The 72,089-nt window shown below is 37.1% G+C and overlaps 1 protein-coding gene across 2 annotated transcripts; it reads left to right on the forward strand.

The window, feature by feature from the left end:
* Positions 1-8,619: 8,619 nt before the first annotated feature.
* On the forward strand, positions 8,620-37,558 carry LOC131144890 (isocitrate dehydrogenase [NADP]-like). Of its 2 annotated transcripts, none has more exons than XM_058093823.1 (15): positions 8,620-8,991; positions 33,340-33,383; positions 33,483-33,592; positions 34,744-34,781; positions 34,879-34,956; positions 35,055-35,108; positions 35,203-35,304; positions 35,667-35,758; positions 35,868-35,971; positions 36,234-36,302; positions 36,380-36,495; positions 36,721-36,755; positions 36,852-36,994; positions 37,121-37,243; positions 37,324-37,558. In XM_058093823.1, the coding sequence occupies exons 1-15, from the start codon at positions 8,943-8,945 to the stop codon at positions 37,415-37,417; spliced, it is 1,251 nt and encodes a 416-aa protein (XP_057949806.1). In that variant the 5' UTR covers positions 8,620-8,942; the 3' UTR covers positions 37,418-37,558. The 2 variants fall into 2 exon arrangements, with proteins under 2 accessions (XP_057949806.1, XP_057949807.1); XM_058093824.1 differs by having other exon boundaries at positions 8,692-8,991; positions 37,333-37,558.
* Positions 37,559-72,089: the final 34,531 nt, after the last annotated feature.

Raw genomic sequence — 72,089 nt, forward strand, 5'->3', positions numbered from 1 at the left:
ATTATTATTATTATTTTCCTATATTATTAGTACTTTACTATTATTTTGCAAGTATTTTTATTATCATTATTATTATTATTTTCCATTTTTATTATTATTACTAGTACTTTTATTATCTTTATTTTATTTTTACTTTACTATAATTATTTTTATTTTTCATTTATTTTTATTGTTTTTGATATATTATTATTATTATTAGCATTAGTATCTTATTTTGGCTATTATTATCTTTATTATTTTTAGTAATGTTATCATTATTATTATATTAGTATTATTACTTTATTAATATTATTATTATTATTATTTTACCAATAGTATCTTAATTTTTATTTTTACTATAATTATTTATTATTATTTACTATTAGTAGTAGTATTATTATTATTATTACCTCATTGATACTAATATTATTATGATAATTATTATTATTATTATTTCCATTTTCATTATTACCATAAGAATAAAAGCATAAAAAAAGAAAAAAAAGAAAAATAAAATCAAAGAAAGGAAGTTTTTTTTTTTTTAGGGTTTTCAAATTTTTTTATATAAAGGCAAAAGGAGGGGCGCTGGAAACACAGCCGGGGCGCAGGAAAAACAGAGCAAAAAAAAAATTCATCCTGCGCACCCTAACTCTCTCTCCCCGGCTCCATCTTCTTCCTCCTTCATTCTCGTTCCTCTTCCATCTCTCATCCTCCCACTTCTGGCCAGCTTCCAGCAGTGAGCAGAGCACAACCCCTCTCTTAACTCACCTTCTTTCCTGCCCAGCTATCACTGTCGCCCCTGGCCTCTGTTCCAGCTAGTCGAGATTCCTGCAACTACTCCAGGACCCGATCTCTCCAGACTGCTGCAATACAGCCCTCCACCGACCGCTGTTACCGTCTCTCTGCAGCCAACGCACCACGGAGTCCAGCAACCCCGGCCAGCCGCTGCAAACACCCGTAGAACCACCCATCCGCCGTTGTCACCTCAGGGCTGCCGTCGTCGCACTTGCGTCATCGCCATCACCATCGCCGTCAAGCTCTCGGTCTGTCCAACCTCCACGCACCGGCCGCCAGCCCTCTGTTCCTGCATAGCCATCCGACGACCACCATCCTTGCTCCGGCAAGCATCCCCACGGCCAACTCCAAAATCACAACCGAGCCCCCCTTCTGCAACTGCTGCTGCTGCCCCTCTCCACGCTGAACTCCAACCACCACTGTGAGCCCCCTGAAAGCCTCTTAGCCCACCCCTACTCTGTTGCACACATAACTCACACAAGCACCCTGTGCATTCAATTACACCCATGCGTATATACATGTTTATATATATATACATATTTTTTGAGTATGTCATATGTTAATATTTAAAAGCTACAGTTTTTATTGAATACATGTGAATAATAATTGATGTTGGGGCAGGGTTGTTTAATTTTTTATGGGCTGGTATTCAGGCTATTTATTATAAAGTAGTTTTCTTGCTGTATATTCCTAGTTAGAGTTTTCTATTATTGTATTTGGTATGTATAAAAGTTTTCAATATTGTCTATTGAACATAACCAATATTGTGGTATCATTCATTATTATTGTTTATTATCGAGGATTATGATTATTTTATGTCTATATTTAGGTATTAGGGTTTTGCTTATTTCATGTTAACATTGGTCACATATTTTTAGGATTTTGTTTATTTCATACTGTTATAATCTTGAATACTTCATGTTACTTATTAATTTTAGGATTGTTGATTGAGTTCTATGTTATTGTTTTACATTATTTTAGGGTTTTTATTTATTTTCATGTCATTATAGTATATATTGTTTATATAGGGTTCTTGATTGTATATTGCTTACCAGAAAGTTCCTGATCATTGCATGTTTTAATTGGAGGTCTTATTTTTGCATGACATGTTAGAACTTGCGTACTTAGGGTTTTGATTGTCATATGCTGTATTTGAGGTTTGATTTATTGCATGTCAATAGTAGGGTTAATCGGTTCCCATATTTGTGGTTTTATGTATAAAGCTTGATTTATTTCCATAGTATCATTATTGGTTTCCATATTTTAATCCCAAGACTAATTTGTTTCTTTAATTAATTGTTTATATATATGTGTATGTCCTTAACTGCGTGTTAATATTAAGGTAAGTATCATATTATCAAAATACGTACATTATCTTTGTTACTTCTATTATTTATTACCATTATTATTATTGTCATTAATTAGTACTATTAATATTATTATTGTATTAATTATCTCTATTATTATTACTATCATTATTCTCACTTGATGCATACGTATATTCAACTGATTTATTTTTAGTACTTGTATTAACTTGTAACTATTTTGGTATTATTACATTTTTGTTATTAAATATTTTTGGTTTTTTTTATATCCCTATGATTTTATTGCGGGGTATTAGCCTTCGGGCTTCACGTACCTTTAAGCTCTGAGGGAATATATATATATATATATATATATATATGTATATATTTATTTATTTATTTATTTTTCATATGTATTTATAAGTTCATAAAAAGGAGTAATTTAAAGACTTATTAGATTAATTTAGGGATAATTTCCAATTAATTAGGTACCGTTCGTAAGAACGGGCGCGTAGGGGGTGCTTGTACCTTCCCCTCGCGTAACTGAACTCCCGAGCCTAATTCTGGTAACATAGACCCGTTCTACCCCTAACGGGGTAGTAATTATGTGTTCTAACTGCACTAAAAGGTTAGTGGCGACTCCGACATTTCTTATTTTTCCTGAAAATTAAAAATGATTTTTATTTCGCTACCCGAGGCACACGCGCTCCCGGGATGTCGCGACAAAGCAGTTATTTTCCATACAAATTATTAATGATTATGAGTAAATCTATTTTCAGAAAAGCATATGTTATATTTGTTTATTACGAATGAAATGTACGATTGGGAAAATACTGCTATGATGATTAAAATGCATATGTATGTATGAGATGTCAGAAAATCACGATTTTAGAATATGAAGTATTACTTTTAACAGCACATGTGTGGCATGAATATTATTTTACGAGAATTGTATTATGATATGAAAGACTTTACAAGCAAAACATGTGTTCAGGTATTATGAAAAGATGAGTTATGTTGTGATGATTTTGACGAATATATGATAAATGATTTATTTTCAAAATATTTATACCTGAAACGATTTTGGCACGAGGCCATGTTTTTATGTTATCGGCACAAGGTCGTATTTATGTTATCGGCACGAGGCCGTATTTTTTATATCGGTGCGAGGCCGTATTTATGTATGATTTCGGCACGAGGCCGTAATTACTATATTTTCGGCACGAGGCCGTAATGATGTTATATATATGATCATGTATTATATGTTATCACAACCAGGATGTTAGTTTAGTTCAGTTTAAGAGCTCGGTACTATAGCTATATTGTAAATCAAATATCTACGTCAGATTAGTGCTAACCATCCTACGAGGGGATGGGAGATGGATAGTCGATGTGGCTTTTAATAGAGTGTGGACGTCCACCTGGCAGTCCAGACCAGGGTGTGATGGGTTCATCATACTTACAGACATATTTGATTCGGCAGTGGTCGGCTAACCATTGTCGGGTCCTGCCTTCGGGCTGCACAACCCGTCATGGGGGGTAATACATGACACCAGCTAACTATTCATCCTAGGTATATTTTCAGTATTACAGTTATAACGGATGTTTTATGTACGTTATGAGTTATTAGAAAATTATGGAAATGTATGATTATTCAGTATGATATGATGAATGTTTTCCCGATTTATGAAACGTACTGTATATGTATAATCGCATTAAATATTCATGTTACCACACAGCTTTATTTAGTTTATTTTCCCTTACTGAGAAGTGTCTCACCCCCGAACATTAAATGATTTTCAGTAAATCCAGTGAGACCGACGGGCCAGAGCCGCCATTGAGTGATTGGAGCTTCCCTACTAGAAGGGTAAGCATTGAACTAGGATCGGGAGTTTTTGTTATTTGATCCTAGTGTTATTTTGACTTTTGGAGGTTGTACATAGTAATAGTATTTTGATGTTATAGGAAGCTCTAGTATTATGTTTTATGATTGGATGTTTGAGATTTTATGTTTACTGCTGCTAGGTTTTCCGCTGTGCTTGACAGGTGTCCCCGCTACCCACGGGTTCAAGTTGACTATCTTTATATTTTATTGAGGGTCGCTACAAAAACACTCTTACCTCAGTTTTGGGATGGTGCCCCAAAACCTCAAACTGAAACTATGCTCCACTTACACTATAGAGAATCTTGCTAGGAACCTTGTGGTGGTTCCTGATTGTCAAACGGAGGCTTATTGGAGCAGAAATTGTAGAGAGAAGGGAGAGGGATCATAGGTTCTAAGAGGAGAGAGAGAGAGAGAGAGAGAGAGAGAGAGAGAGAGAGAGAGAGAGAGAAAGGCGTTAAATTGTTTAAAAATGCAGCTCTCGGTATCTTATAATCTTCAGCACTAGCTAGAAAACCATCGATGATTTTCCTGACTTCACAGAAAACCATCGCCAGTTTTACATTAATCGGCCCAAGAAATACCGTTTCATCTTTACCTGGCTACTGTAATTTTCCAAAATTGTCACCGATTTTCTTGTTCCTCTAGAAAACTGTCGCCAATTTTCTCCTTCTCTGGCCAAAAATCCATTTTTCTTTTCTTTTATTATTTTATTTTTCGGGTCATTACACTCTCAATCTTATTTTTCTTTCTTCTACATATCGTTATAGTGTGAAAGAAATGAATGAGTGCTTATATATCCCAATTTGAGCCATAAGACTCTCAATGTCTAGATTCACAAGACCTCCTATTATAGAAGGATAAAGTTATACTCCTTTACGAGTCTTCTCTCCAAATCTAATATATATAATGGTGAACACTTATATATCTTTGGATACCCTAAATTCTAGCCAAAAAATGCCTCTTATGCTTGTCTATGTTAGCAAATGTGTTTGAATTGAACTCCTTTGTTGCTACCTCAACAAATTTTATTACTTAGGGGATTGAGATTATTTCTTGGGACCAAGCTTCCTTGATAAGTTTGTTAAAATCAAGGTGGAGAATCGAAGTCGCCTTAAAACAAAATAGTTTATGGGTAGGGACAAAAATGTTGCTTTATAGTGAAAGGAACAGTGGAGAGTGGTTAGAGTGAGTTCTAGGAAGGTGATGAAAAAAGGCATATACAAAAAGAATATGCCAATTAGGATTGGTAAAAGCCCTATCCAAACGAACAACCATTGGAAGAAATCCTAATCTTTGATGAAAAAAAGTGTATTCTTGACCTTTAAAGCCCAAATCAATGAAAACCCTAGGCTTTTCAAAAAACCTAGACCACCAGAGGATCTTTCAGCCTTTGGAGTGTCGAACAACATGGAGGAAGGAGTGTTTGAGAAGAGGCATTTATATCACATACTTTAACCACACTGTATGCATTCCTTCAGAGATACACCAATAATAGACCATCCTTCTCTTACTCCATATAATGAAAAAATGGATTTAATTTAAAATAAGAGAAGGATTGTCTCTAACTTGAAAATAAGATTTTATCTATCAAGTACTCGAATGATAATCCTTTGTATCTTCAAATCTTAGTGGAACAAAAGTATTTTGATAGTTTACAACAACCATGGTGTAAGACGATCATTATTAAGTTATTAGGTAAATCCATTGGTTATCAATTCTTAAAGAGAAGAATAAAGCAACTTTAGAAACCAAAAGGGGAGATGGATCCACTAGATTTAGGTAATGAATATTTTGTAGTGAAGTTCATCTTAGACGAAGATCTTGATAGCATCCTCATTATGCATCCTTGGCATGTTCAAGATCATTATCTTACCATTAGGAGATGTGATCCTAACTTTACTTCGTTCATGGCTTCCATAGATATTGTGATGGTATGGATTCGATTCTCAAAAATCTCAGTTGCATGTTATGATGTTAATCGACTGGAAGCCATTGCATCATGTTTTGAATCTTTTGTCAAAATAGATCCAAATACTTGATTGGCTCTTAAAGGATGCTTTGCCCAAGTTTGTGTATAAGTGGAACTATCTAAGCCTCTCATAGCTCAATTCTAGTTCAATGGTCATTGGCATCAGGTGGAATATGATGGCTTGCACAAATTGTTTTCTTCGTGGTTGCTTTGGACATGAAACGAAAGTGTGTACTACTATGGATAAGACATCGAAATTCCCACCCTAAAATTTATTCAGTGAACGAACACATGCAAAAATTCAACCAACATGTATCAATGCAGTGGAGGATTATTGTAGATATGATCCGTGTCAACCTTCAATAAACAAAAATGCTAATTGTTATAGCCCTCGATGATTACGACAACGCATAATTGTTGCAATTTTAAAGGCATTATTTCATATATCAAGGAGGGCCTATCCAAGAAATCAAATAAGTAGCTGTAAATCTCCAAATAAATAAGGACGAAGTTTGCATTAATGACAAAATTCAAGTGCAGAATTGGGAGGCATTAAATGGTCAAACTGGTAAAATCAAAATTTGATTGGTGGCAATTCCATTGTGCTGCAATCGAAATCTCACGCTCTCCAATTTTGGCAATAAATTGAAATGTAACATTATTGTACTAAAAGAAAAATACACTTACACCCCTTAAATTATATTACAAATGTCTCTTAAATTATTTAAAGCAATACTAAATCTCATCAAATTATTAAAAAGGTGATCAAGTTAAGATCCATTAACTAAAATATTAAATAAATTTATTTTAATTTTACTTTCCATCTAATTTGACAGCAACTGCCTGATGACAAGAATTAAATAACCCAAAATTATATGAATTGTTGTTAAGTTTTAAATATCATTTATACACTATATATAAAAATAAATTTTATTATATGAATAAATAAAAATTATTTCTTTCATTAAGTTAATTATTTCTTTAATTAAAATTTTTGGATAGTATATTGTAAGTCATAAGTAAAGATTGCAATATATAATATATGCTTTTTTTTTTATTAATGTATATTATATTAGCCATGTAATGTGGATATAGTGTATTTTTATTTCATAAAATTAATTATCTTATTCTTCAAAATTTTACCCTTTTTTATTATTATAATTCAATTAAGTTTTCTATTTTTATATGCTATTTCTTTAATTGTTTTGTCATTTGCGCCCTAAAATAATTTCTTCTCTCTCTCCCCTCATGGGCATTTTCGCCTGTTAATTTCTTATTAACCATTCACCTGTTATATGCATTACAATAGCCTATTATATTTAATTATTTTTTGTTAGTAAATTAAGTATTTTACAACCAATGTAATTGTTTAGGATAGACTTGGCCAAAGGAATCAGTTCAAATAATTCGTGGTAAATTAGACAAATTATCATATTAGAAAATTATAATTCATATTTAACTCAATTAATTGACAGTTTTTTTATCATTTGGATCTGATAATTTATGGTGAGTGACGGATAATCATGGTGGATGACGAATAATTCGTCAGTTTTATCTCAAATATAGTTTTTTTAATCATTTAATGAATAATTTATTTCGTAACACAATAATTAAAGTATTTTTAAGATTATAATTTGGTAAATACTAAATATTTAATGACCAATAACATAATTATATATATATATATATATATATATATATATATATATATTGTTAGATTATATCCCAAAGGATATGTCCCACATGAATAACACATGAAAATTTTCATATTATGAAATTTATGAATTTATATATATTCTAGATCATGAATTTATGGTTTTTTGTTTTCATCACGAGAAGGGTATTTGGACATGAGTTTGAGTAGGGGCGTGGGGCAAATCCAAAAGCATATATACTAGTGCAAGAGTTGGGAGTGTGGAATTGAACTTTGGTCAGTTGAACTTATGTTAGTTGGTTTGATGCTTAATAAATATAGACATATAAAGTTATGTATGAATTTGAGTACTAGTTGTTAATGATATTTCTCGAAATGAGTCAATTGATACATGTAGGAGCACATAAAAAACTTTTAAATCATATTTGATATATTTAATATATAAATCGATTATGAGTTGGTTTAAGCGAGTCATATTCAATTTGAATTAACATATTTTATTTATTTATTTATTTATTTTCACATAGAAATTCTAGCCACCAACAAGCCCTTTCGATTCCCTAGTGTGACACCAAAGTTACGGATCAACGTCTCCCCCTAGGTTTTGCTAATTAGATAAAGTCCGAAATGTGGACACGACTTCCGTGTATCAGTTAAACGTTTGGCCAACTCGATCCCCGGGATATATTTTCATTACCATCCACGATCCTCGCTAACTCATTAAAAACTCTCACTATCCACGATCCCCGCTGGCTCACAAAGCTAACTCTCACCATCTATGGTCTTTACTGGCTCACAAAGTAAATTCTCACTATCCACAGGTACTGCTGACTCCGTGAGTATATCTACTTGAAATTGAATCCCCAATGCTCCTTCTTATGTGCTGATATCTTTTCACCACGTCATGCCCGTGAGAGTTATTTTATTTATTTTGATAAGCCTAATTTAGGGGTATAAATATATTATTTTAAAAGTTTAGGAAAACATTTGTAATTGGTAATATAATTTAAGGCAATGTTGTAAACAATTATTCAAGGTTAAGTAGTTAATGAATGGTTCTTTTTAAGAAGGAGATATTTTTTATTGTATGATATTTTTTAAATTCAATTTCGTTCAAGATATCTTTAGAAGGGCGGTTGCCTAATTTACTGATTAAATAGAAATCTGGAATCCCCCGGAGAAACAACCGTTGCAGTGCTTAATCCTTCTGCAATTCTGGAACTCCTTCGCTGGCAGGCGCGCCGCCGACGACATCTTCGAATCTCCGTCGACTGCTCCTTCTCTTCCTTTTTCTCTCTGTGAAGTCAAAATTAATCATTCAGGCTTTCAGTGTGATCAACTGCAGCCGGCAGAGAAATGGGATTTGAGAAAATCACGGTGGTCAACCCCATCGTTGAGATGGACGGTCAGTTCTTCAGCTTTCTCCTAATCATTGCAGCTTTTGTCTCTCTCCCCCCCCCCCCCCCCCCCCCGGCGGCGCGGCGGTAATAGGTGCCAAAGTTTTATTAGTTATCAAGTTCTTTAGGCAAGCAGAAACAGTGCTTGGGCAGGCAGAAGGAGAAGAAAAAAAAGGAGGTTCTCTTTGATCATAAAATTCTGATTAAGAGTAAGAGTAGAAGTCGAGGAATATTGAATGGGGCGGGGATCTACCAGTGTAGCAAAGGCTCAGAGTGTGGGTCAAGTCGCAATTGAAACACATTGATTAGGCTGCTGTTAAGGCATAAAGGATTTGAGTGACACTTACTATCAATTGTAAATTTTTAGTGTGGCAGGCCCTGCATAAATGAACGAAAACAAAGATTGTGGGACTGCGGTCACCCTTATGAAGTGAATACTGCCTAATGGATTTTGGGTGATATAAGGATTTTTTTTTATTTTTTATTTTTTATTTTTTTTATTTTTTGAACAAGAATGGTAATCCTCACCTAAGCAATTACGTTGTTAAGTGTCATTGAAATAGTGGTAGGTAAGGTGTTAGCTTGGAGATTAAGAAAGGCTTTTGGGCAGTATTGTGGCAAAGAGAGAACTGCAAGGAGATGCAAATTCTCAATTCAGTAATACTTGTCAATGAATCATTCTACTCTAGAATCAAGAAAGGCACTCCTAGAGTCACTTGCAAACTGGTAATGGAGAAAGCTTAGAATCATGTGGAATTGAGAACTCCTTATTTATGTGATGCATAGGATGGATTTTGGCACCATCTGGAGGGCTTGGACAAGGAACTGCAATAGGCCTAGGGAAGAAATACTTTTGCAAAAACCATCATTTAAGCACAAGTAATATGTTAGAAAAGAAATAGCATTTGTTTAAACGCTAGATACATACAACTTTTTCTCATGTCAAATCAGTCCTATTTCACACTTTTTGGACCAAATATTTGCACCAACAGAAACACCTGCTTTGTGTCTTTATTCTAACTTGTCATACATGTCAAAAAGTAGCATTGTTAGTGTTGTTTCCTTCAGTCCAATTGAACTTGAAATTGTTACGGAAGTGGGGTAAGCAACCACACACTCACTAGATATTCTTAATTCTCCCTTAATCATCACTTTAAGATGTGATTTTTTTTATATGAATGCATAATCCTATTGTCATGAACATATTCCTTATTCTAAGCAATCTCTTTATCTAGAGCTACCTTGAAAAGGCATCCAAATGTACACAATTCAACATATTAGGGCGATGTAGTACAACATCAAAGATATACAGCCATGAGAGAATGTGGGAGAGAGGGGAAGAAGTAGAAGAAGAAAAGAGGAGAAAAGTGATGTGAGACTCCTCCCCACCCCAAGAATCTCAATTCTAGGTTGTCTTGTGCCCCCCCTCCCCCCCCACAAGGCACAGGTAGTGGGGTACCACCCACCCTATTGGGACATGCTGTCCCTGGCATGTGTCGTCACCACACTTCTGGCCGGGATTTAGTTTTGATACCATTCTGTAACACCCAGACCCACTACAATGATATTGTCCACTTTGGGACAAACCGCTTATGGTTTTTAAAACACGTTGTGATCCAGATATATAGCTGGAGCCCTTCTCCTCCTTGAGCGATATGGGACTCAAGTCCATTTCCCAAGGAGGAGAAGGACCTTGGCTACACATGTGGGTTTGGGACCTCCACCTGCCACAATGGTTTTTAACCTTGACAGGTTTGTCCCGAAGCGGCTAGTAGGTTCAGGTGTTGAAACATGGCATCAAAGATGGATCTTGATCGAAAGTGTGGTGATGACACATGCCTAGGACAACATTTCCTAGTAGGGTGGGTGGTACTCACTATCCTATGTTCCGTGGAGGCAAAAGACAACCCAAAATTGAAGTCCTTGGGGTGGGGAGGAGTTTCACATCGCCTGGGGAGGAGAATGACTTTGGCTGTATATGTGGGTTTGGGACCTCCACTTGTCACAATGCGTAAAAAGCATGAAGGGTTCGTCCCAAAGTGGATATATAGGCGTTACAATATAGGAGTCCCACATCACTCGAGGAGGCGAAGGGCCTTGGCTTTATATGTGTGTTTCGGATCTCCGCCTATCGCAACTTGTTTTAAAAATTGTATGGGGTTCATTCCAAAGCAGACAATATTGTGGTAGTTGGTCTAGGTGTTACAAAACAAGTGCCAATTTCCAGCTTGGCCATCTACCACATAAGTGGAAAAACCCTTTGAAGGATCTAAGCCTTTCACCCAAGTGAAACAGAATCCTTACTTGCTAAAGTTTCACAATATAATAGACACAAACAACACACTATGCCATAACATATCTAGCTATTTCACATAACATAGATTCACGCAAACACGGGCTATTCCATAGCAAACAAGCACCATTGCCCTTACAAGATTAATATCCATCCTTTTGTTGCATTTAAATTTCCTAACTACTTACAAAATATGCAACTATGAAACCTGAGGCTAACGAGATCACATATGATATTGTATCTATTATTTAGAAAACAACAAGAAGCTTACAATCCTTGATTTTCCCCAAAATCCATGGATGAATAAATGAAGATTTAGAACACCTACTTTAGATTTTCTCCAATTTATTTTGATTTTCCTTTTAATTTTCTATATTTTTCTTGATTTCTGCAGAGTTTTCTTTTTCCTCCTTCCTCTATTTAGAACTAGGGTTTGTAGTAAATTATAATAGGTACAATGAGTTGTTACTAGTGTTGCTGTAGCTGGAAACATATTAGGATAGCAACAACTTGCAGCAAGTGGGCTCTGCAATGCTGCCAGGTGTGTGCCATGTATCCAGTCTTGGCTCAGCATATGCACTGTTGTTTTTCTATTTTAACCCAAAATCATGTGTTACTTAAGTTTTAACATGGGTTCTCTTAGTGTCATTTCATCAAAGCCCCTCCTAATAATAAATTAAATAAAATTCCATTATTTATTAACTTAATCAATGCACAACATGCCCACGGACCCCCAAAATGGGATTCAAGTAAGGGCCATGTGGCACTCGTTGAGAGCTCTCCCTTGATAAGTCAGTCAAATCTCATACATTCAAGCCTGCAAGCACGAGCACCAGGTGAGTCTCAATACTCAAGAAAAACAAGGAACAATACGATATCACACGAGCAATATATTCACATACACGAAATAAGGCTATAACAATAAGGAATATCACAATCCAAGGCAACAACACACCATAATGAAAAGGACTACTTGTGTTATTCAAATCCAAGAGAATAATCATACAAATGTTAACACAGATAATCATATATTCATTCTAAATCCTTGGAGAATACAATTATAGCAGCATCTCTCTCCCTCTTTTCCCCATTACGTTGTCACTCCCTAACATCCTCCCCCACTCATTTTATCGACGTTCTCGTTGATGTGTTGTAGGAGGCATTCTCACTCTGCTGATGTTGAAGCTGATGTCGTTATCTTTGAATTTTTGAAATCTTCAATCTTTTGTATGGCATGTTGAAGGTTTTCTGCCTTTTCCCAACTATTCTCTTCTTCCTCCAACCCCATCCATTGAACCAGATATTGTTGCTATTGACGACCTTCTGCATTGACGATTCTGTCTGCAATGATCTCCTGGACATCTTGGTTTACAGGTTGCCTTCTGGAAATTGTTGATCTCCTTATGTTTTGTCGGTGCGGATCTGCTTCATCTGTGTGGAATGACTTTAAATTGCTTACATGAAACACGAGATGGACTAGTCGTCTGTGGCTTTTCATCCACTTTGGTTGTTCAAGTCGATAAGATGCATGTCCCACCTTCTCGATCACTCTGATTGGACCTTTGTAACGGTGTAAAAGTCTTTTATCCTTTCCGCGAAGAAATCAAAATGTCTTTGGCAGCACTTTTATAAGAACCAGATCTCTAGTTTCAAATTGTTGTGGCCATCTCCCTTTGTCAGCCCATTTCTTCATGTGCTTCGATGCTTTTTCTAACTAAGTTCGGGTGACTTTGATGTTTTGCAACCAATTCTTTGTGAATTGGTATGCTTTCGGGTAATTTCCTTTGTATGGACCATCCAGAGTGTGCGGGAGAATTGGTTGTTGACCTGTCACAATCTCAGAAGGGCTTTTATTAGTCGTAGAATATTTCATAGAGTTAAAACAGAATTGTGACATGTCCAGTAAAGTAACCCAATTCTTCTTATTTGAGTTAACAAAATGTCGTAAGTATTCTTCCAGCATCCCATTAAAACATTCGGCTTGACCATCTGTCTGCGGGTGGTAGCTGGTGGATAGATTAAGGTTTGAACCCATCAAGTGAAAGAGTTCACTCCAAAATCCCCCAGTGAATCTGACATCCCTATCACTGATTAGGCTTTTTGGAACACCCCAATATTTCACCACATGCTTGAAGAATAGCTGAGCTGTCTTCTCTGTTGAAGATGGCTTCGAGATTGGTACAAAAGTTGCATACTTTGTAAACCGGTCAATTACCACCAAAATTGTGTCATACTCCTCTACTTTTGGCAATGAGGAAATGAAATCCAAAGAGACTCTCCCATGGCTTGGCAGGAACTAACAATGGCTCCAACAAACCTGAGGTCTTCTTTCTTTCCACCTTATTTTGTTGATAGATCAAGCAAGTTTTGGTATAACTCGTCACATCATCTTGCATATTTGGCCAATAGTACCCCTGTGTAATCAATGCATGAGTTTTTCGCCATCCCGGATGACCAGCCCACAATGTATCATGACATTCTTTTAGTAAAGTTTTCCTCAAGTTTCCAGCTTTAAGCATATAGACTCTCCTGCCTTTAGTCATTATCAGTCCATCTTCTACCCAGAATTGTCGTGTCTTCCTTTCTTCTATCAGTTTGCTCAGTGTCTGCGCTTGCTGGGCTGTACTTAAATGTTGCCTGATAAAATTCTTCAAAGATAATGTCACTCTACTAATTGATAAATGACTTATGAGTTTCAATGTTGCCAATTCGGTTTTTCTGCTTAAAGCATCAACCACTTCATTCGTCTTCCCTGCTTTGTATTCAAAATCAAAATTAAATATAGCTAGCTTCTCTTGCCAACGGGCTTGTTTTGAAGTTAGTCCTAGTTGAGACAAGAAGTGAGTAACGGCCACATTATCAGTTTTTACCACAAATTTAGACCCCAAGAGATAGTGCCTCCACACCCGAAGACAGTGTACCACCGCAAGAAGCTCCTTTTCTTGCGCTGTATAGTTCCGTTTAGCACCATTTAATTTTCTACTTTCAAAAGCAATTGGATGCCCTTCCTACAAAAGAACTCCCCTTAACGCAAAGTCTGAGGCGTCTGTTTGTACTTCAAATGGCTTTGTCACATCAGGAAGGATTAGCACAGGATCTCCTACATTCTTTTCCTTTAATTCAACAAATGCTGATTGGCACTCTTCTAACCACCCCCACGGTACTCCCTTCCTGAGTAAATTTGTTAACGATACAACTCTTCTAGAGTACCCCTCTATAAACTTTCGATAGTAGTTGGTTAGGCCCAAGAAGGATCGCAGTTCTCTAACGGATGTAGGTGCTCGCCGTTCATTGATGGTTTGTACTTTAGCTGAATCCATCTGTATCCGACCCTCTTCAATGATATGCCCCAAGAATTTAATATGCTTTTGAGTGAAAGCACACTTCTCCCCTTTTACATATAACTGATTTTCTTGGAGTTTTTGAAAAACCTTCCGAAGGTGATCTTTATGTTCTTCTAATGATGCGCTGAAAACCATTATGTCATCAAGGTAAATGACGACAAATTGATCAAGGTAGTCCCGAAAAACCTGATTCATTAAAGAACAAAAGGTAGCAGGTGCATTTGTTAGCCCAAAAGGCATGACAAGGAATTCAAATGCTCCATACCGGGTGATACAAGTGGTCTTTGGTTCATCTCCCTCTACAATGCACACTTGATGATATCTCGATCTTAAGTCCAATTTAGTGAAATATTTAGCTGTACTTAACTTGTCAAAAATATCGGCAATCAGTGGAATGAGATACTTGTTGTGAACCGTCACCTTATTAAGAGCTCGATAGTCTACACACAAAAGCAAACTGCCATCTTGTTTCTTCTAGAATAATATTGGGGCCCCAAAAGGTGCTTTTGATGGGCGGATGAATCCTGCTATAATTAGATCATTTAGTTGTCTTCTAAGTTCAGCTAACTCAAGCGGCGTCATTCGATAAGGGGCACATGCTGGCTGTTTTACCTTTGGCAAAAGCTCAATTTCGTGGTCAATTTGTCGTCGAGGTGGTAAAACCCTAGGTAGCTGTTAAGGGATTACCTCCTTGAACTCTTCTTAAACTTAATTTCAACTAGATATTTCTCTATCTCTTCATTTTCTGAAACTACCGGTAGAACCACGAAAGAAGGTTCTCCCCTTTTTACTCCCTTCTTGAATTGGAGGGCTGAAAGTAACTTCCTCTCATCGAAATTGTTGTAGGCTGCGGGCATCACACAAGGTGTATCTCCCATTATCACAAGACAATCCGCAGCTGGGATGGGCATTGAGCGTGTTACTTTAAGAAAATCCATCCCCAATACCACATCAAAGTCATCGAGGGGTGCCACAGTGAAATCGATTGTTCCAGACCACGACCCTATTTGGCAGGCTACTTTAGGTGCCACTCCCACCATGGTTAACGCTTGAGAATTTATTGCTTTTAACTTCTCCACATCCTTATCTACTTGTAATTCTATCCGTTGGGATTCTGAATCAACAATGAAATTATGGGTGGCTCCTATATCAATCATGGCCTTGATTTTCTTTCCATTCAAAAGTACATCGACGTACATTAAGCCCTTCTCCTGAGATTTGTTGGTAACTACTTGGCGCTCTAATGCTCCCAAAAATCTCAATGCTCCCACCATATTCTGTTTTTCTTCTGGGATTACTGTCGGGGTTTCGGTTTCCCCTTGAACGGCCTTTAGAGTATTCAAAGCCTTTCGTTTAGGGCACTCCGCCACTCGATGCGGTCCCATGCAAAGAAAACATGAGACCGGCAACTGACGCTCTCCACCACCTATTCGTCCGCCCCTTTACTCCCTAGTCCCTATTCATGGGCGCTCTTTTATCTTTCCAAGAACTATTTGTTTCCCTGTCCCTTCCCCCATTTATGAGCTTATACACTTTATTGGGTCTGGGATCATTATTGGTGGACGTGGGGAAATTTCGCTTCCCAGAATTGTTTGAAAAATCATCCAACTGTTTAGCAGTAGCGAGAGCGGAAGAGAGATCACTAGCACCTTGCCAGCGTAGTTCATTCTTTCGCCATGTCTTCAAACTGCGGAGAAAATGAAATAGTCTATCCGATTCGGTCATGTCTATGATGTCCAATATCAAGGCCTGATATTCTCATACATAACTCCTTATTGAGCCGGTTTGTTGCAATTCCATTACCTACCGTGTTATGTATTCCACATTTTCTGGGTAGAATTGGGTCTTCAACGCTTGTTTCAACCCCTCCCAAGTATTAATGACACACTTATTGTGCTGAATATCATTCCATTTAGTTTTCCACCACAATTTGGCATCCCTAACTAGGTATACGGTTGTCATATTTACCCTGTCCACTTCTAAATCCACTCGTGAGCACATGAAGTAGTGCTCCATATCAAAGAAGAAAATATCTAGTTCCTTTGCATCTCATGAACCCCCAAAACTTTTAGGTTCCGATACCTTCAATCGAAAACCCTCACTTGGATCTGCAATCGGCCTTCGGGCTATCTGTGCCATTGCATTCACTTTCACCGTCATCTCTTGTAAATCCCTCTGAACTTGGTCCACGACACTTTGGGCATTGCCCATCTCCTTCAAATCTTCCTTCAAAGCAATAATTGACTCCTTAACATCTTCTGTAAGGAAACCAAAATCATTTGTTAGCTCCCGTAAGGAGGCCTCAAGCTCTATTGGCTCTCCCCGTTGGGACAAAAGAGATGGCAATATGACTTCAATATGTTCCAACTTACTCTCAAAGGCTTCCAACTGCTCGATACTCCTTTGGAAGGCCTCAAGCTCTCTTGGCCTTTTCTCTAGGGATTTCACACGTGGAATGAATTTTTCAAGTTCCTCAAGTCTCTCTACAAATTTTGATACCCCATAAAGATTTTCTTTGGGGTTTTCTTCAGCAGCCTCAAGCTTTGTTGGCACGCATTTCTCCTTTATCAATGTTGCCACCAACCCTTAGAGTTCACAGCACGTTGTCTCCAAGGTTATAAGTTTTGTCTCAAGTGCCTCAATACGCTCTACTTTTCCCGACTTGTTTCTCATATTACCACTCGTGGTGCTCGCATACATTGTGCTCTGATATCAATTGTCACAGACCCCCAAAATGGGACACAAGTAAGGGCCGTGTGGCACTCGTTGAGAGCTCTCCCTCGACAAGTCAGCCAAATCTCACACGTTCAAGCCTACAAGCACGAGCACCAGGTGAGTCTCAATACTCAAGAAAAACAAGGAACAATATGATAGCAAACGAGCAATATATTCACATACACGGAATAAGGCTATAACAATCAGGGATATCACAATCCAAGGCAACAAAACACCATAATGAAAAGGACTACTTGTATTATTCAAATCCAAGAGGATAACCATACAAACGTTAACACAGATAATCATATATTCATTCTAAATCCCTGGAGAATACAATTATAACAGTATCTCTCTCCCCCTTTTCCCCATTACATTGTCACTCCCTAACACTTAGAATAATTTCTTTCAACACAAGAAAGAAAATGCAGCAACTGTATTATTTGGGGTAGCATCTAGGATCTGCAGCCAAGGAGAATGCAGGAGAGATAGAGGGGAAGAAGAAGGAGAAAGAGGGAAGAGAAGAGAGAGGAGATACAAGGGGAAAAAATCACACGTTCAATTTCAATTTCAAATTCAATGCCAACTTCTGCGTGGCTTTCACACAGTATTTATAAGAGAGCTTCTAGTACATGAAATTACACATTCACCCCTAAAACTAGATGAAATTACATACCCTCTAAAATACACAAATATTACAAATCAGCCCATAAACTACATAATCCTAATACAAGCAAACTAAACACACATGATTAAACAACTAACTAATTAAGCACATTTGGGTTTAGAATGCCATAATTCTTTGACCCTATTCTTCAACATACGCCTCCAAGTTGAGTCGAAATGGTTCATCCACATACTCCCTTCTTTTCCTACACCAATTCCCTCTTGAAAAAAATCGACTCCATTGAGTTGGTGGAAGTTCCAAGGAGTCCATCACCATTAATAGAATCATCTCGCTTCATAAGAAGGAATTGGTAGTATGCTTAAACTTGGTGAGTGGAAGAGCTAGAGATGGCATCAACTTATACTTCTTGTTATCAATGAGAGGGAATAAGAATTCTCTTATTCATCATGCTTAACTTTCCTATCAAAGAACCATGGATGGCTCATGGCCCAAATGGTATGACAAATTTTGAGCAGAAGGATATCACATTGCATTGTCTCCACAATGGAACCAATTTTGAAGGTAAGCAAGCAGCCGATCATGGACCTTCAAGTTGGTTATTCACCCAAACAATTTTATATGGTTTAGAATGAGGCTCAACTTCCAAATTTAACTTCTTCATAGTTTCTTCAGAAACTACATTTGTGCAAGTGTGCAACTACTAGGATCAATGACCATAGAACGAAGTTGCTTTCGGAATATCACCTGAGTTTGAAAGATGTTGGTTTGCCTCCAATCCTCTTTTTCGTCAACCTTGTGGGAAGAGAGCATATTTCAAAGCACTAAACAGCTTTTAACATTGCCATCATCGTTAAGTTACTTGGGATTTCTGTTTCAGCTTCAACTATCTGAGTGCCATCATCATCATCGTCATCTTTTTTTTTTTGGTGGGAAACAGCCATAACTTGGTTAGGACTTCGTGCAGCTTGATACCCAAAACCTTGACATTTAAGGCATTTGAGTGATGGTTGGGCCTTACAAGTTGTTTCAGAGGGGCTTTCAAAGCAGTATTAGTTTGGATTCCTTTACCTAATTGCTCAACTATCTTCTCTCATACAACTCTCTCTAGTATTCTTCTCAAACCGAATGGTTGATGTTACTCTAGGAGGATTATGTTGCATATACTCCTCAATTTGAGTGGTGGTAATCTCAACTGCATCTCCAATTGCAATGAGACGACATGCAGCAAGCTTTGAGGCAATGGTTGGCTGCAATGCTTTCTTGTGAAAAGCTATTATCACATCCTCTTTCCATTCTATGTTAGCACCATAGAACCTACTAGTGTACTCTATCATTATCTTTTCTTCTTGTTTCAAATCAAAGAGTTAGAGATGAACACACCACTGATAATAGGGAGGCACAAATTGCTGCTGCATGGCTCAATTCATCTCATCACATGTTATAATCTCACCAAATCTCCTTTTAAAGATCTTATATTGTTAAATCCATCAAATTAAAACAAATCCCTTCAATTTTCATTTATCCGAATACAACTTTCTAGCGTCATGCATGTCATACCATCATAAATAGTACTCTGAAGAATTCTCTCAGTGATCAAATTCATTAGGAGAACCATCACCATTAAAATCTGAGACTTGTAGTTTAATTCCCTTGCTCAAATGATCATTTCGGCCTTCACACAATTCAAAAGTATGCAGGATAGCAGCTATTCCACAATCTTGTTTGGTACGAAAATCCATGAGCCTTTTACCTAAGGCTGCAACTGTGGTTGTTACGATTCAAAGCATTGGTCATAGTCTCCAAGGCATTTTCCATGTTTTGTACCTTAGCGAATAATTGTTTCACCTTTGCAGATAATTCAACATTAGTCACCTTGTTGCAAATTTGCAATTATATATTACCAAAGACCCTTAAACTAACTATCCTTAATCTATCTTTGCAAACCATGGATACGATTCCCAATGTGCAAGAAATATACTCAATTCACACGTGGTCTAGAGTCCATGCAGAAATTAAACAAATTTACAAAGAAAATTCACAAAGGCAGCGATGCAAACTGATTTTTATTGCTGGCAGTGGCAAATCAACACTTCAAAGTGTTGATGGTACACTAGTTCTCCAATTTCTAGCAGTTAATATCAAAATATTGTATTTGTTCACAAAATATCATGCTGCATATCAAAATATAATGGGAGAAAAACAAAAATATCGTGACTGGAGGCAATGCTTGCAAAATTGGAAAATGCAGAAAGTTTCAGTGCAGTCACACACACTTTGCTCCATGTGAGGCACATGTGCTGCTGGTGGTGACCTTCCGGCGATGAAACTTTAGGAAAATATAGATCTCAGGGAGGGGATTACGGTGGTGGTGGTTGTGGTGTGATGAGGAAAACACAGGAAGTTGGGAATTTCGAAGTGGGGTCGGATGGAAATGTTTCAGCTGGTGTGTGGGGTGCCCTCTGGTGGTTAGATGGCTATGAAATTTTTAGGGAAAGGGTTTTGGGGTGTTTTGCTTATGATGGTGTGGGAGGTATTGCAAAAATCTTCTGGGAATGGGATATTTGAAAACTGGGGACACAGCTGGAATTTTGAAAATTTTCATTACTGCTCTTTGATTTTTTTTTTTTTTTGGAAGGAAATTTTAGGGCAGAGAACAAGAAGTCAGAAAACCAAAGAGATATAGGAGTGAGGAAGAAGAAGAAGAATCAGGACAAAATAAAGGATTCAGAAACAAAAAAAGTAAAGAGACAAAATAGAATGGAGATTGGGAGGAGGAAGAAGAAGAGAGGAGGATAATAGTGGGGAAATGGGCGATTAAAATGGAAGAATGGAGATCGAATTTTGGCTTAGAATAGAAAAGAGATGAGGAGGAGGAAGAAGAAGTAGAGAGGAGGATAAGAGTGAGGGGAAATGGGCAATTGAATTAGAAGAATGGAGATCAAATTTCAGCTCTAAGCAATCTTTTCATCTAAAATTACAGTCACAAAACATTCCAATAGCATGCAATTCAATATTTAAAAAAAAAAAAAAAAAAAGTAGTGCTGTCTCAGAAAATTGCAATTTTTATGTCAGAGAAGTGCCAATTTTCAGCTTGGCCAACCACTGCTTAATGCGGAAATTCACTTTGGAGGTTTATGGCCTTTAACGCAAGGGAGACACAATACCTACTTACTCAAATCTCACAATATCACAGCCACAAACAACACATAAAGTGCCAGCTATCTTACATAATAGCAATTCAATGCACAAACACAAGCTATGCCATAGCAAGTAAAACTATCATCATTAGGAGATCAATATTCATCACATTTAATTTTCCAACTAAAACAAAACTTGCAGCTATGATAACCTATGTGCAGACATATCCAGTACTTAGGAATAACAAGCTTAAATATTTCCTTGATAAGATTAAATTTCATGCAAGTTTTGTTATACCATTTTCCTTATGAAAACCTTCTATTTTTATCCAAAATCCCTAGGTACAACAACAACAATAACAAGTCTTAAGTCGCACTATGTGGAGTTTGCTATGTGAATCCTTTTCTACTAATTCACGCGATTGAGGGCATTTTCTTCAACTAACTTAAGAGCTGTTAAATCCTTCCTCACAACCTCATTCCAAGTTATTTTAGGTCTACCCCTTCCTCTTCTAGCACCATTTACAATGATTAGCTCGTTCCTCCTCGGTGGCATACCAGTTGGCCTATGCTTCGAATACCCAAACCATCTAAGCTGCCATGATCGCTTCCTTATCTTCTATTAGTTTTAGGCCTAACTTATTACAATTATGTTCATTTATTAATTTATTCTTTAATATAATATCACTCATCCACCTTAGCATGCGCATTTCGACCATTTTTACTTTTTTAATGTGTTGTTTCTTAGTTGCCTAGTATCTAATCCACAAAACATGACTGGTCTTTTAGCTGTCTTATAAATTTTCCTTTCAATTTTAATGATATTTTATGATTGCACAACACACTCAACGCTCTCCTCCATTTTACCCAACCTGCTTTGACTCTATGTACTACAACATCCTCTTCAACTTCTTCCTCCCCTTGCATAATAGATCTAAGATATCAAAATCTATTAGTGCTGTAGATTTCTCAATTATCAAGTTTAATCTTGTCTTCATTATTCTTCCTTATATGTCTGAAATTACATTTCATATATTCTATCTTATTTCTACTTATCCTAAAACCTCTAGACTCTATAATTGTTCTCCAAAGTTCTTACTTAGATTCTACCCCCTTTTACTTTCATCAATTAAACTAATATCATGTGCAAACATCATGTTCCATGTTATCTCATTTTGGATATTCCTAGTAAGCTTTTTAATCACTAAAGCAAACAAATAGGGGCTTAAAATAGAACCTTGATATACACCTATTGTGATTCGAAAATTTCTAGACTCCCCTCCTGCAGTCCTAATTCTTGTCATTACTTTATCATATATGTATCCTTAATAACATCAGTATATTTGTTGCATACTCCCTTCTTTTCTAAAATCCACTATAGAACTTTCTATGTACTTTACCATAAGCTTTCTGTGTAAGTCAATAAACATATGCAAATTCCTCTTGCTGCTCTGCATGGCTGGAATGGATCAAGAGAGCAGATACTTGTTGCCAGTTGCCTGCCAAGTGTCCCCTTCTAGGCTGGAAACATGGCAGGACAGCAGCAGCTGGTGGCTACAAGGGTCTTGTAGTGCTACCACGGTACCACCTGTGTGCTAGGTGTCTGCGATGCTGCTAGGTGGCTGCTGCTGGTCTGCAGTGCTGCCAGGGGTCACATCTGGTTTCAGCATGCCCTTGCTTTGTTGTTTTTCCCTTCTTTGCCCCAACCCTTATGTTATATATGTTTAAGCATGTCCCTCATAATTTTGTTTCATCTAAGCCCCTCCTGCCAATAATAAATTGAATGGATTTTCCAATATTAATTAACATAATTTTATTAATGAACAACATGGTTACTATGAATTTGTTTAATATAAAAACAAAGAAAAAATCATGCAAATTCCTCAAAGCAATTTAAATTTATTGTGGCCTAAAGGGTATAGTTATCATAGAATATGCATGAAATATTATTTTTTTTTTAATTGTTGATAAACACCAAAAGTTCAGTTTTTTATTATTTTTTTCTTATTCCTTCTCTTAGACAACATAAACTTCATTTTTTTTATTAATATTTTTTTATTCATTCCCTCACTTTTCATTTGTTTGGGAAAGCATACATGAAATATTGTCAAAATTTAAATGTATTTTACTATTTTTCTTGTTGTTCATATATATGCATGTCATTTAGAATTGTTTTTGAAAATTTGTACTGAATCTTATTGTTAGATCACCACTTTACCTAAAAGCTTAGGTTGTTAGGTTGTGGGCCAACAATGTATATCAAGCTTTAACACTCCTCACACATACAACCTGATAGCACATAGCATGTGGAGAGTTAAATACACGATAGATAACACTCATTACGGGAAATACAATAATTTTTTAAAACATCACATAGTAAACTTGGGCAACGCGACTAGTCCCGAGGACCACTTGGTAACTAGCTCTAATGCGATGTTAGATGATCACTTTACCTAAAAGCTTAAGCTATTTGGTTGTGCGCCAACAATATATATATCAAGCTTTAACATTTATGGTTTGATTTGATTCTCAATTCTGATTCACAAAATTTGAATTTAGATTCATGATTCGAATGTTGATTTGACAACTATGCACTATGGTATGAAGGTGTACAAGTGCCAATTACCAAAGGAGGGGAAAGGTAAGAAAAATCTGCTTGTAAATAGTTGAATGAATTGAGGGTTGTGCTCAAAGGCCCTATTTGTCTCTCTCTCCCTCTCACGATACTATTCCTCCCCCCCCCCCTCCCCCCGAAAAAGTGCATTTGCTGCGATGAAGAGTGGTTTAGGTTACGATGAGCCGAGCGATTCAGATCGAGGGAAAGTCCTTTGGTCTGCATCTAGACAAGGGCGAGGGGGATCATTGTTGCTCATGGTTGAGAAGAATGATGTTCATAACAGATGGGTTAAGTCATCAGAAGAGGTTGTTTTGTGGTTTGTCGAAGGATTGATGGTTTTTGGTCAAATGGAGAGGGGTTTTCAGAGTTTTCACAAGGGTATTACAAACCTTGGCTGTCGATTAGGTGGATGAAGGTGGGAAAGTTCCTAGAGTTAGGGTCGGGTTGGAATAGTTGGAGATTTTCTGTGTCAATTCTAGGCGGGGCAAAAGGTGGGGGATGGAGAAGATTCGCGAGTGTTTTCTGCAACTTGCCGAAGGAGTTGCGAAAATATTTTAGAGTTATGGTTGTGGATGATCATCCATGTTTCAGATCTTGGAGGCAGGTCATGCTGGAAGGTAATATAGAGGGAGGTGAATTGTCAAGCCCTCTCTGGAGATTGAGTTATGGCAACTGTAAGTAGGATAGGTGCTGTAGGTGTGATGGTGTACTTCGGATAATCGAGGCTAAGCTTTTAAAATCAGCAGTAGGGGCCATTAATTTGCCAAACAAACATAGCCAACAAGTTGTCAAACAGTCAGCAACCTTTGAAGGCTGCAATCTTTGTCAACCAGTCGAAATTGCCTGAGAAGGTAGCTAGGGTTCCGACAGGGGAATCGTTCATTTTGGAGGCTGCTAAGGCTGCATTTAGGAGGGAAGAAGCAAAGAGATATGGGTCAGGTGGTATGATTCTTGTTTTGGACTTGGCCCAACTAATTGATAAGAAGAGTGTTTCTTTTCTATATAAACCGGGCCATTTACTTGAGCAAGCCCAAGACTTAAGTTTATCCAATTTGGGATCTAATGAGGAGTCTAGGGCAGGTCCTCATTCCTTGGGTTCTATTTAGAAGGTAAATGGTGAAGGTTAGGATGTTGGATAAGGAAACAGGGAATGAGAGAAGTCAGAGCTGGATTTAAAGAACGTGAAGGACCAAATTTTAGTCTTTAGAGCTCAGGAAACAAGCAGTGGGAAGGAGGAGGTTGAACTTCACGTTTAGAGTCCATCATTTTGAACTTCAAGTTGGGCTGATCATACTCTGGTACATACCTAGACTATTAATAGTTCAGAGCTAGAATTAGACTATGGCATTAAAAATGAAACAAGGCTAGAAGAGTGTTCAAAAAATGGGGAGGTAAGATGTAATAATCTTGGAGCATTTATGGGGGAGATTGATGATATCTTGCGTCCAAATTTTGATAGATTTGAGGTTAGCAAGGTGTATGCTTGCCGAAAGTTAGCTTGTATGGGCGCCGAGATGAGGAAGTTGTTTGATGAGAAGAGAGATAATTCTAGTGCTACATTGACAAAACTTTTAAGGAGAGACTCTAGAGGAGAATTTAGCATAGTGGAAAACTCTCGTATGAAAAAGGAGGTTGGGTGCAGCAATGAGGAAAGGAAATAAAGGAGGTTAGGAAATGAGGGGATATTATGATTGGAGTGAATTTGATTGTGATGAGGGGTTATAGTTGGATGAGATTTGGAAACAATATGGACACACTTCTAACTATTGTGATGAAGTAGGGTATTTATCTTATGTTCATCCTGCCCTATTAGAAGGTTTGGAGGGAGTGTCTATTTTTGAAAATGGTGGTTTAGTCAACAATTCACAGTGTAGGGATGGAACATTGCCTACTCTTGTGGAAGAAATTCCCAAGGAAGATATAGAAGCTTAGGATTTTTTGGATAAGTTGGATTTAAAGTTGAGAGATATTGGAGGTAATGAGGTTTGCTTGAATGGTGACAAAAGTCGTAAATTGAAGGGGGTCAAAGAGAATTAGCAAGTTTGAAGAGTTAGTGCAAAAAATTGATGTAGACGAGGAATGGAAGCTAATCATGTTTAAAAAAAAAAAGCAATTAAAAAATATGGGGTTTTAAACTAGTTTGGCTTGTCAGTATACGATAGGTCTAGCATCGTGTGAATTGATAGATTTGGATCGATTCTCTAGATTCATGAGATGAATCAATAGATTTAGTAGTGAGTCAGTTGATTTTAGATTCGCTAGTAAGATTCTAATTGATTTGGTGTGGAACTCATATGAATCTTATGAATCGAGTTGTGAATCGTTAGATTTTAACAAATATGAATTGGTCTACCGGTTGAATTTTAAAATGCACACATCCATGCGCACACGTTAGAGCACTATTCATCTTCCTTGTCTTCACAACTCTAGGGTTCTTGGAACCCTAGCTGCCCTTCATCCAATTGCAGTCCACCCAGCGACCGTCCTTGTTGGAGCCTGTTGAGCCATTACACCAAGTTCTGTTGACGCCTGTCACCTGTCGCCAGAGAGCCCCTAGAAGCTGACAGGTCTCACTAGGACTTGCAGACAAGCTTGCATCTTCTTCTTCCTCTCTTTCTCGATGCTGCTGCTGTGCAGCCATGGATTCCGGCCACTTGTCCCTGCTGCATCAACGTCTCCGTGCCCTCTATCTCATCATTGGGACCACCCCGGGTGCTCTCTCTCTCCCTCATTCTTGAAATTGGCTAACTTGCCGATGGCCATCTGCTTGGATGAATTCTGCTAGTGCAAAGAGCTGAGCTCACCCTTCCCCTCTCTTTTCACGACTCTCTCTTTCTTCCTCTCTTCTTCTCTCTTCTTTCTCGCTCTCTCTCTGTCCCTCTCTCTTCTTTGTTTAACACAACCTCGTAAAGCTTTCTTCAATGATTCAAACAAGGACATCAATATATAAAAATAAATTTGAAGAGTGCATGTAGCTTTCTCCTCAATGTAAGCTCTCCTTTCTTTTCATGTAAGCTCATGCTCTTGAAGGTAAAACCCCTTTAAATGTAAACTCTTAGGGTTTTCCTTCTTCTCCATGTGAGTCCCCTTAGCTATTTTTTTTTTCTTTGAACAAAAATCCCTCTCCAAGCTGGTTCACCGAATTTGTGCTTAGAACCTTTTTCTTTGAATTTGTGCTTAGGTTCAATGTATGTCCTCCAATATTGAATGTGAATCCAAACCACCCCACCCCACGTGCAAAAGAATATTGAATATGTCTGTGTGTGAAAACCATGCCTTCCTTTTTATAGAATTTTTTGGACAAGAAAAAGGCAATTGAACATTAAAAATATAGAATTGGAGGCCACAACTTAGTTCAAGCTTAAATTGCAATAACAAGGTTCTAAGGAAAGATAGAGAATCCATAAGTAGTTATTTTTCTAGCCATTCATTGTCCATTATTTTCCAATTAGTTGAGGAATTTTCATAATGTAATCAAATTGACCTCGGACAAAATAGGGTGTCAACAACCCTAATTACCAGGCCCATAAGTCAAATGATCTTGTCAAAGCCTAGGAGCCAGGTGTTATAGCCCATTGGTCTAATCTATCTTCTAATGATTCTTTTAGTTGGGGTTCAGGCAATAGGAAACCCAAGAAAGTTCTTATAGCAGAACAAAGGTTTAAGGGTTGAGCATAAGCAGGGCTGTTTTGGATGGGGATGATGGTGTGAGAAGGAAAATTTAGAGATGGTATGAAGGTGTACAAGTGCCAATCAGCAGAAGGGAACAGTAAGAAAAATCTGCTTGTAAACAATTGCTTGAATTGAACATGTGGGAGGTGAGTTTTTAGATATAAATGATGATACAGATTTTTGTGTCTAGGAATAAAAAAAATTGCACTAAGTCTGACATATATAAAGGAAGTAATTGAATTCAGAAGGAGAACAATGGGGAGGATATCTTGGCTGGGAGTAATAATTGTAAGTATGGGATTCTTCCTACTCCTATGGAGAAGGTTAGTGAGCAAGATGTCACTTCTCAAAATCTTTTGGATAGAATGGGATTGTGAATGGCTGATTTTGGAGGGAATGAAGTTCAATTGCATGGAGCTAAAAGAAGAGCAAATAAAGGTCACTAGAAATTAACAAGGCTTTAGTGCTCTATCAATTATGCAGGGAATGGTTTAAAGTAAGGTTTTCTTAATTGGGGCTTGTTAGTTCTTTTTTTGCTTTGTTTTTTATTTTATTTTTGTTTTTCTTTTGATTTTTTTTCTCTGCTTTGAGGATTTCTTATCTTCTCCTAGATTGCAATTTTCTCCATTCTCTTTCTTAATAAATTTCTTTTGAGATAAAAAAATATATATATGATGAAAATGTTAACAAGTTTCTTTTCTGGTTCATTACACCATTTGGAAGGCTATAGGCTCCTTTAAGATTATGGTATTTATTTGGGTCCCTATTCTTAATAAAGTGAACTCTAGCAAGCTGTTGTAGGGTAGGGGCCTTCTAAGGCTTTATCTCTAGGTGTGTATGTTACTTCTTTGCCAATTCAGGATTTGCTTCTCAACTTTTCCTGCGTTGTTCCTTTTCTTGGAGGGTTTAGAATAATTTGTTTGGGCTTTTCAGAGAGTGAGCTGCAGATTGGTGGAGTTGTTGGCTATTTCTTTACATGATTGGTTAGGAGTATGGTTTGGCTTTGTGGAAGTGTGGTTTCTTTGCTGTTTTATGGGGTATTTGGTTGGAAAGAAATCTTTGTACTTTACAGGGGGAGGATGTCTCAGTATATGGTATGTGATATGGAGGAAAAATATTTTAATACTTATATACACAAATAAAGGAGATATTCAAAATTGTAATAACTATTATGGAGTTAAATTTATGAGTCGTACGATGAAATTGTGGGAAAGGGTAGTTGAACAAAGATTAAGACTAGAAATGAAGGTCTCAGAAAATCAATTCCTGGGAGATCTACCACAAAAGCTATATATCTTTTAAGAAAATTAATGGAAAAGTTTAGGGAAAAGAAGAGTGACTTGCATGTGGTATTTATTGACTTAGAGAAAGCATATGATAGGGTACCTAGGGAAGTTCTATGGTGGGTTTTAGAAAAAAAAAAAAAAAAAGTATATGTAGTAGGTATACTAATGTCATTAAGGATATGTATGACTAGTGTAAGGACTATAGATGGAGAAACTAGAGGATTTTTAATCACCATAGGTGTACATCAAGGATCTACTTTAAGCCCTTATCTTTTTGCTTTAGTGATGGAAAAACTGACTAAGAGAATTCAAAATGAGGTTTCATGGTGTATGTTGTTTGCAGTTGATATTGTATTGATTGATGAAAATAAGGGCGGAGTAGAGGCTATGTTAGAATTATGGAGAGAAGTTTTGGAATCTAGAGACTTTAGGATAAGTAAAAATAAAACAGAATACATGAAATGTAGTTTCAGTAATGGTAGGAGGAATATTGGAGAAAAAGTTAAACTTGATGATGAAACAATAAATGGCACTTGTAGATTTTGATACCTTGGATCTATTATGCAAGATGAAGGGGAAATTGAAGATGATGTAATGTATAGAGTTAAAGCAGGTTGGGTAAAATGGAGAAGTGCTTCAAGCGTGCTTTGTGATCGTAGAATACCCTTAAAATTAAAAGGAAAGTTTTATAGGACAGTTATAAGACCAACTATGGTCCTGAATTTGTCAAAAGAAATGGTCCATGATCGCATAAATTGGCGGAAGAGGATTCATATAGCCGACCCAACCAAGTGGGACTTGAGGTTTGGTTTTGTTGTTGTTGTTGTTTTGCTTCATCTCTTCTAAGGAGGATATCTCTTGCTCCTTTTTGTAATTTCTTTTCTTGTGAATGAAATATTCTCTTTTTCTATCCCAAAAAAAAAAAAAATTCTATCAATTGTTTGATTCATCATAGCATATGTTGAATATGTTGAATAACTAGTTCATGCAAGAGTGAAGGAGTTTTATAGGCCCCCTTGGGATCAAGGGTTTTTCTTGAGGAAAGAAAAGGAAAATAAGGAGGACGTCTATTTTCCATTATATTTTTTCTCTATATCAAATACAATTCAAAATAAAAATTTGTTATGATATGATTAACGATTAAGAAAAATCAATATTAATGATGTACAAAATCAAAATTTTATTCATTAGTTATATATTTTATTTTCTTTCTCTCTTCTTGATAACCAAACATAAAAAAGAAGCGGATTACTTCATTCTCTCCATTCATTTCCCTAATATTTTCAGGTTTAAAACAGAGCCTTTATGGTAAGGTGAAGGAAACATGCCTAAATTGTGAAGAGTGATGAATCACAAAAGTTCACACAAACACACACACACTACACCAAACCTCCTTAAGGGAGTCAAACTCTGACCTTCCCAAGGAAGGCAACTGACAAGTCAATCCTGCCAAAAGGTATTTGGTTGTTGTGATGCTTTTTACATTCTGTTGATCTAGCCAGGAGAGAGAGAGAGAGAGAGAGAGAGAAATCTCTGGGTGTTGGATACATGGTTGATACTCAACAGTCTTAGTGTCAAATAAAAGAACAAAATATGAATAAGTAACCCTGTTAGCTTAATTGAGCATGAGGCAGAGAGAGAGAGAGAGAGAGAGAGAGAGAGAGAGAGAGAAATCTCTGGGTGTTGGATACATGGTAGATACTCAACAGTCCTATTGTCAAATAAAAGAACAAAATATGAATAAGTAACCCTGTTAGCTTAATTGAGCATGAGGCCATGGTGGTTGATGGAATACGAAATCAAATGTTTGCCATCATTTTACTGCATTGATATTTAGGCATTTTATACAATTGAATATCACCTATAAGAGAATTTCTAGGAGAATAAAATTTCTACTGATATATATGCTTCAATTCACTATTTTGTCTTAGTCTCAACTGAATCCCAATATAGAATTGCACTTAAGCAGTTGTTGTGCAATGTTTTATAATCTTATTCTGCACCTTTGTAGTTTGGGGGGGGTGGTGTGGAGATGGCATTCCATGGCCTCAATGGGATGAAGTACAGAGGGCTACAGAGGGATAACTTGGAAATCCTGAGGAGGCTGAGCATCAAGTGGCAGGTAAGGAGATTCTAGATTTTGGGTGAAATGCAAGATTTTGGGGGGGGGGGGGGGTGTTGGGGTTTAGAGAGAGGAGGTCTGTGATTTCTAGAGAAAGAGAGATGTAATTGATTCTCAAGGTTCCACAAAGTCCCTAAGTAGAGGTAATTCATTCTCAAGGTTCCACAAAGTCCCCAAGTAGAGCAAGGGTATGGTATTTGTAGTGCTAGGGGGTGTGTCTTGTAATCCTCGAATAGGAGGATGCCACATTAGGGTACAACCAATGAGTTTCTGTCCCAATAATGTAATTGCATGCCTTACAAGTCATGGGTGGAAGAGGCTTCAGCAAGTTAAGGAATGGTTAACGGCCAAGATTTCCTTAACTGGCTCTGATTTGAGCTCAAATCAGGATAGAGAATCCCGCGACACCTCCAATGATAAATTTTGGGTGTATGTGTAATGGGTCCAGGAGGTATGAAAAAAGGTAATCAATAATTATACAATTATTGGTTGAATACTAGTCTAAATTGGGAAAGATTCAAGGTTAGGGCAAAATTGTAAGTTGAAGTATCTTGAATTTCTGTGATAGCAAATTTTACATGATATATATTTCCAGGACTGTAAATGTGATAATTGTAGATCTGACATAGGATTTTATCTAAAAGCTAATGCATTATATTGATAGGCCTATATTTATAGGAAAGAAGGAACTTACAAATTTTTTTAAAAATAAAAAAATAAAAATCTGGATAAAAATCAAAATAAAAAATGAATCCCTGTTTTTTTTCCTCATATAAAATCACCTTTGGGGGGCGGGGGACGCAAGCCGTTCCCATCAAGATCTCAAAACATATATAGCTGTCTTTGTCTCTGCTCCCAGCCACTGCCTCAACAACAACAACAATAACAAACCTTGAGTCCACTATATGGGGTCAGATATATGAAATCCTTTTCTGCCAATTCATGCGATTGAGGACATTTTCTTCGACTAACTTTAAGAGCTATTAAATCCTTCCTCGCTATCTCACTCCAAGTTCTTTTAGGGCTACCTCCTCCTCTTCTAGTACCATCAAAATGACTAGCTCACTCCTCACTGGTGCATAACTTGGCCTGTGCTTCAAATGCCCAAACCATCTAAGCCGCCCCTCCTTTATCTTATCTTCAACTGGTTTTATGCCCAACTTAATGTGAATATGTTCATTCTTTAGTTTATCCTTTAATGTTATACTACTCGTCCACCTTAGCATGTGTATTTCGACCTCTTTTATTCATAGCACCCACGTCAATGTCTATGAATCATATTCTGTAAAAAACCTTAGGGGCATCTGGTTTGCGACATCTTTCAACATCATAAGGGAGTGATGTCCATGGCATTTGTTTGCACTTTTGTTTTGGGGCTGGAATGTGACATGGTGGTAATCTCGAATTCCCTGGAAATAAAGGATCCCAACATGGGAATCCTATGCAATGTAGGTTTTATGGGAATCTCCCATAGGAATCCTATTTTGGGACTAAATTGGCCCACTATTTTGAGCAGTTAGACATGAATGCCCCCATAACATATTATTATTATTATTATTATTATATGCTTTTATAATATTTATCATAATAAATGATTATAATAATAAAAATGAATGTAGTATTTACTATAATAATATAATATGCAGCCCTTGCACACATCCTGCATGTAATTTTAATTTTAATTTTAATTTTATGAAATTTTTTTAATACAAAAATTGACACAAAATAATTTCAATAAAAAGTTATAATTTATTTTAGTTCATGACTTATTAAGAGGACACATGGCAATTGATTGTTAGGGAAGTTTAGTTATTGCTTCTGAGAAGTTATTAGTGAATAAACTAAATTACTAAAATGGCACACATGTTGAAAGTGGTTTTATAATAATGGAGGGTATTTTAGTAATTCACTTGAAATCCATCCATAGGGGGGGTTTACTTTATTAAGTAGCTATCCCCCCCACCCCCCAAAAAAAATAACAAAAAAATTGTTTCAATTAATTGGATTATTGTGTTGATTTTTATTTTTATTTTTAATTTATGATAGTTGAAAATTTAAATGCATGGATTTAATGGTACGTACTACATATTATTTAATTATTGTTCATACACAACTCAAGGGTATAACGTTAATCTCTTTAAAATGCCAACCAAGATTCCCGTGTTGAACCAAATATTGCACCCTGTGCATATTTTTGGAATCTAACGATACGGACCAAAAAAAATATTCCCATGAGGTAGGCATTGGAATGAGATTCTCAGGAATGCCATTCCATCAGAATATTTTTGACTTAACAAACCAAACACCACCTTAGGGGAACACTAGAGTACATTGACCTTTTGACTACATGTTGAGCTGAACAATTCAGTAGATTTTACGTCTATAAATATAAATCTTCTTAACCTTGTCTAGTTGTTCAGTCGCTCTTCTTGTGTGTGCATGTGCAAATGTGCATTTGTCTCTCTCTCTACCCTCTGTGTGTGTGTGTGAAGCACACAAAATTATAACCCTTGCAAAATTATGATCTTATTTTTATGAGCAGGAGATGAAATGACGAGAGTTATTTGGAAATTAATAAAAGATAAGGTATTGCATTTTAATTGCGTCTGCATGATTTCTTCTTTTTCTATTCTGGTTCAGTTCAATTTTTTTTTTGTAGCATTTTAAATCTCTGCTATTTTGTAGCTTATTTTTCCTTTCCTGGAGTTGGATATAAAGTACTTTGACCTTGGCCTCCCTCAGCGTGATGCCACCGATGACATGGTTACAGTTGAAAGTGCTGAAGCAACTCTTAAGTAGGTTTTGTTGTTTCCTGTCATAGCTTGCTTTGTTCTTTTGAGTTTTCTGTGTGAAGGCAGCCTGTAGAAAGCATCCTCATAGTTTTCCAGATCATATTCTCCATCTGAATTGTATGATCTGATCCCATTCACTAGTATACCTCTTTGAACCTAGTTACTTCATTATCTGAATTGGAGTAATAAAAATTGACTGTGAATCACACAAGCTCATTGTGATTCAAATCTTATGATTTGCTAGATAGCAGTTGATCTGGCTCAAATACTGCAGATGAAAATTTAAAGCCTTTTCTAAGGGCCTTTTAGAATTAAAATAGACAAATTCCAACTTTTATATCTCATTTTGAATGGTTTTAAAATTTTAAGGCTCCTAATTTTTCTTAAGAGCTTGAAAATGCCATAAAGTCTTCATTTGCTTGATTCTCCTCAAGAATAGTTTGTTTGGAAGCAGACATTGGATATAAAGATGCTTTAAAGTTGTGATATATCAAATGCGATTTATTTTACATTTTTTTAATATACTTTATGCATAGATATGTATGCACATGATCATTCAATGTTCATTGATATATTTTATTTTTAATGTTTTTGTTTGTTTTACAGATATAAGTGCAACTCAACTGAATTTTAGAATTCCTGCCTTATCTTATGTTGTGATTCAAATTATGATTCATAATCTGAGTCTGAATTTGACACCTTTGAGTAGCCTTTTTGTTTTTAATTTCTTTTTTCTTTTAGTAATCTGGCGCTGACAACAGATGACTTATATTTTGGGTTATTATGTTCTTTCTTATCAATGTTACCCTGTTTTATCTGCCTATTTTCTGGATATGACACTGCAACAGTTATGGTTTAAAGACTGTTTGATTCTACTTTGTCTTCTTGTGTTCTTATTGCTTGTTAGGCAGCATATATACTCGTAGATATGGTTGTTGAAGATTTTCTGTGTATGTTATATAATGTGTAACTTTTGTAATAATCTGGTCATGTATTTTTTTTTTTTTCTTTGGTGATATTTCCCATGAATCTTATGTTTTCATCTGTTGAGGAGACCATCGTCCTACTTTACCTTTAGTCACAGTAATTATTTCTTTTTTGTTCCATTTAATGATTTTTTAGTATACTTTCTGTCTGCTATTTTGGTGTTGTAGGTACAACGTGGCAATTAAATGTGCAACTATTACTCCTGGTACTTGTCTTCAAACTATAAGTATTTCTTTAAAGATTTAGAATTCATGTTGTTGTAAACATGGATGGAGATATGTAAATTTAGTTGTGGTTGCCAGATGAAGCACGTGTTAAGGAGTTCAACTTGAAAAAGATGTGGAGGAGTCCTAATGGGACAATTAGGAACATACTAAATGGTCAAGCCTTCTCTCATGCCTTTTAGTCTTGTTGTCTACTATGCATTGATGTATTTGAGAAGAATGTACCAATTTAATTTAATCTGTGTTTGCTATAGGTACGGTATTCAGAGAGCCAATTATCTGCAAAAACATACCTCGGCTTGTGTCAGGTTTGCTTCTTATCTCTCAATTTCATTGTTTGTGATTTCCCTTGTCCATTTTCTTTAATGGTATCATAAACTGATAAAAACTGGCTTCTGTCAGGTTGGACAAAGCCAATATGCATTGGAAGGCATGCCTTCGGTGACCAATACCGAGCTACTGATACAGTCATCCATGGACCTGGAAATCTTAAATTGCTGTTTGGTATAATCTTCCCAAGATTTTCTGTCTCTCTCACACACACACACGTGCACGTGCACGCACACTCATTCTCTCTCATTGTTACTTTTCAAAATTGTTTGCTGAAAATCAAATATAGAAGGTTCATTTTGCCACAATTGGTCAGTCAAACCAACTATTCTCTCACAAACTAAGAAATCTTTTTCTAGTTAGATTTCTATCAATGAAACGACAGAACCATCCCTTCCTATTTATTTGTCTTTCTAAAAAATCCTACATTTGGAATTTACACTCTGCATGATCTTTATTTGTTGCCGTCAATGATTTCAAACATTTTCCATCTTTATCAATTGATTGTTAGATTCAAGCCTTTGTAATATTTGCAGTACCAGATGGGCACAAGGAGAAGATAGAGTTGGAGGTTTTCAACTTTACTGGGGCTGGAGGCATAGCATTGTCCATGTATAACACCGATGAGGTTTTGAGCCCACAAATGCCTTTCTTTGCTTGATGGTCAATGTGAAGTTGACAGGTTGCTACAAGTTATGTGTTATGATTTATTTAATTATTTTAAACTTTAAATACAGTCTATACATGCCTTTGCCGAGGCTTCAATGAACACTGCTTATCAGAAAAAGTGGCCACTTTATCTTAGCACAAAAAATACAATTCTCAAGAAATATGATGGAAGGTATGCATCTACTTTGTCGAGCTTCAATGTTTGTATGTATTGTATGCCATAAATTCAGTTTTGATCATTCTAGAAAACAAAACCATCACTATGCTTGGCAACCGGTCTTCTCAAGCATGGACAAATACATTCAATGAAACACTCCACAATAATTCAACTGAGCTTATGAGTACTTCAGTTGTGGGTTTTTCTCCTTCCTTCAGGAATGTATGAGTTCTTTGTTCTTATAGTGCATTGCTATTGCTTATTGTTTTCATTGAAGATTCAAGGATATTTTTCAAGAAGTATATGAAACTAAATGGAAATCCAAGTTTGAGGATGCAAGAATTTGGTGAGATATCTTGGCCCTGCATGCTGGCTGGTTTATGCATTTAAGCTTTTCAATAATTTATCTGGTTAAATTGCTAGGTACGAACACCGTCTCATTGATGATATGGTGGCTTATGCTCTTAAGAGTGAAGGAGGTTACGTATGGGCATGCAAGAATTATGATGGAGATGTGCAAAGTGATTTCTTAGCCCAAGGTTTGATTCACTTTGTTGTAATAACCTGCAAGTTACATATTGATCTCTACATTATTTTTTTTGTTTATATTTTTTCCTGTTATGGGACATGAATGATAAGGGTGGTTGTCCTGGGGGTGTCAGAAGGTGTTCCACCTTCTTCTCACCCTCTGCCCGTGTTTTTTCCCCAAACTTCTGCCCCTTTTTTGTCACCAACTTTTGCAACTTTTGTTTTCATTGTTACAGGATTTGGATCTCTTGGGTTGATGACGTCAATTTTGGTATCTCTAGCATGTTAAACTTCCATTTGCCCTTCCAAATGTATTTCTATGTGTGCAGTCCCATTGAAATTATATGAAACTTGAAATGGACTCCAGGTATGTCCAGATGGAAAGACCATCGAAGCTGAGGCAGCACATGGCACAGTTACTCGACATTACCGGGTACATGAAAAAGGAGCTGAAACTAGCACAAACAGCATAGCTTCAATTTTTGCATGGTCTCGAGGACTTGCGCACAGGTATATGCTAAATATTGTTTTGATCAAATGATTGCTTATACGGCCTCTCTTATTACTGAAAACTTCAGCAGTCAAAACTTTCATGTGAAAATGTGGATGGAAAAATAAACATGTTGAAGTTAACAGGGCAAGGCTGGATGACAATGCTAGGCTGTTAGATTTTACTGAGAAACTTGAAACGGCCTGTGTTGCAACCGTTGAATCAGGGAAGATGACTAAGGATCTTGCACTTCTTATCCATGGACCTAAGTAAGCACTGCCCAGCTCTTTCTTATTTATGTTTTTGAGCTTGAAATTTATGCTCATGACGGATTTTTCACATTGTGTAGCGTGGCTAGGTCTCAATATTTGAATACTGAGGAGTTTATTGATGCTGTGGCTGAGGAACTGAAAGCTAGATTGCCCAACAAAGCGAAGTTGTAAATTCCTGCCTGCAATTTTGGCTTTGCACATGGCCAGTTATACTGCGAAGTGCTGGTGTAATGATGCTCTATTATGAAATAGTTTCATTGTTGTACTGGACTACTCCTAATCGTATAAAATCACCTCCTCACTTTTAAAGTACTTTTGTTGTAGATACCAAATGTGTTGCATTTAATTTATCTCGAGACTTGCGATGTATTGCTATCATCAATAATCTCCATTGTATCTATCATAAGGCATAAAATAAATACAAACTCAAAAGACGTCATCACATCTTAAACTCCATTTTCTTCTCCTCTTGGATCAGAAGTTCCATCATTGATAATATCTCTTAGGATTGAACAAGTTGCATCAAACATATTTCTCAAGCTACAAAGAAAATTTAATTGTGAGCCCCATTGAGTATATCTAACTTGCTTTAGAGTTCCAATTAGATTCAGTTCCCTTCCCATTTCAAGCTCATCAAAAGAAACAATTTTGCAACTTCTTTGGATTGAGCACTTTGCAATTGATAATTTCATTTGGATGATGAAACGACATTATTGATATGTTGACTTGGCCTTGATTTATGCAGTCTGCCTTTATATGCAAATATGTACAAGTACAAATCATTTTTATAAATTTGGAAGATTTTAAAGAAATCGTAATGAGAATAAAATATTAACAATAATATATATTTCCACTCATGTAATATTGATTTATTTTAAACAAAAAATGTCTTTTATGAAATAATATTGTCGTAACATAATGTAGAGAGGTTATGAATGACAAGAAATAATAATATGAAAAGTTTGATGGTGTTATCACTAACCTATTATTTACCTAAGTGTGGTTAAATCACCTATTTAATACTCATTGATTGGTCTCTATACTAATCCTAGGCCAAAGAATCAATCATCTAAGTCTGCTTTTACCAGAATTGGGATTAGGAGTTCAATTATGTAAGGGAAGGGTACTAACACCCTTTACACACACGTTTTACAAACGATACCTAATTAATCATGAATTATCCCTAAATTTAATCTAACGGTCTTTAATTCGCTCCTTTTAAAATAAACAAAACAAACAAATAAATAAATAAATAAAATTAAAAGGGAGATGAAAATCACAGTGCAATTTAGGAATGTCTAATAAAACCTTCAAATGAGTGAATCTTGTTAGATAAACCTCTCCTTAAAACTAATATTGATGAGGTTTGAAATACCTCTTTACCCTTTGTTAAATCATTGAGACGCATACACACACAAAAAAAAATGTAAAATTATCAAATTTTAAGCAAAAGAGTCTTTAAAACATTCCCATATATTTCCAAAATTTTATAAATATGTTCTGAAATTTTCCAACATTTTTACTAATTTTTTTTGGGATTTTTAAAGACTTTTCCTCATTGTTTGGTATTTTTATTTATCGTTTTTTATTATTTGAATCAAAATAACTCAAATAATTTATATTTATTTTTCTTGATTTTTAAAAATATTTTTCCTGATTTTTTCCTCATTTTTTTTTTATCATTTTTTCAATTTTAAAAAATTAAAATAAAAAAAATATAAAACTAGTGGTTTAGAAATCAGATTGATTCAACCAATCCGAACCGGGTCTAACCTAGTTGGGCTTAGTGGGCCACGTGTCCGCCCATAGTGATGACACATGACTCACTTTATTTATTTATTTTTTAATTCACTGTAGCACGGCGACCTCAACATGTTGTCACCCGCAATGTGGCAACATTTTGTTTTTTGTTTTTTGTTTTTTATTTTTTTTCTCTACAGATAGACGACACTTGTAACGCCCTAGAAATTTTGCTATATTTTTTTTAAAATAAATAATAACTCTGTTACCATAAAACATAAATAAAGTCAACCTGGACCCAAAGGGAAACTGAGATTAAACATGTTCATACATACATGACAACTATGCAGCGAGAACCATGATTTACCCAACCTTATATACAATACCAGAGTTCTACTATATCCATAAATACACATATACATCCCAAAAAGAACCATAATATCCTAGGGCACACCCAAAATACAACTCCCAACTCAAACTCTTACCCTACAACGAGGGCAGTAGAAAGACCTCCTCTATCTCAGAGCTCGCTCCGCTCGTCTGTCTGGGTTTCCTGAAATGTTTGAATTTTTGGTGAGACGCCTCTCAGTAAGCAGGATAGACTAAAATCAGTGTGTGACAGTATGAGTATTATTGTGTTATAAACATATACTGTACATATTTAACTGTAACATATTTAACTGTAATTGATAAGTCAAGAAAATCTGTTTTCATACTTATAAATCTAGTAATTCATATATCAACATAACATACTGTCATACTAAATTTTTGTATACTTGTAATTCGTCTGTTATATCTGTAGAATACTAAAATTATTCCTTAGATGGATAGCTAACCGATGTCATGTATTACCCCCACATGACTAGGTTGTGTGGCCCGTAGGTAGGACCTAGCAATGGTTGGCCTACCACGCTAAGCCAAAATTGAATAGTCTATTAGTACGATTGGCCTGCCCAACCTGGTCCGAACTGCCAGAGGGGCACACTACTACACTAGCTCAATCGACTATCTACTCTCGCACTCTATCTGAGACGTGTGGTGGCACTATCTGAACTGATAGCTACGGTACCGTGTTCCGAAACTAAACTATGTCATCAGGGTTCTACTATCATTTAGTATATTTCATAAATAACTGTAATATAATTGTTTCATGATTCTATGTAAAATCTGTCATAATAATATTTCTGAATAAATTGTTATATATATAAATCTGTTCACGGCATCTGGGCCGGCTGAATAATCATAGCATCTGGGCTGATTGAAAAATCACGGCATTTGAGCCGGCTGAAAAATCACAGCATCTGAGCCGGCTATATAATCATGATATACTGAAAATATAATAATTTTCTAACTGTTTATAACTTGTTGAAAATTCGTTATCAAATCATGCATGTTCTATGTAACCATAAAATATTCTGACATGCTATTATTTGCAGTAAAATTTATACTCATGCCGCACAAGTGAGTGCTACTTTGTATTTTACTATCTATCTGGGAAAAGCATATTTTGCTGAAAAATATAATTAAACCTGTTTCTAGGGTTTTCTCACTTCAAACATCAGTATTCCCAAAACTACATTAATTCATAAATATTTTTTAGAATCAAATATTGTATATTAAACGATTAATTTTCTGAAAATACCTGACTTAATCTACCCTCTTACCTGTTTCATGTGAGGCCTGCTAAAAACTCTAAATCCACGCCCACGGCGTTCAGAGGTCCAAACCCTGAAATCACATTTTCCTCAGTTCAATCAACTCAACCCCATAATATTTATCATTAAATACATTTCCTAGGCCCACATACTCCAAATAACCAATTAAACCCTAAAATATCTTACTTACCCTGGTTTTGGAGTGGTGCCCAAGGACCCCAAATCAACAATCCACTCCAATTAACTTGCAGAGAATCATTCCTTGATCTTCGTGGTGGTTCCTGATCATCAAATCAGACTAAAATGGAACGAAAATCAAAGAGAGAAGGGTCAGAAGTCGAAATCTAGAGAGAGAGAGTGAAGAGAGAAATTTTCTCTCGCTGAAAATGTGATTCTAACCTATATATATACAACTGGTCACGTGTACTCGTCGACAAGTCAAAGAAAGACGTTCATCGACGAAAACAAAGGATTTGTCAATGAACCCTTAATGGTTTGAAATTCCCTCTCTTGGGATCTCCTCGTTGACGAGTCCCTACTGATGCCCCTTTCAAATTTCTTTTTTTTTTTACCCTATTCTTTTCCTTTTTCCTTATTTTCTCATAAATTAAATTTTTCGGGTCTCTACATTCTCCTCTCCTTACAAAATTTTGTCCCCGAAATTTTCTATCTATATTATATATCAATCTTTGGGGAAAAATCACAGCAATTTTATTAATTACCCTCACTTATGGCGGAGGAATACCGTGATTACATTTACAGTCCTGGGAGATTACAATAACCAAACAAAATTCTCTCAAAACTAACCAAAAGAGAAAACTATTACATTCCACTGGTTAACCTACACAAAAATCTACTTACATACCATGAATTCTTACCTAAATCATTACCTTTCTTTCTAACTAATGTTGAACCCCACCAAACATATATGGGTACTTTTGGCGCATTTCCTCCTCTAATTCCCACGAGGCTTCCTCAACTGCATGGTTCCTCCATAGTACTTTCACCAGTAGAATTTTCTTGATTCGTAATTCCTACTCTTTAGGATCTAAGATCTGAACTAGTATTTCTTCATAAGATAAAGTCTCACCAATCTCCAGTGCTTCTTAACTTATTATGTAAGAAGGATCTAGATGTACTTCTTCAATATAGACACATGAAATATATCGTGGATTCTGGATAGCGCTGGGGTAACGCTAACCTGTTGGCAACTAGGCCAACTCTTTCCAATATCTCAAACGGCCCAATATACCTAGGGCTAAGCTTACCCTTCTTCTCGAATCTCATTACTCATTTCATCGGCGCAATTTTTAAGAACACATTATCACCCATATAATATTCCAGCGCTTGTTGATGGAAATCTGTATAGCTTTTCTATCGGCTATGTGCTGTTTTAATCCTTTCTTGAATAAGCTTGATTTTCTCAAAAGCCAGTTGTACCATCTCTGGCCCCAATATTTTCTTTTTCTCCAATTTCATCCCAATATAACGGAGATCGACACCTCCGACCATACAATGCCTCATACGGAGTCATCCCAATACTGGTCTAGTAGCTGTTGTTGTAAGTAAACTCCACTAATGGCAGGTACTGAATCCGGCTGCCTCCAAAATCTAGCACACAGGCACGCAGCATATCCTCCAATATATGAATAGTCCTCTCAATTTGTCCATCGGTTTGACGATGAAAGGCCATGCTAAAAGCCAACTGGGACCCCAAAGCTCTCTGTAATATTTTCTAGAACTGAGACGTGAAACTTGGATCCCGGTCAGAAACGATGGACACAGGCACTCCATATAGTTTGACTATTTCCTGTACACATAGCTCTACCAATCTACCTATGGAGTAGTTAACTCTGATGGGAAGAAAATGGGTCGTCTTTTTCAATCTATCCACGAATACCCAGATGACGTCCTGTCCATGTAGTGCTAGCGGTAACCCCGATACGAAGTCCATAGAAATATGCTCCCACTTCCATTCGGGAATGAGAAGTGGTTGCAATGGCCCCTCCAGTCTCTGATGCTCAGCCTTCACTAGCTGGCATGCTAAACACTGTTCTACATATTCAGTAATTTCTCTCTTCATACTGCTCCACCAGAAGGATAACCGCAAATCCATGTACATTTTTGTTTTTCTTGGATGTATTGTATACAAGGAACGATGCGCCTCTTCCAAAATGGTCTTTCTAATTCCAGCATCATCAAGTACATACAACCTACTATGAAACCTTAGGGCATCGTTATCTAAAATATTAAAATTTGTTTCTTGTCCCCTGTGCACTTTATCTCTGATCTTTACTAATTTTGCGCCTTGCATCTGCGAAATCTTAATTCTTTCCAGCAAAGTCGGCTGAAGTACCAAGTGAGCAATTAATGCCCAATGATCTCCATTTATTAGTTCCACACCAAGTCTTTATAAATCCATTTTGATATGATGTGCAATTACTATCGCCGATATAGATGCGCACCCCGATTTACAGCTTAACACATCAGCTACCACATTAGCCTTCCCTGGGTGGTAACTGATGGTACAATCATAGTCTTTAATCAGTTCGAGCCACCTCCTCTGTCTCATATTCAACTTCTTCTATGTGAAGAAAAACTTTAAACTTTTATGATCTAAAAATATCTCGCACCTTCCACCATATAGATAATGCCTCCAGATCTTCAATGCGTACACCACTGCAGCCAACTTTAAATCATGTGTAGGGTAGTTCTTCTTGTACTCTTTAAGGTGATGAGAAACATATGCTACAAATTTTCCTTGTTGCATTAGCACACATCCAAGCCCCTTTTGAGATGCATCACTGTAGATTACATATTCACCATCTCCTGATGGAATGGTCAAAACTAGTGCAGTGACAAGCTGCTGCTTCAATTCCTGGAAGCTCTACTCACAATCATCATTCCATTCAAACTTAGCATTCTTCCTTATTAGTCGTGTCAGATGCCCTGGTAGCCTAGAAAATCCCTCTACGAATCGACGATAATATCCTACCAATCCCAAGAAACTTCTCATCTTCTAAACATTCCTCAGTATCGCCCAATTCACCACTACCTCTATCTTGTTGGGATCTACAGAGATTCCATCTCCAGATATCACATTCCCAAGGAATGCAACTTTTTCTAACCAGAATTCACACTTCTTGAATTTGGCATATAGCCTCCTTTCTCTAAGTATATGAAGTACCGGCCTTAAATGTGTCTCATGCTCCTCAAGACTCCTCGAATAGACTAGTATATCATTAATGAAAACCACTACAAATTGGTCCAGGTACTGATGGAAAACTTTGTTCATCAAGTCCATGAATGCAGCAGGAGCATTTTTCAGTCCGAATGGTATAACCAAAAACTCATAGTGGCCATACTAAGTTCGGAACGTTGTCTTGGATACATCCTCTGCCATAACCCTCACTTGATGGTATCTAGATCGTAGATCAATCTTTGAGTAAACCCGTGTACCTTGGAGCTTATTAAACAAGTCATCAATACAAGGAAGAAGATGCTTATTCTTAACTGTTACTTTATTTATCTTTCCATACTTGATGCACATCCTCATCATCCCATCTTTCTTCTTTACAAACAGAACTAGTGCTCCCCAGGGTGATACACTGGGTCTGATAAATCCTTTATCTAACAAGTTCTACAACTGATCTTTAACTCTCTCAACTCTACCGGAGTCATTCTATAGGGAGTTTTAGAAATCGGTGTCGTACCAAGAAGTACATCAATGGTAAAGTCAATCTCACGGTCAGGAGGCAATCCAGGTAGTTCCTCTGGAAAGAAATCTGAAAATTCCATCACCACTGGAATATTAGTAAGTTTCAATTCTTTCTCTGCCACTTCCTTTACATAGGCTATATACCCCTAACATCTGTCCAGGAGTAGCCTCCTCGCTCAAATGGCTGACACTAGCTGTGGTGAGGAATGCACGCATGACCCCACAAATCTAAACTCCTGCTCTCCAGGAGGTCTGAATATCACCTCTTTCATATGACAGTCGATGTTGGCATAACTAGCAGCTAACCAGTCCATTCCCAAAATCATACCAAATACATGCATGTCTAACACTACTAGGTCAGCTGATAATACTCTCCCCTAAATATCTACTGGACAACCTCTGAGCACCTTTCGACACCTCACTACTGACCCTGTCGGTGTGGCTACTGATAACTCGGTGTCTAACAACGGAATTTCTACCCCACATAACTTGACATACCCCATAGACACGAATGAGTGTGTGGCCCATGAATCAAATAAAACAATAGCTTTAATTGAAAGCATATTAATAGTACCCGTCACCACATCTCCAGCTGCCTCAGCATCTCCTGGTGTCAATGCATAGATCTGTGCCTGCACAATATTCCTCCACTGGCCGCCTTGAGGTGCCTAGATGTTTCCTCGGAATGGTTTGGGAGTGGGAGAATTGCTCCACTTTGCACGACAGTTTCGTGCCAAGTGTCCCGGTCTACCACACTGATAGCAGACATTTCTCCCTGCTCAGTACTCTCCCATGTGTCTGTTACCACATCTAGGACAAACAGGATAAGTTTGCTCACCCTGAAACTCACGGCTCCATGTCTCTTGCCTCTGTCCTGCGTTGTATCCTCCTCTCACCCATAGGCCCCGGCTTGAAACCCACCTAAAATCCAGGAGGTGTGGGTCTCTCCCTCTGGCCATGCATCTCAGCACCCCTCTGCCTGCTCGCCTCCGCCACGGTGGCTCTATCCACCAATTCTGAAAAATCCTATACTTTCAACACTGCCACCTGTTAGTAAATTTCTTACCTCAAGCTTCTCTCAAATTTTCTTGCCTTCTTCGCCTCATCTGGGACTATGTACGGGGCAAAGCGGGACAGTTCAATAAATTTTGCCGTGTACTGCTGGACTGTTAGATGCCCCTGGGTCAGGTTCAAGAACTCCTTCACTTTAGTTTCTCTAGTGGTGGTAGGGAAATATCAATTGAAAAACATCTCTTCAAATCGGCTCCAGGTCGTGGCTACAGTATTGGTCTCTGTTCCTCCTAGAGTCTCACAGCAGACCACCAACGATCTGCCTTCCTTGTCAGTCAAAAGAAGGCATACAATACTCTCTGCTCGTTGGTGTAGCATAGTACAATCAGTATCTTTTTCATTTCCTGTACCCAGTTCTCCGCCGTAATAGGGTCCGCACTTCCTGAAAAAGCTGGAGGATTCATTCTCGTGAACTACTCTATAGTGCAGCCCTAGTCCGTTGATGGGCACCCCTGCTCCCGAGAGCTCCGTGCTATCTACGCCATAACCTTTTGAGCTACACTACGCACTACTGCATCTAAATCACTGTCATCCATACTAGAGGACCTTGCACCATCATCACCACTGGCATAAGCACTGTCATTCCCAAGGTCCATCTTGAAAAGAGAATAAACATGGTCTGAGGACCCTATCTTCATAATATAAGTAATACATTTATCTAACTAAGAACCTCATATCATCATTAACTTAACATCCTTATTCTCAATTTAAGATTCAGTCCTGCAACCCGATGATAGTTTACCATGGTTTTCATGAAATCGTCACCCCAGGAAAAACATAAAAACCACCCCAGAATTCCTACCTCTGGCTTGTGAGACAAAACCCTAAATTCTCATCTTAACTTCCCACATTGACTCACTAAAATCCCGATCTACCCATTTCCTGCCCTCTTCAAGATCTATTCATATACTTTGGTATTGTTTTCCATTGTATACTAAAGTCTACAAAACCTAGCAACCTAGGCTCTGATACCATATTTGTAATGGCCCGAAAATTTTGCTATATATATATTTAAATAAATAATAACTCTGATACCATAAAACATAAACAAAGTCAACCCAGATCCAAAGGGAAACCGGGATTAAACATGTCCATACATACATAACAACTATACAGCGGGTACCCAACTTTATATATAATACTAGAGTTCTACTATGTCCATAAATACACATATACATCTCAAAAAGAACCATAATATCATAGGGCACACCCAAAATACAACTTTCAACTTAAACTCTTACCCTACAATAAAGGCAGTACTAAGATATCCTCTATCTCGGAGCTCGCTCCACTCGTCTGTCTGGGTTTTCTAAAATGTTTGAATTTCTAGGGTGAGACACCTCTCAGTAAGTGGGATAGACTAACATCAGTGTGTAACAGTATGAGTATTATTGTGTTATAAACATATACTGTACATAATTAAAGGTAACATATTTAACTATAACTGACAAGTCATGAAAATTGGTTCTCATACTTATAAATCTGGTAATTCATATATCAACATAACATACTGTCATACTAAATTTATGTATACGTGTAATTCGTTTACTATATCTATATAATACTGAAATTATTCCCTAGATGGATGGTTAGTTGATGTCATGTATTACCCCTACATGATTGGGTTATGTGGCTCATAGGCAGGACCTAGCAATGGTTGTCCTACCATGCTAAGCCAAAACTGAATTGTTTGTTAGTATGATTGGCATACGCAACCTGGTCCATACTGCCGGGGGGGCACACTACTACGCTCGCTGAATCGACTAGCTACTCCCACACTCTATCTGAGACATGTGGTGGTACTATCTGAACTGATAGCTACGGTACCATGTTCTGAAACTAAACTAAGCTATCAGGGTTCTGCTATCATATAGTATATTTCATAAATAAGTGTAATATAACTGTTTCATGATTCCATATAAAATTTGTCATAATAATATTTCTGAATAAACTGTTATATATATAAATCTGTTCACGACATCTGGGTCGGCTAAAAAATCACAGCATCTGAGTCGGCTATATAATCATGATATACTGAAAATATAATAATTTTCTAACTGTTTATAACTTGTTGAAAATTCGTTATCAAATCATGCATGTTCTATGTAACCATAAAATATTCTGACATGCTATTATTTGCAGTAAAATTTATACTCATGCCGCACAAGTGAGTGCTACTTTGTATTTTACTATCTATCTGGGAAAAGCATATTTTGCTGAAAAATATAATTAAACCTGTTTCTAGGGTTTTCTCACTTCAAACATCAGTATTCCCAAAACTACATTAATTCATAAATATTTTTTAGAATCAAATATTGTATATTAAACGATTAATTTTCTGAAAATACCTGACTTAATCTACCCTCTTACCTGTTTCATGTGAGGCCTGCTAAAAACTCTAAATCCACGCCCACGGCGTTCAGAGGTCCAAACCCTGAAATCACATTTTCCTCAGTTCAATCAACTCAACCCCATAATATTTATCATTAAATACATTTCCTAGGCCCACACACTCTAAATAACCAGTTAAACCCTAAAATATCTTACTTACCTTGGTTTTGGAGTGGTGCCCAAGGACCCCAAATCAACAATCCACTCCAATTAACTTGCAGAGAATCATTCCTTGATCTTCGTGGTGGTTCCTGATCATCAAATCAGACTAAAATGGAACGAAAATCAAAGAGAGAAGGGTCAGAAGTCGAAATCTAGAGAGAGAGAGTGAAGAGAGAAATTTTCTCTCGCTGAAAATGTGATTCTAACATATATATATATATATATACACAACTGGCCACGTGTACTCGTCGATGATTCAAAGATGGACGTTCTTCGACGAAAACAAAGGATTCATCGACGAACCCTTAATGGACTGAAATTCCCTCTCCCGGGATCTCCTCATCAACAAGCGTAGGGCACTCGTCGACGAGTCCCTGCTGATGCCCCCTTCAAATTTCTTTTTTTCTTTTCCTTTTTTCTTAGTTTCTCATAAATTAAATTTTTTGGGTCTCTACAACGCTAGCATAATGTCACCTACCACATGGCAGTTCCTGAATGGCTTCGACTATTTTACGTGGATTGCTGATATGGCAGCAATCCAGTTGTAGAGAGAAAACATAGGTCGAATAGTCAGGATTACTCCATGTCGCCCTCAAAACAAACAGTTCTGGTTGCACTATGTGTCACCGTAAAGACAGTGACACGTGTTCCACTATCTCCTATATAAAAAAAAAAATCCATTTTTTCTCTTTCTCCTCCTTTCCTCTGTTTTGTTTTCTCTCTCTTCTTCCCTCCCCTATCTTTTTTCTCTTTCTTTTGTGTTTCACAACTCTCACTGTTCCCTCTGCTCTCTCTCTCCTCCTTTTTTCTCTTCACTCTTCTATATTCTCACTGCTCCTCTTTTTATTTCTTTTCTTTATTTCTATTCCCTTTCTTGCATGCCCTTTTCCTTTATGATTTCTCCTTTGTTTCTCTTTCTATTTTACAATTTTCCTTCTCTTTCTTATTTCTCAAATCTCACAACCCCCCCCCCCCCGTTTTTTTTATAGGTCTTTACTTGAAAGGAAAGCACGAACTAAGAGTACCAAACCCTTGGCTAGGGAAGATAAGTTTTTTTTCCCCCTTTTGAACTTTTTGGCAATTTTCCAAATTTTCTATCATTTTCTCACGAGCCAAATAGGCTTAACCTAAGGTAAAGTTAACCTTAAGCCTGAGGCAAAGTTAGGTTAGGATTCTGGCTAATGGGTCATAAAATTTAAGCTCTAGGTACGACTGAATTAGGCCAAGCCCAGTTGGGCTGTGGAATGAATATAATGGTCTTAGTCTTGAATTGTTCACTTGGCTGAACCTAAGGGCTTGGATTAGCTAGGTTTGATTAGTTTTTTTATTTGACAGGCTTTAACTAATTGGGTCGAGCCCTATTTAGTTTTGGTATTGAGCTTAAGGTGAATTATCTAGGCTGGTTCAACAACAAACCCGAAAAATTATGGTATTTAAATAATAAAGAGGAAGAAAAAGGAAATTGTAAAGGGGGTCATAGCAGGTCCTCGTCGACCAAGTGGCTTATTGGGATCGTCGACAAGGATTTGTGTCTCGTCAAAGAGAAGTTACCAAGAGGCTATTTTCAGCTCTGAATTTCATCGACAAGGAATGAGCATTCGTCGACAAACTTCCTTCAAGGCCTTGCGACGAAGTGACATTGCTTGTCGACGAGTGTAGGTGTATAAATAGCCTAAAACTCGATTTTTCACTCAGAAATCACACGAAGAACTCTCTCTCTCTCTCTCTCTCTCTCTCTCTCTCACTCTCTCTCTCTCTCTCTCTCTCTCTCTCTCTCTCTCCTCTCTCTCTCTCTCTCTCTTCTGTTCATCCCCTCTGCCTTCTCTCTAAGATTTTGGGTTGGTCTCTTGTCGGTTCGACAATCTGAGGCCGCTACAACACTCTTAGGAAGTTTCTCTCCAAGTCTACTGGAATGGATCGTTGGTGGAGCTAACTTAGACTTCATCCCAAATTTAGGGTAAGGCTTTTTATTTAGTATTTGGCTCCTTTATAGTTGTAGAAAATGTAGTACTCGAAGAAATACTGAAGTTTTGTTCAGGGCAATGTTGTTTTGAGGGTGTTGAACGAGGAACCCTGCAGGTGTAAGACTAGACATTGGAAGGGCTTTTTAGAAATCAGGTAAGGGGATAAACTAAGTTAGAATTTCATGAAAATGTTTTAAATTATTTTATAGCATTTAATTTCAGATAAATATGCATATGGTAGAATTATGTTGGAAATAATGTTGTTGATCAGGATCATGGATTTCATGTATAAATATCAGAAATAAATTTATTATCCCTTTTGTGTGGCCATGAGTAATATTTACCACAGAAATTATGATGATGGAATATTATGTTTACAAAATAAGTATGTTATTACTGCTTTCAGGAAAATGTTAAATCATACAGGGATTTTATAAACTAAGTAATTTTATATGATATGTCGGCGTAAAGCCCGAGGATTTTATACGATATGCGAGCATACGGGCCAAAATTTTATATGAAATACCGGTGTAAGCGTCGAAGGTTTTATGAAATGCTATATCGGCGTAAGGGCCGAAGGTTTTATGATATGCAATATCGGCATATGGGCCGTGATATATAAAATACAAAATGCCGGCGTAAAGGTCGTAAATTTTATATGATATGTTATGCAAATATGTATGAAAATATTAAAATGACAAATATGATTATGAAATAGCCATGTATCATTATTTGGAAATATGTTATATGTTATCAGAACCTGGTTGGCTTGGTTTAGGCTTTCACAAAGCACGATACTGCAGCTATATAATCATGTTCATGTTTATGTTAGTGCCCGCTTTCCGTATGGGGCAGTGGGAGATCGGTAGTCGATGTGGTTTATTGTAAAGCAAGCATCCCTCTCATGTCCGGACCAAGAAGGGCAGACCCATCGTACTTATAGACTTATGTTGATCTAGCGTGGTTAGCCAGCCATTGCTAGGTCCCGCCTTCAAGCCACACAACCCAGTCATGTGGGGGTAAGACATGACACCAGCCAGCTAACCATCAGGATGTTTTCTATGTATAGTTATATGAGATGATTTATGTGTATAGAAATTCAGTATGTTATACCGTGATATGATTAAACATGTTTCTCTTAGATATGTTACAGACAATTTTATCAAATATGTTTATGTACTGTTATATGTATAACACGAAAATACTCATGTTGCCCACACTGATATTAGTTTATTTCCCTTACTAAGAGGTGTATCACCCCAAATTATATAAATATTTAAGGAGCCCCAGATAGAAGAGCGGATAGTGCTCCACAGCATTAGGATTCAGCAGCTCTACCCTGTTTGAAGGGTAAGTCTTTTGTGAGGGTCGGACGGATTTTTGGGTGACAACCCTAGGACTTGTTTTTTGATATTTTGGGTCATGTGTAATCATATGAGGGATGTAGTAAACTCCAGTATTGTGTTAAATGGTAATTTGATATGTATATGTTATTACGTTTCCTGCTGCTTGAGTATTAGTATTGTATTTCAAGTATACCCCCGGTACCCTTGGGTTCAGGTGGATTATGATTTTCCAGGGTTATTATATAGAATATTATTATGAAAAAAAAATATGGTAAAATAAGCAGGTCATTACGATTTGGTATCAGAGCCTAGGTTGCTAGGTTCTATAGACTTTAGAGTGCAACGAAAAAGATACCAAAGTATAGGAAAATGATTTAAGGTTTTGTTCTACAGTCTAGAGGCAGGACTTCCATGGTGGTTTCTATGTTTTTCATGGCGTGACAATTTCAGGAAAACCATAGTAAACTATTGTCAGGTTGTGTTCCTAGAATGTAGGACTGGATCTGGAAATAAGATAAGGATGTTAAGATTGCGGACTATGTTATGCACGTAAATTATAAGGGTAGGGTTTCTAAATCATGTTATTTGCTTTCAGGATGGACCCGGGAGGAGGTAGTGCCCATGCGAATGGTAGTGATGGAGCAGCGCTCTCGATTGTAGGTGGGGCTGATTCTAATGCGGTACTTCGTAGTGTGGCTCAACAGGTTATGACTGAGATCGCTAGGAGCTCCAGAGACCAGGGAGGCCTGTCTACAGGCTATGGGTGCACGATAGAAAAGTTTACCAAGATGAATCCTCTAGCATTTTCAAGAGGAGCTGATCCTGCAGCCACTGAGAATTGGATACAGAAGATCGAGAAAGTTTTGGCCTTATTACAGTGTACAGAGGAACAGAGGGTCCTCTTCGCCACCTATAAACTGATAGGAGAGGCCGAGAGGTGGTGGACTGCTGTGAGACTTCTAGAATAGCAAAGGACGACGCTGATAGTTATGACATCGGACTGATTTAAAGAATTATTCTTTGACAGATATTTCCCAGCCAATGTCAGGGAAGTTAAAGTGGAAGAGTTCCTGAATCTGAAGCAGAGACAGCAGTCGGTCCAGCAGTATGCGGCGCGATTTATAGAGCTTTCTTGCTTTGCTCTGTATATTATTCCCAATGAAGTAAAGAAGGAAAAACAGTTTGAAAGAGGTTTGAGGTGAGACATATACAAGCAAGTGGTAATGCTAAAGATACATGACTTTACTGAGTTAGTTAACAGAGTAGCCTTGGCCAAGGCTAGTAAGCGTATGGATGCAGAAGAGCAGGGACAGAAGAAGAGATCTGCGCCTTCAAGCTTCCAGCAGGAACCTAGGTAGGGTCAGTGGAGGAGAGGAAACTATGACAGAGGATAGAGGCAGGAGATTGGAGGTCGTGAGGTTCAAGCAGTGCAGAGTTTTCCTGTTGTCATACTTGTGGGAAGGGACACTAGGGAGAGTGTCGAGTGGGGAGAGTTGTCTGCTATCGCTGTGGTAGAAGGGGACATCTGGTGCAAGACTGCCCTACTTCACCAGATACCTCCCTTGCTCCCAGGTCGTATCGAGGAGGCTATCAAGCGCCCCGTGGAGGCCAGCAGAGGAATGTAGTTCCAACGAAGGTCCATTCTTTGACACCTGGGGATGCTGAGACAACTGGAAATGTGGTGACAGGTATAATTAACATGTTTTCATTTAAAGTTATTGTATTGTTTGATTCATGAGTCACAAATTCGTTTATGTCTATGGAGTGTATTAGATTATGTGGGTGGGAAACACAGTTGTTAGACACCGAACTATTAGTCACTACACCGATAGGATCTATAGTAAGGTGTAGCAGAGTGCTCCGAGGCTGTCCAGTTGATATTCAGGGAAAAGTCTTACCAGCTGATTTGATAGTATTGGATATGCACGGGTTCGATGTAATTTTTGGTATAGACTGGTTGGCAACCAATTATGCCAGCATAGACTGCCATTTGAAAGAAGTAATATTCAGACCTCCAGGAAGACAAGAATTCAGGTTTATAGGGTCGCGAGTGCAATTCCCGCCTCAGTTAGTTTCAGCTATTCAGGCAAGGAGACTACTCCTGAGTGGTTGCCAGGGATTCATGGCATTTGTGAAGGAAATGTCAAGGAATGAATTAAAACTCTCTAGTACACCAGTAGTAAAGGATTTTACAGATGTTTTTCCAAATGAGTTACTAGGTTTTCCACCTGATCGTGAGGTAGACTTTCCTATTAAACTACTTCTAGCTACAGCACCGATCTCTAAAGCACCTTACCGAATGGCGCCGATAGAGTTGGCAAAATTAAAGAATCAGTTGCAAGATTTGCTTGATAAGGGTTTTATACGGCCCAGTGTATCTCTGTGGGGAGCTCCAATGTTATTCGTGAAGAAGAAAGATGAGACCGTGAGGATGTGTATAGATTATAGGGAAATTAGTAAATTAACAATCAAGAACAAGTATCCTCTACCCCGTATAGATGATTTATTTGACCAGCTCTAGGGTACAAGGGTGCATTCTAAGATTGATCTTAGATCAGGTTATCATCAAGTAAAGGTAAGGGCAGAAGACATCTCGAAGACTACTTCTAGGACTAGATATGGGCATTATGAATTCCTTGTTATGTCGTTTAGTTTGAAGAATGCTCTTATGATATTCATGGATTTGATTAATAGAATTTTCCACCAATATTTAGACCAGTTTGTTGTTATTTTTATTAATGATGTACTAGTCTATTCGAGGAGCATGAGACACATTTGAGGCAGGTCTTATAGATGCTCAGAGAAAAGAAGTTGTATGCCAAGTTCAGCAAATGTGAATTCTGGCTTGAGAAGGTTGTGTTTTTGGGGCATGTTATCTCAGGGGATGGAATTTTTGTGGATCCTAGAAAAATTGATGCAGTAGTGAATTGGGTTAAACCGAGGAATGTCCATGAGATTAGAAGTTTCTTGGGGTTGGCTAGATATTAGCGTCGTTTTGTTGAGGCATTCTCAGTGTTATCAGGGCATCTGACATGACTGACTAGGAAGAACGTCAAGTTTGAATGGGACGACAACTATGAGCAGAGCTTTCAGGAATATAAGCAAATACTTGTTACGACACCAGTGTTAATCATCCCATCAAGGGATGAAGGTTATGTTATCTACAATGATGCGTCCTTGAAGGGATTAGGTTGTATATTAATGCAGCATGGTAGGGTGGCAGTGTATGCTTCTAGACAGTTGAAAGAGTATGAAAAGAACTACCCAACCCATGATCTTGAATTGGCTGCAGTAGTACATGCATTGAATATTCGAAGGTATTACTTGTATGGCGAACAGTGTGAAATCTTCTCTGACCATAAGAGTTTAAAGTACTTATTCACTCAAAAGAAACTGAATATGAGACAAAGAAGGTGGTTGGAACTAATTAAAGATTTTGATTATACTATCAGTTATCACCCAGGAAAAGCCAACGTGGTATCTAATGCACTGAGCAAGAAGTCCGTGGGACTAGCACTGGCAACTATGGAGATTCAGTATCTGATCATGATGGATCTAGAGAGACTCGGCATAGAATTGGTTGAGAATGATCCTCAGGTATGTATTTCCAGTTTAGTGGTGCAGCGTACTCTGCAAGAAAGGATTAAAGTTGCTTAGAAAAACCATCCAGAATTAGTAGAGGTAATGGTCAGAGTACAGAGTGGTCAGGGAGAGGAATTTTGTATTATAGATGACGGGGCTCTACGGTTCCATTCTCGATTGTGTATTCCTGCTGATGCTGATATCAGAAAGACCATCCTAAAAGAGGCTCACAAATCTTTGTACACAGTACGAAAATGTATAGGGATCTGCGAGAGTATTATTGGTGGAGTGGTATGAAGAAGGAGATTGTCAAGTATGTAGCATAGTGTTTGACGTGCCAGCAGGTAAAGGCTGAGCACCAGAGGTCAGCAGGTCAATTGCAACCAATTTTTATCCTAGAGCGGAAATGGGATCATATATCTATGGATTTTGTTTCAGGGCTGCTGTCGCATTGCATGGCCAGAATGCAATTTGGGTGATAGTAGATCGTTTGACTAAAACCGCCCATTTCCTTCCCATCAAGATCAGCTACTCCATTAACAAACTAGTAGAGATTTATATTCAGGAGATAGTCTGTCCTCACGATGTGTCGGTGTCTATAGTGTCAGATTGGAACCCGCATTTCACATCATGATTTTAGAGGAGCTTGTAGGAAGCTCTAGGGTCTTAATTATCTTTTAACACGACATTCCATCCTTAGTCAGATGGGCAGACTGAGAGGACGAGTCAGATATTAGAAGATATGCTTCGAGCATGCGTGCTGGGCTTTGGGGGTAGTTGGACCCAGTTTATGCCGCTAGTGGAGTTTGCGTACAATAACAGTTATCAGGCTAGCATTGGCATGACACCGTTTGAGGCGCTCTATGGTAGGAGATGTCGTTCTTCTATATATTGGGATGAGATGGGTAAGCGGCGAGTTATGGGGCCAAAGTTAGTACAGCAAGCGTATGATAAGGTTCGACTCATCAGAGATAGAATCAGTGCAGCTCAGAGCTGACGGAAGAGTTATGCCGATAACCACCGCAGGAAATTGGAGTTTGATATCGGCGCTCGTGTGTTTTTGAAAATAGCTCTGTTAAAAGGGGTCATGAGATTTGGGAGGAAAGGTAAGCTTAGCCCTAGGTTCATTGGCCTGTTTGAGATTCTAGAGAAAGTGGGTTCGGTTGCCTACAAGTTAGCTTTACCACTTGTGTTGTCTAGGATACACGACATATTTCATGACTCCATGTTGAGAAAATACATCCCAGACCTTTCTCACGTAATCAGTTATGGTGAATTAGAACTTAGTGATTCGCTAGTTTATGAAGAGGTACCAGTACAGATTCTGGACATGAAAGAACAAGGATTACGTAATAAAAATATTCCTCTAGTGAAAGTCTTGTGGAGGAATCACGCAATAGAAGAAGTTTCTTGGGAACTCAAGGAATAGATAAGGCAGAAATATCCACATTTATTCAGTGAAGTTCAGTTGTAATAAAAAAAAGTGTAAGTAATGTTGAAATGATTCCTTTGCAAGTTAGTTAGTATATGTAGTAGTTTAGTTAGTGAGTAGTATTTTGGTTTTGGGAGAATTTTATTTTATATATGTAATCTCCAAGAACCCTGAATGTAACCGCGGTATTCCTCCGCCATAAGTGAGGGTAGGTAATAAAATAAGTAGACTGTTTGCTTTTAAGCGATGGTAAATTTCGAGGACAAAATTTTTATAAGAAGGGGAGAATGTAGAAACCTAAAGAATTATGGTATTTAAACAATAAAAAGGGAGAAAAAGGAAATTGTAAAGAGGTCACAGCAGGTCCTCGTCGATGAACGAGAAGCGTTCGTCGACGAAGTGGCTAATTGGGATCGTCCATGGGGACATGAGTCTCGTCGATGAGAAGTTACCGAGAGGCTATTTTCAGTTTTGAATTTCATAGATGAGGAATGAACATTCATTGATGAACTTCCTTCATGGCCTCGTTGACAAACTTCCTTCGTGGCCTCGTCGACGAAGTGACGTGGCTCGTTGATGAGTGCAGGTGTATAAACAGCCTAAAACTTGATTTTTCACTCAGAAATCACATGAAGAACTCTCTCTCTCTCTCTCTCTCTCTCTCTCTCTCTCTCTCTCTCTCTCTCCTATTCATCCCCTCTCCCTTTTTGGGCCGATTTCTACCGGTTCGACGATCCGAGGCCACCATGACACTCCTAGAAGTTTCTCTCCAAGTCTACTGGAGTGGATCGTTGGTGGGACTAACATGAACTTCATCCCAAATTCAGGGTAAGACTTTTTATTTAGTATTTAACTCCCCTACAGTTGTAGAAAATGTAGTACTCGAACAAATACTGAAGTTTTGTTCAGGACAATGTTGTTTTCAGGGTGTTGAACGGGGAACCCTGTAGGTGTAAGACTAGACATTAAAGGGGCTTTTTAGAAACCAGGTAAAGGGATAAACTAAGTCAGGATTTTCAGGAAAATGTATTTAATTATTTAATAGCATTTAATTTCTGATAAATATGTATATGGTACAATTATGTTGGAAATAATGTTGTTGATTAGAATTATGAATTTCATGTATAAATATCGGAAATAAATTTATGACCCCTTTTGTGTGGCCATAAGTAATATTTACCACGGAAATTATAATGATGGAATATTATGTTTACAAAATAAGTATATTATTACTGCTTTCAGGAAAATGTTAAATGATACAGGGATTTTATAAAATAAGTAATTTTATATGATAAGTCAGCATAAGGGCCGAGGATTTTATACGATATGCCGGCGTACGAGCCGAAGTTTTATACGAAATACCGGCGTAAGGGCCGTAAATTTTATATGATATGTTATGCAAAGATGTATGAAAATAATAACATGACAGATATGATTATGAAATATCCATGTATCATTATTTGGAAATATGTTATATGTTATCAGAACATGGTTGGCTTGGTTTAGGCTTTCACGAAGTATGGTGCCGTAGCTATATGATCACGATCATGTTTATGTTAGTGCTACCGCTTGACGTACGAGGTAGTGGGAGATCAGCAGTCGATGTAGTTTGTTGTAGCACAGGCGTCCCTCTGGTGTCCGGACTTGGAGGGACAGACCCATCGTACTTACAAACTCATGTTGATCTAGTGTGGTCGGCCAATCACTGCTAGGTCCCGCCTTCAGGCTGCACAACCCAGTCATGTGGGGGTAAGACATAACACCAGTCATCTAACCATCCAGGATGTTTTCTATGTACAGTTATATGAGACGATTTATGTGTATAGAAATTCTATATCATGATATGTTAAAACATATTTCTCTCAGATTTGTTACAGACAGTTTTATCAAATATTTTTATGTATTGTTATACATATAACACGAAAATACTCATTTTGTCACACACTGATATTAGTTTATTTCCCTTACTGAGAGGTGTCTCACCCCAAATTATATAAACATTCCAGGAGCCCTAGATAGAAGAGCGAATAAAGCTTCACAGCGTTAGGATTCAATTGTTCTACCCTGTAACACCCTGACCCCGAGGGGCCTGGGATATTAACTTTTTACTACTGATTTACAGGCGGAAGCAAATAAACTTCATTTTTTATTAAACCAGAGTGCTAATTATCCATATTACAATCATTTATTTCAAAAGAAAAAAAATTACACAAACATAAATATCTGAAACCATACTAATATTTCTAATCAATCTTTATTTTTCCAATCCCCACCCGCATGCTTGCTAAGCCTGATTTCCGACATGTCCTTCAGAGTTATCTGAAATAAAATATGATTGGGGTGAGATGACGCTCAGTAAGTAAATAAGATTATTATTGGTGTGTGGCCAAAATGAGCTTTTAAAGAATTTCATAAAACAATATTTAATACTATAACTTCAAGACTGCTTTTAGAATAAATATAAATTTAAAAATTTCTGCATAAAACTTTTGTCATCAATTTCAACAGTAAATTTTTATAATCATATACTATAACTACTAAATTAAACTTGTAACTATAAAAATATTTAATGATAAACATACATATACTTTTCCTTATACGTTTTCCTTAGATCGTCATTTAAGCACCAGAATGATCCTTTTCATGTAAACTTACACTTTTCCTTCAAATCACCAGTAACTTTGTAAACGTAATTAAATATGTATAAACATATATTATAAAAAAAAAAAAAAAAACCACCCTTAGGCCTTTTTGCCGTAAGTCATGTTTACCCCCATGACTGGGTTGTGCGGTCCGAAGACTGGACTTGGCTGGCTGGCCGACCAAACTAAATCAACGTACGTAAATTTTAAGTGAGATTTTCCTTATTAAGTCCTGGTCCAGAACCAGGTGTGCACTTAGGAGAAATCCACTAACATAAATAACCACTCTGTAAACAATGTGGGTGCACTCTGATCCGTATAAACTTTAAGCTGCGGTACCGAACATCTATAAACTTTACTCATATTTTCATAAAAAATGCAACTTAGAAATAAACTCATGCCACACAATTTTTGTGTTAAAAATATATATAATTTTATTTTTGAATAGAAAGAAATGCTGAAAATTTATCCGAGGGGATTAGAACATTTCTTAACTCAAAAATAGATGCAAGTATATTAAAGATAGAATTAGTATAATTAAATATGCGTAAAAATAAACTCATGGAAATTTTGTGGAACTAATTAACATAATTGAAATTTACTTATAAAATAAACTCGGGTATAAATTTTAAATAAAAAAAAAAAAACTAACATAATCAAAATTTACTTACCTTCTTCCTTACGAACACTGTAACTATCTCTAAGAAATGAGATCGGAAAGAGTGGGTGATTGAGAATTTATTCAAAAATTCTCTCTCCCCCACAAATTCTTTCACTCATTAATCCTTCTCTTTCTTGAAAAATTGTTGTGAAAAATGAAAGTTGAGAGCTCCCTATTTATAGGAAAATTTTGGGGAAGAAATGAAATTTATAAAAGTGTGGGGAGATGGGTGAAATTATAATTTTTTTTAAAATTAAAGAATAGGCAAGGGATGGGCAAGGTATGGGTTGAGTATAGGATGGGGATGGAGGCCATGTGGGAGTGCTTGCTACCATTCCCATTAAATAAATTTTTAATTAATCACTTACCTAATTAATTAGTCAATTAGTTAATTTATTATTTTATTATTTTATTATTTTTCTTAATCATTATTATTATCATTGTTTTTACTTTTAACTATTTTTAGTATTTATTTATTTTATTATGTATTTTTGAACAAAAATTAAATTTGAATTTTGAAAACTCATGTGGGCCCCACATGGTCTTGTGGGCCCCACACAACTTCGAGACCCGAATGGATCTTACGTAACTCGAATAACTCTTATACGATTTTATGCATCCTACATAGCTTTGAGACTCGTGTAAACCTCCATATGATTTCGGGACTCATGTGGGCCCCACACAGTCTTGTGGGCTCCGCATAGGATACCTATATTATTATTATTTTATCATATATTTCTACAAATTATATCAGTCAAAACATTATTTTATGTACTTATTTACGTATATAAACAATGTCTTGTGGCTCCGGGACTCATGTGGACCCCACATAGTCTTGTGGGCCCCACATATGATACCTATATTATTATCATCTTATTATGTATTTCTACAAATTATGTATGTCAAAACACTATTTTATGTATATATACTTATTTACGTGTACAAACAGTATCTATCCTATTTATCCTATGAAATTCCATTTTGACCAGGCCAACCTCCAGGGAGCGACTAAGCCGCAATGGTCTCTGAGCATTCGCTTAGACAAGGTCTTTCTTAGGCATCAAACATGGAATCAAAGATCGTACAGAAAAACACTTTTGTATTGATATTAACTCAATGACCATTTTTATTATTTTATTATTATTGTGCTTTAATCATGTATATAAGCCTCGGATAAATTAGGGTGTTTACAACTGCTCCTATTTATAGGTATATTACCTTAAGACAATAGGTAGATCTGTCTCTCTTGGCATCCTATAATAACATATTTATAAAGACAAAATACACAAATTTTGGACCGGACCTTATATAACAAGATCCTAACAAAAGAAAAATATATAGATTTACAAAGATGTATAAAATTCCTAGTCAACTCAACAAACTTACAAAGTAAGGTGTAAAGTGTAATGACCTGCTTAATTTACTAATTAATCATAATCAATAAATTGGACCCAAACCCATGGGTAATGGGGTACACCTGGCATACACAGCGGAAACCTAAGTAGTAGTAAATATAAATTACATCCATCAAACCATAAAATACATAATACTAGAGTTAACTACAATCCACAATAATATTGTACTCATATACAATCCCAAAAATATCCAAAAATATAACTAGGATCCCACATCAAAAATCTCCTGATCCAAGCTCAAAACTTACCCTCCTAGCGAGGTAGCACAACTAACTAAATGGCGGCCTCGTTCCGCTGGTCTTTCTGGGTTTCCTAAAAATTATTTAAGCTGGGGTGAGACACCTCTCAGTAAGGGAAAATAAACTAAATACAGTTGTGTAGCAACATGAATATTTAATGCTATTATAAATATACAGTACATTTTGCATACTAGAAAACATTAATCATTTAATAACTGCATAAACATATACTTTCATATTTCTAATAAATCGTACTGTTCATGAACTGTCTGGTATAGCTAATAATACTGAAATTTACCCAGGATATATAACTAGCTAATGTCATGTATTAACCCCCATGACGGGTTGTACAGCCCAAAAGCAGGACTCGACAATGGCTGGCCGACCACTGCTGAGTCAAAAATGTCTGTAAGTACGATGGACCCGCCACACCCTGGTCTGAAATGCTAGGTGGACGTCTACAACTCTACACTGAAAGCCACATCAACTATCCATCTCCCACCCCTTCTACTTCCAGGGGCGATTAGCACTCTGAAACATAATAATCTAATTTGCATAACTACGATACCGTGCTCCTAAAACTAAACTGAATTATCATCTGGGTTCTGATAATATATAATACATGATAATATACAGTTTAACGTAAATAGATTGATAACATTTTTTGTAATAACATAAATACATACGACCTTGCGCCGATTACTTTCACATCTGCGGCCTTGCGCCGAACATTTCATAAATACGGTCTTACGCCAAAATCATACATAATACACAGCTTTGCGCCAGCTATCAATCACGGCCTTGTGCCGAACATTTCATGGATAATGATCTGAATAAACATGTTATTTATCATGTATTGTAAAATCGTAATGTACTACATTATTCCATATTTTCTGAAAACATACTTTATCTATAAAGTTGCCTTAACATCATACTTTTCACATAAAATAATATTCATGCCACACAATGCTGAATAAGACCATATATTCCAACTGAAATCATATTTTCTACCATTTTATACTAATACATACATTTCAATATAATAGTAGTATTTTCCCAAATAAACATTTTCTTAATAATACTTAAATGTAATATATGCTTTCTGAACATAAATCTACTAGTAATTTAATAGTATTTTCATGGAAAAGTGACTGCTTTAGTTTATTCCCTTACCTGATTTCTAAAAGAAACCCCCTAAAATACACTCATCCTGCACCTGCAGGGTTCCCCATTCAACACCCTAAAATCAATATTTCTCAGAACTAAACTTCAGTATTTCTTCGTGTACAACATTTTCCATAACTACGGAAAGACCAAATTTTTGAAAAAAAAAGCCTTACTTTAAATCAGGGATGAATTTCAAAGTAGCTCCACCGACGATCTACTCCAGTAGGTTTGCAGAGAACTTTTCCAAGAGCATCGTGGTGGCTTCAGATCGTCAAACTAGCGAGAATTCGGCCCTAGATCTTAGAGAGAAGGAAGGAGGAACGAATGGAGGAGAGAAAGGGAGGTTGGTGTGTCAAAATTCAGCCAAAAAATAAAGTTTGGGCTATTTATACACTGGCCTTCATCGACAAGCCACGTCACTTCGTCGACAAGGTCAAGAAGGCAATTCGTCGACGAACTCTCACCCCTTATCGAAAAAATTTAGAATCGCCAAAACACCCTTTCGGTATCTTCTCGTCGACAAGTCCCTCATGTGTTGTCGTCGACGAATCCCCTGTGTTCGTCAACGAGGCTCTATTTAATTACCTTTTTTAATTCCTTTCTCCTTCTTCCATTATTTAAATACCATAATTCTCTGGGTCACTACATAAAGTGTCCTAGTTCATGGAAAGATTACTACCACAGGTCTGGAAAATATGTCATGTGCCACGAAGGTAGATCACAAATTTGAAAAACAACTGCTCAAATATGGGAACTAAAGCCATATGCCTCTAAGACAATCAAAGCAACTTGAATGCGACTATTTAGATTTTGGACCTCATGCCATGTGCCTCCGAAATAGCCAAAATAACTTGAATGTGACTACTTAGGTTTGGGAACTATTAATGCCACATGCCTTTGAGATAGCCAAAATAACTTAAATGCGACTACTCGGACTTGGGAACTATCAAAGCCACATACTTTCAATATAGGTAGAATAACTTGAATACGACTACTTGGATTTGGAAACTATCAATGTCACATGCCTCCAAGATAGCCAAAATAACATAAATGTGACTACTCGAATTTGGAAACTATCAATGCCACATGCCTCCGAGATAGCCAGAACAACTTGAATGCGACTACTCGGATTTGGGAACTACCAATGCCACATGCCTCCAAGATATCCAAAACAACTTGAATGCGACTATTCGAATTAATAAAATAGTTAGAGCAAGTTGAATGTGACTACTCGAATTAACGAGATAGTCAGAATAATTTGAATGTGACTACTCAAATTAATGAGATAGTCAGATCAATTTAAATGTGACTACTCAAGTTAACAAGATAGTTAGAGCAAATTGCTTATAAGACCTATTCACATTTGCAAAATAGTTTTCTTCAGTTTGAATACCAATCCCTACAACAAATTTCAAAGTTCCTTGACAATTTAGGGGTTTTGAAAAATCCCTACGTCCAATACTTTTCTCCTCAAACTAGTCTGATATGGGTAATGTCCCAATGGACAATTTTTCCTTCTTAGTGATTCAACAATCTTGTGGTCTTGACAAATCCCCACCTTAAACACCTTTCTTCTCAAACTAGTCCAAGATGAGTAGTGTCCCTATAGACAATGTTTCCTTCCCAGTGCCTTAACAATTAAAGGGCCTTGACAAGTCCCCACATCAAGAACTTTTATCCTTAGATTGGTATGAAATGAGTAGTGTCCTTATAGATAGTTTTTCCTTTCCAGTTTCTTGACAATTAACGGGTTTTGACAAATCCCCGCATCAAACACTTTTCTTCTCAAACTATTCTCAAATTAGTAGTGTAATAACCCATAAAATTATTGGAATTAAATAAGAGGGAAAGGAAAATTTTAAAAGGGACTCAAAGGGGGGTCTCATCGACGAATGCAGACTTCATCGACGAGCACTCTACTGGAGTTCGTCGATGTAGACACGTGTTTCGTCAATGAGAAGATACTGATAGGGGGTTTTTGGCAGTCTAAAATTCGTCGACGAAGGGTTCAAGTTCATCGACGAACTTCCTTCATGGGCTCATCGACGAGATGACATGCCTCGTCGATGAATCCGGGTCTATAAGTACACTTAAAACCGGATTTTCACAACAAATCTACGTAGGAACACTCCCTTTCTCTCTCTAAACGACCCTCTCCCCTTCTCTCTTTGATTCCAACCCCATCACTCGCTGGTTCGACGATCCGAGGCCACCATGATACTCCTGGGAAAGTTCTCTCCAAATCTGCTAGAGTGGATCATTGGTGGGGCTGACTTGAACTCCATCCCAAATTCAGGATAAGGTTTTTATTTGGTATTTGCCTACCCCATAGTTATAGAAAATGTAGAAGTTAGAGAAATACTGAAGTTTTGTTATGAAAGATGTTGTTTTAGGGAGTTGAGCGGGGAACCCTGTAGGTGTAGGACCAGATAGAGTAAGGGCTTTTCCATAATTAGGTAAGGGAAATATGGTATGCTAGGAAATTTCAGCAAAGTTATCAGAAATGTTATGCATGTGTATATATATATATATATCAGTTTATTATCCAGTTTTCCAAAATATGAATTTAATTTGTGTGACCTGAGTAGATATTTGCCTGACATAGAATTTACATAGTTTTTCCCATAATATCATAGTTTACAGTATATATAGATATAGACAGATATTTATCAGACAAATATTATATATATTTCCAGACTAGTATGTTACAGTAATTATAGAATGTCATGTTTCCTAAAACCATAACACTCAAATTTACAGATTATACAGTCAGATATACAGTTATAACAGTTAGTTACTGCAGATATGTTATATAGATGTTACAGTATATACAGTTCAGATTTATAGTGTTACGGTTATTTTGGAAACATGATGAAAATAGTAGAAAGATTATAGTAGTATATATATTATCAGATCCCTGATGAAATAGTTCAGACAGATTTAGTTAGCAGAGCACGGTACCGTTGCTATTTACAGATAAGAGAGCAACCACATATCTCAGATAGTATGTGGATTCCATCAACCGTGCTTGGAGAGCTTGCAGACTCCCCAGAACTCTAGGTTGAGGGGTCCTAGTTTGACGAGGTAGTTTTTCCAGTCTCGTGCTTAGGAGTGGATGCAGTTTGGCCGGACTAAGGAAGGGTAGAGTATAGTAACTTACCTAGTAGGCCAACCTGTAGCAACCTCAATTTTCTAAATAAGAAATATAACATATTAAATAGAAAAGTCAACCCGAACCAGTGGGTAACGGGGACATCTGTCATTCACAGCGGAAACCTAAGCAGCAGTAAAATAAAATCTCAATCATTCAACCATGAAACATAATACTAAAGTTATTTACATTCCCAAAATACTGTATTTATTTACAATTTTCCAAAAAGTCAAAATAACACTAGGATCCGTACAACAAAATATCCTGATCCTAGTTCAACGCTTACCCTTCTAGTAGGGAAGCTAAACCCACTTAACAGCGGCCCTGACCCGCCGGTCCCTCAGGGTTTCCTGAAAATCATTTAATATTCGGGGGTCAGACACTTCTCAGTAAGGGAAAATAAACTAAATTCAGTTGTGTGGCAACATGAATATTTAATGTAATTATACATATACAGTACATTTCATATATCTATAGACATTTAACATAACATACTGAATAATCATATGATTTCATAATAGCTAGTAAATCATATCGCATGTAAATATCTGTTATACTGATAATATTGAAAACGTACCCAAGATGAATAGCTAGCTGGTGTCATGTATTACCCCCCATGATGGGTTGTGCAACACGAAGGCAGGACCCGACAATGGCTGGTCGACCACTACCGAGTCAAATATGTCTGTAAGTACGATGGGCCCGCCACACCCTGGTCCGGACTACCAGGTGGACGTCCACACTCTACTGAAAGCCACATCGACTATCCATCTCCCACCCCCTCATGGGGTGGTTAGCACTAATCTGATCATAAACATCTGATCTATAAGCTACGGTACCGAGCCCCTAAACTAAACTAAACTAACATCCTAGTTGTGATAACATATAATACATGATCATATATAACATCATTACGGCCTCGTGCCGAAAATATAGTAATTATGGCCTTATTCCGAATATAACATAATTATGGCCTCGTGCCGAACATAACATAAATTATGGCCTCGTGCCGAACATAGCATAAATTATAGCCTCGTGCCGAACATAACATATATACATGGCCTCGTGCCAGAATCATATCAGGTATATACATTCTGAAAATAAATCATTTATCATATATTCATCAAAATCATCACAATATAACTCGTCTTTTCATGATACCTGAATACATGCTTTGCTCGTAAAATCTTTCATATCATAATACAATTCTCGTAAAATAATATCCATGCCACACATGTGCTGTTAAAAGTCATACTTCATATTCTAAAATCGTGATTTTCTGGCATCTCATACATACATATACATTTTAATCATCATAACAGTATTTTCTCAATCGTACATTTCATTCGTAATAAACAAATATAACATATGCTTTTATGAAAATAGATTTACTCATAATTAATAATAATTTGCATGGAAAAATAACTGCTTTAGTTTATTCCCTTACCTGGCTACTGAGAAAGCCCCTAAATATCCTAGCTTAACCCCCATAGGATTTCCTGATCAATGCCCTGAAACAGAAAATTCCAAGTATTAAATCTCAGTATTTTCATGTGTACATCATTTCCTATAACTATCGTAAGACCAAATTCGGCTTAAAAAGTCTTACCTCAACTCAGGGATGATTTCCAGCTTCGTTTTTCCAACGATCTGCTTTGGCAACCTTGTAGAGAACTTTGCCAGGAGCGTCGTGGTGACTTCGCATTGTCGATCTGACATATATTTGGCCCAAAAATGATGAGAGAGAGAGAGAGAGAGAGAGGGCTGAAGGGGAGAGAGAGAGAGGGTGAAGATAGCTGAAGAATGAAGATAAAAATCAGATTTTTGATATATATATATATATATATATATATATATATATATATATAGGGCCTAATTTTTCGACGAGACACATCACCTCGTCGATGAGTCCTTCATTAAATTCGTCGATGAGACCCTGTATTCGTCGACGAAATTCAGAGCAGCCAAAATCCCACTCGATATTTTCTTATCGATGAATCCCTGTATTCGTCGATGAATTTTCTTCTACACTCGTCAACGAACCCCTGTATTTGTCGACGAAGTCTACGGCCTCCTTCTATTTCTATTTCTATTTCTCTCCCTCTTAATTATTCAAATTCCATTTTTATTCAGGTTCTCACATCCTCCCCTCCTTATAAAATTTCATCCTCAAAATTTGCAATTCACATAATTCATCATCCCTTAGTAGGCAAAATGGTCTACTTATTTTATTACTTATCCTCGCTTGTGGTGGAGAATACCGTGGTTACAATTCAAGTTATGGGAGATTACATATATCAAAAGAAAATTTCTCCCAAAACTAAAATATCTCATGCTATCTAAAACATTACATGTACCTGTACAAAATCATTACATATTTTACTTACATTTCTAATTACATTTAAGCTTCTTGGAATGGTTGCGGATATTTCTATCTGATCTGTTCCTTGAGCTCCCAAGAAGCCTTTTCTATTGCATAATTCCTCCATAGAACTTTTACCAGAGGACTCTTCTTACTACGTAGTTCCTGTTCTCTCCTATCCAGAATCTGCACTGGTACCTCCTCATAAACTAATGAGTCACTGAGCTCCAACATACCATAACTAATAATATGAGAAGGATCTGGGACGTATTTCCTCAACATCGATACGTGGAACACATCGTGAATTCTGGATAATGAAGGTGGCAAAGCTAGCCTATAGGCCACCAGTCCCACTTTCTCTAAAATCTCAAACGGACCGATAAACATAGGGCTAAGTTTATCCTTCCTACCAAATCTCATAACTCCTTTCAATGGAACTATCTTCAAAAATACGTGATTACCCACGTCAAACTCTAAATTTCTGTGGCGATGGTTAGCATAACTCTTTTTTCGGCTCTGAGCTGCATTGATTCTTTCCCTGATAAGCCGAACCTTATCGTACGCCTGCTGTACCAACTCTGGTCTCACAACTCGCTGCTCACCCATCTCATCCCAATACAAAGGAGATCAACATCTCCTACTGTACAAAGCCTCAAATGGTACCAAGCCAATACTGGACTGGTAGCTGTTATTATACGCGAACTCTACCAGTGGCATAAACTAAGTCTAGCTACCCCAAAATCTAAAACACATGCTCGGAGCATATCTTCTAATACCTATATCATCCTCTCAGTCTGTCCGTCTGACTAAGGATGGAATGTCGTACTAAACGATAACTGAGACCCCTAGAGTCTTCTGCAAGCTCCTCCAAAATCGTCATGTGAATCGTTGGTCTCGATCTGACACAATAGATACAGGCATCCCATAAGAACGAACTATCTCCTGGATGTAAATCTCTACCAATCGGCTGAGGGAATAGCTGATCTTGATAGGGAGAAAATGGGCAAACTTAGTCAACCGGTCTACTATCATCCAAATCACATTCTGACCATGCGATGTCAATGGCAGCCTTGAAACAAAGTCCATGGATATATGATCCCATTTCCACTCTGGGATAAATAGTGGCTGCAACTGCTCCGCTGGCCTCTGGTGCTCAGCCTTTACCTGCTGGCACGTCAAGCACTGAGCTACATATTCAACAATCTCCCTCTTCATTCTACTCCACCAGTAAAACTCCCGCAAATCCCTGTACATTTTCGTACTACTATAATGAACTGTATACAAGGATTTGTGAGCCTCATCTAAAATAGTCCTCTTAATGTCAGCATCAGCAAGAACACACAGTCTAGAATGGAACTACAAAACTCCGTCATCTAAGATGCAGAACTCCTCTCCCTGACCTCTCTGCACTTTGTCCATCACATTTACTAATTCTGGATCCTCTTTCTGGGCGGTTTTAATTCTTTCTTATAGAGTAGGCTGTACCACTAGGCTGGCGATACATACTGGAGTATTACTCTCCATCAATTCAATGCCGAGTCTCTTTAGATCTATCATGATCGGACGCTGGATCTCCATAGCTGCCAACGCCGATACTCCAGACTTCCTGCTCAGTGCATCAGCTACCACGTTTGCTTTCCCTGGGTGATAACTGATAGTACAATCAAAATCCTTAATCAACTCTAACCACCTTCTCTCTCTCATATTCAATTCCTTCTAGGTGAAGAAATATTTTAAACTCTTATAGTCGGAGAAAATCTCGCACTGCTCGCCGTACAGATAATGCCTAAAAAATTTTAATGCGTGTACCACTGCAGCCAATTCAAGATCATGTGTAAGGTAGTTCTTTTCTATTTCTCTCCCTCTTTATTATTCAAATTCCATTTTTATTTGGGTTGTCACACAACCAAAGTTAAGTCCAGCCTAGGGGCCGCACAACCCTGTTATGAATCATGACATATAGTTTTTCAGGGAAAAAGTCATAGCTATGTATATGTACACATATTTACAGCATTTAATGATTATAGTATGATATTAGCAGTATGAATGGTAGAAAAACTCAGATGATACAGTTATGTTTTAAATTACGATGAATGCAAGTTATACTTTATACTAATTTACCAGCTGATACAGTTTTGGATATTATTATAGTATTCATACAACTCGGTCGCCACACACTAGTAATAGCATATTTCCACTTACTGAGCATCGTCTCACCCCATTACTTTAGTATTTTTCAGGTGATCTAGCTACGCGAGCAGATCAGGCTCGCAAATAGAGTGACCTTTTTATTTGCCCTGTTGATAGGGTAAGCATATTTTGAGTTCTATGTTTTGAATAGGTGGTATCGGTGGGAAATGTAAGAATGTACCTACAATTTAGAAACACTAGATTCTAGTATTGTACTTATATATATGGATGTATGACTTTATGTTTTCCGTTGCATAGGTGTGTTTGTTATCTACAAGAATACCTCAGTGCTCATTTGAGGCCTGAGATGCTATAGCAAGGGTATCAGAGTGAGTTATCTATATCTATTTAAAAAAAAAAATGGTGTAATTTTTGGGTCGTTACAAGTAGTGTCCCCATGGATAGTTTTTTCTTCCCAGCGGTTTGACAATTTAGGGATTTTAACAAATCCTCATGTCAAACATTTTTCTTCTCAAACTGGTGCAAGATGGGTAGTGTCCCCATGGACATCTTTTCCTTCCCTATCCCTTGACAATTAAGGAGTCTTGACAAATCCCCACATCAATCACTTTTCTCTTTAAACTAGTCCGATATAGGTAATGTCCCCATGGATAATTTTTCCTTTCTAGTGCTTTAACAATTAAGGGGTCCTAACAAATCCCCACGTCAAACACTTTTCTTATTAAACTAGTTTAAGATGGATAGTGACCCTATAGACAATTTTGCATTTCCAGTGACTTGACAATTAAGGGGTTTTGACAAATCCCTACATCAATCACTTTTCTCCCTAAAATGGTATAAGATGGGAAGGACCCCTATGGATAGTTTTCTCTTTCTTTGTAAATAAGTCTTTGTGATTTTACAGTTCAAAACCAATAATTATTGAGGTCAATCACTTCACTCATCCTTGTTGTTTCGTTTTCATTGGCCTAACCTATGTTTGTCAAAATGGACATCTTTATCTTTGTCTGACACTTTTTCGAAGGTGTTAGCCAAAAAGGGGTAGTTGTTGATGACCATTTTAACTAAATGACCAAAACATATATTGGAAAGATCCTTTTTACCTTCCTTTTGCTTTGTTTTTTTTTTTTTTTTTTTATAATTTTTTACTATACCATGTGATCCAAGATAGTCTAAAATAGTAAGGTGGGTCCAACAGAGATTTTGACCTCAAGCACAAAAATTGAGGCAAAAATCTTATCATTTTTGGCTTTTTGACACCTTTTTTTTTTTTGCCAATTTTGACTACATAAGAGATTTAGAGTAGTTTGAAATGATAATAAGAGACTTGACAGTGACTTTGACTTTAGATAGAAAAATCAAGGCAAGTCATGTCATTTCTATCTTTTCAACTAATTGTTTGCCAAATCAAACTATACTTGGTGATATGGAACAATCCGAAATGGTAAGAAAAGGTTTGATAGTGATTTTATCTTTGGGTATATAAATTGATCCAAAATTCATGTCGTTTTTGGCTTTTCTGTTATCTTTTTTCTAATTTTGATTGCATTGGGTGATTCGGAGTAATCTAAAATGGTAGGAAGAAGTCTACAACGATTTTGACCTTAGGCACGACCATTAAGGTAAAAGTCATGTCATTTACAACTTTTTGACTGCTATTTTTCTAATTCTGGCTAGACCGTGTGATTTAGAGTAGTTCAACAGGGTATAGAAGTGTCAAACAGTAATTTTAGCTTCTTGCACAAAAATTGAGGCATAACTTTTTAGTAAATATTTTATATGTCTAGACACTTTTGGCAGGTCCCCAACCACCAAAGGCATCATTAAAGGCGGCATGACCCCCCCCCCCTCTATCTTTTTTTGCTCTCTCTTCCTTTTGTCACTTCCCTTGTCTTTCCTTCACCTTCCCCTCTCTCCCTTAAACCCAAAATCTCCTTTAATCTCACCGACTCCCTGCTACAACCAACCTTGATTCGGTAGCTATATCGACCTAC

This window comes from Malania oleifera, chromosome 12 (genome assembly GCF_029873635.1).
Source record: "Malania oleifera isolate guangnan ecotype guangnan chromosome 12, ASM2987363v1, whole genome shotgun sequence".
Taxonomy (NCBI): domain Eukaryota; kingdom Viridiplantae; phylum Streptophyta; class Magnoliopsida; order Santalales; family Ximeniaceae; genus Malania; species Malania oleifera.

Excerpts from the sequence above, each read along its gene's own strand:
- LOC131144890 (XM_058093823.1), top strand. The coding sequence starts at position 8,943 with ATGGGATTTGAGAAAATCACGGTGGTCAACCCCATCGTTGAGATGGAC. Across the intron at positions 34,782-34,878 it reads ATGTGCAACTATTACTCCTG|ATGAAGCACGTGTTAAGGAG; the intron begins GTACTTGTCTTC and ends TGTGGTTGCCAG. Across the intron at positions 36,995-37,120 it reads TCTCGAGGACTTGCGCACAG|GGCAAGGCTGGATGACAATG; the intron begins GTATATGCTAAA and ends TGAAGTTAACAG.